This window comes from Varanus komodoensis, unplaced genomic scaffold (assembly GCF_004798865.1).
Source record: "Varanus komodoensis strain SLA01 unplaced genomic scaffold, ASM479886v1 scaffold3, whole genome shotgun sequence".
NCBI lineage: Eukaryota > Metazoa > Chordata > Lepidosauria > Squamata > Varanidae > Varanus > Varanus komodoensis.
Genome location: NW_025335761.1, coordinates 44,584,076 through 44,656,164, shown reverse-complemented (window position 1 = coordinate 44,656,164; position 72,089 = coordinate 44,584,076). Strand labels below are relative to the sequence as shown.

The 72,089-nt window shown below is 43.8% G+C and overlaps 1 protein-coding gene across 1 annotated transcript; it reads right to left on the bottom strand.

Annotated features, from left to right (window-relative positions):
- Nucleotides 1-50,706: 50,706 nt before the first annotated feature.
- On the bottom strand, nucleotides 50,707-71,296 carry CALM1 (calmodulin 1). Its single transcript, XM_044436288.1, has 6 exons — nucleotides 71,145-71,296; nucleotides 66,743-66,773; nucleotides 59,417-59,560; nucleotides 55,067-55,173; nucleotides 52,096-52,231; nucleotides 50,707-51,929 (listed from the first exon to the last, which is right to left on the bottom strand). The coding sequence occupies exons 1-6, from the start codon at nucleotides 71,145-71,147 to the stop codon at nucleotides 51,901-51,903; spliced, it is 450 nt and encodes a 149-aa protein (XP_044292223.1). The 5' UTR covers nucleotides 71,148-71,296; the 3' UTR covers nucleotides 50,707-51,900.
- Nucleotides 71,297-72,089: the final 793 nt, after the last annotated feature.

Sequence of the window (72,089 nt, the reverse complement as noted above, 5' to 3'; positions counted from 1 at the left end):
CTGGGTTCAAGTCTCTACTCAGCTATGAAATGCCCTAAAGTTGCAAACCTACAACCTCCTGCAATTGTCTGGGAGGTGACTGGATTATTCAAGATTAGTTCTGAGATCTAAGGTTGTATCTGGGCCTTAGAGATGGAAAAAGGAGGATGGGGAGGGAAAGAGGCCAGAGCGAAGAACTTAGGCCGAGTCCTATCAACACCCCAGCCTCCTTCCCTCCCTCTCTCCTGTTCTGTATTCAGACAGGTGCTCGGATGCAGCTAGAGTTGTGATGAAGCTCCGTAGAATCTATCCCTCTCATGCACATGGACTTCCTCTAGCGCTTGGCTCTTTGGCCACAACAAAGCACACCAGGAGCCAAGGCCAAGGAATCTGATGATTTCCCTCCCCAAAAAGGACTCTGCACACATTCCTAGAGATGGCATGCCTACTTTTGATTCTGGGCTTCTCTGTCAAATGTTGGAAAAGTGTGACAGAGGAACTGAGTCACCCTGAAAGCACTGCAAATTTTCTTTGAGAACTTGGGCCATGTTGGCTGGTAGTCTCACTCTCAGCAGGCCAGTGTATGCATTCCAGTCACAATTTGGACTTGTATGAGCAGTTCATGGAGCTGAACCTGTTTGGGGGTTGAGAACCATGGAAAGCTCCTTCAAAGGTCAAGGTCAAGCTACGCTCAACAGTGGCTACATCCCTCACACTGAGACATTGGAGCCAGCAACCTCCACTGAACATCAGCTGCAATCCTCAAAGAGCATATTGTGCAGAAATTACCAGAGGAGGCTTTTGAACTCAAAGATGCTTCCTTAAACACAAAGCCCACGTGCAAGCTCACGAAATGCGTGCCATTAAGGTCTGGTAGACGCTTTGTCAATTTGATTGGCTGTGTAATAGTTGTTGCAGACATGTGTCAGTCTGTCTGTTCATTAAGAGCCTGCTTTCTGCTTCCAGGGATCAGACCAGAAACACAGGCCTGTGGATTTCAGCCGGAATATGGGAAGAAGGCACTATCACAGGGCTCTGGGCTTGCCATGGCAAATTGCTTGCACCCTTTTGTTCCGCCCAGCAAGGCAGGCTTCTTTCGCTCAGCTAATGAGGAACCCTGCTGGCAGACTGAATTGGGGACACAGACTTCTTTCGGGACAGTTTTCTTCTCGGTTCGTTTTGCAGTTCCCTTAGGAACCTTTGAGCCAATTATGGGAAATGGAAGAGCAGTGCGGGGAGGGGGAGGAAGGGCAGGAAAGGAAGGGTAGGTAGAAAGGAATGGGGATGGGAAGGGCGTAACACAGAGGGTGCCATATCCGGTTTGCAGCTGCTGCCGTGTCTCTGTTGTTCCAAGCCCAGGAGACGTTTCAAGAGGAACAGCCATGCCGTGTGCGGCCGGCCTCCCTTTGTCTTTCGGGACAGATCTGATTAATCTTCATACAGGGATAGCTCTAGATCACTGTCCAGGTCTCTGGTTCCACCTACCGAGTGACTATTTTCAGAAACAATAAATGGGTCTGTGTATTAGGTAGGTATGCCAAGAATATGCATTCCTTTGGTTTAAAAAAGAAAGAGGGAGAAAGCAGGGGGCAACATGCGGTGTTAGTAACAATGCTGTGGCTATCGTGAGGTCTACAAAAGTAATTGCATGCCCTTAAAATACACTGCTTCTGCATCTTCTGCATCTTCAATCCAAGAGTGTGAATTTGAATCTTGGTGAAACTTGCCCCTACCATCCCCATCCTAAATAAAAACTTTTCCTCTCTCCTGACACCTAAAATGATACGCCTGTTCGAAGGTTCTTGGAGTTAGTGTTCTTGTTTTTGTTTTTATTGGTACATTTTTCTGCCATTACATGGATTCTGTCCTCTGAGTGTTGGGATAGCGTGTGCCTCACACCTCTCCCTCCCTCTCCTCTGCCCCCGGGAGTGCATGCTTTCTCTCTGGAAAATTCCAGCTTGCAGACAAATATCGCACTTTGTAGTCAACCCTATGGTTAAAGAGGAGAAAGCTATCAAAGGCTACTAACTATACTACTTACTGTATGTCTATACATTACATCCTCTTTCAGAAGCTGCAAGTCCATGTACACAGGGTGTTGTTGTTTGTGCTGTTGTTTTCATCTCTATACCTCCCAGTAGGCAAAGCTGTTTGGGTGGTTCACAACACTTCATAAACAGTAATAATCTTGAATACAATAAAAATAAAATAAAACACAGAGTAAAATTCCAGTGCACAAAATTTAAAACAGTTCAAACAACTAAAACAATATCACTAAAGACTAGAGCTAAGAGAGCTAACATGTCCCTTCAAATGCCATTAAATGCCTGGGAGTAGAGACAGATTTAACTGGTGCTGCATAGATGCCATGTTTATGCTGAGCTAGCCCCAGTGGGGAAAACATTCTACAAAGGGGGCAACCACTAGGAAGGGTCTCTTCCTTGTTGTCTCCCTCTAGCCTCCCCTGGAGGTGAGAGTTGGAAAAAGGCTCAGATGTAGACTGTAGGGTCTGGATTGAGGCCAGCAGAGGCTTTCCATTAGGCTGCTGGAAATCATGGTGGGAAGATGCTGTTGCACCCATGCTGTTCATGACTTCCTGTGAGCAGCTGGGTGTCTGTGCATGTGCAGACAGGCCCTGGTCTGATCCAGCAGGACTTCTCCTCTGTTGCTATGTTCTTACCATGCAGATTTATTTAAATATAAAAATTGAGTGACTGATTGTATCAGCAATAACTATTCCAACAAAAAGCTTGACATAGTCTTATGTCATGAGAGCAAACAAAATGTAACTATCTGGCACAGTTATATTGATCTATAGGAAATGAGAATGAGCAATAGCCCTCACTTTAGGGCTGGCTTTTATTTCTAGGTAACACACCTCCCTTATTTGAGAACATCGCACAACAGAAACCAGAACGGATAAGTAATGCATGCCATTTGTTTTAAAGGCTTTCCATTCACATTGTAGTATCATTTTCCCTTCAGCTGTGGAGAAGAAGTGCTCCATGGAGTACGGATCCTCCATTGCACCTTCTAAGGCCACAAAATAAGGATGTCACCACTTTGAACATTGCCTAGTTCACATGACTCCTATATCGCCATGGAACAATAAATTATTTCTATTTTTCTGCCTATCTAATCTATTTTAATCAATTATTTCCCATATAGCTATGCTGCTTAGTTTTCTTTTTTTGTCTTTTTGTGTTTGCTCCTGCTTTTGACAGTTTGTGTCTGCTGCTGCTTGTTGATGAGTTTTAATGATTAATGTTTGTTTTTGTAACTTGCTTTGAACAGTAAAATGTTCTTAAATAAAAGTTAAATAAATATGCTTTCGAGCCTGCTCTTCCTCCAAGCAGACCAGGGAGGTGTCACCAACAATCCTGTGAAGGGGTGTGGGCAGGACAACAAGACAGGATGGGCAGAAGACTATCCAGGAAGCTTTATGGCTGAGAAGGATTTGAACTTGGGTCTTGCTGGTTCAAGTTCAAACATAGTGACACATCAGAAAGGAAAAAATGGACAGTTCTTGCCTGATAGTTTGGTTGAATGAATGAGAACAGAATTAATCCTTGGGTTGCTTTCACCCAGGTGCATCATTGCAGATTTGGGTGTGTGTGGGAAAGAGAAGCTTCAGCAGCTGGTTGAGAGCTAGCGTTCCATGGCATGCTTTAAAATAAACATGTGCCGTTGTGATGTTTTTTTGTTTTTATGCCTCATAATAACCATGGCATCAAAAGCAAGCCATTGTCTCTTCTTATCCTTCCCTTCCTCTACCACTCCTTACCACATCATCTGCCGCTTCATCTAGAGACAGCATCTTCTCTCTGCAAGACTGCCTGAAGCTGGTAATGGGCTGGATGAGACAAAACAAACAGAAGTTAAATGCAGACAAAAGAGAGGTGCTTGCTGTTAAGGGTCCTAATCCAGGATTAGTGGTGGGTCAAATGATTCTAGATGGGGTCACACTCCTCCTGAAAAAATATGTTTGCAATTTGGGGGTGCTGCTTGATGTGGTCATCCTTCAGAAGTCAGCTCAGGTAGAAGCTGTGGTCAAAAATGTCTGCTTCCAGCATTGGCTGATTTACCAACTGCATCCCCCTAGAGGAGAATGGCCTGAAAACAGTAGTGCACACACTGGTAACTTCTAGGATTAATTTCTGCAATGAGTTCTACATAGTGCTACCCTACGGTGTGCCTACTGTGGAAAATGCAGCTAGTACAGAATATGGCAGCCAGGCTGGTCTTTGGAACATCATGGAGAGACCACATGGAATGATTCTGTGAAACAAACTTACAAAACTGAGACTGCCCTATTTGGGGGCAATGTGAAAATGATTTGAACTAATGTGCATGCCCTTTTGGGTGTGAATGTACTAAAAAAATTACTTGGAATTATTTGGTAAAGAATTAATTGGTTTGCCATCTGTGGAATTAAAATTCTGCCGATTATTTAAGACTTGCATGTATGCATATATATCATGGATGCAAATGTATGCATTTTTCTGCCTGTCAGCCAGGTCTCCATATCATTTCTGGTACAACCCTGTGCATGGTTAGGCTGAAAAAAGCCCCACAGCTGCACGCATGCCTGGCTGGGGTCAATTGTAGGATTTTTTTCTGTCTGGCCATGCATAGGATTGCATCTTTGGCACTTAGCAATGCCCCTCCTGAGGGCTGACCAGAAGCTGCCTGAAACAGAAGCTGCAGAAGGGATAAGGTGAGGAAGTAATTTTCCAGCTCTCTGTAAATTATCCCCCTTGCTTTGGAACATTTTTCTCTGACAAAGCAGTCACTAATTTACATATTAAAATATGTCACATGGGAGATTTTAACATTAATGCACAGGCTGACTAATAAAACACACACTATCTGTACTAACACAACTCAGCTGCAATATGGGTGGGATAGTCTCTCTTTTTCTTTTTCCAGAGCATACAGAAGCCCCAGGCCATAAGCACTAATGAATGACCGAATATCCAAAAGTAGGTCATCGCTGTTAATATCCAGGGATGCTTTGTGAGAGTGATTTTATTCTCTTTCCTCCCCTTGCCCCGAAATGCACACACTTTTTGTTCTGGCTCCGACCCCCACCCCGACACACACACAGCTTGTGTAAGTATTGTACATCCGGCTTCACTCCACTGACTTTCAAAGAGTCTCTACCCTTTCGCCCTGATGCATCTCAGATGAGAATGCGCTGTACATTTTGGGCGAGAGCTGTTCATAATAGCACAGAAGTGAACTGCAGGGTACCAACAGCCGCTTTGCTGCACCTTTGCCTTCAGAGCAGCTCATCTCCTGCCATGCTGCATCAGCTCCTCCTTTGAGAGACTGACGAGAGAGGCTCCCAGTGTTGCCTGAGACCTATCAAGGGATTTGGGCACAGCAGGAGCTCTGTGCACAGTGTTTGATGTGTGCAGGGAAAGGCTACGGAGAGCCTCCCTCAGGCCAGGGCTGCCAGAGAGCTGGATAAATTAAGAGCAGCGCTTCCAAGCCTTTTCAACCCTGGTGCCCTAGTTAGAGCCAAGTGCAAGCCAGGCACGCTCGCTCCTGCTTGCAGCCTGCAAAGTCAGTTAGGAAGGGATGACAGAAAGAGGGATCTTTACCATCCCTCTTGTCAAATTGAGATTTTGAGAATAAGGGAGATACCACACCGGAAAAGTGCTGGGTTGTGGTTGTTGTGAAAAGATGTTGCGTGTGCTGACTGCTGTTGACTTGACAAGGTCACAGATCACAGAAACATAGAAACAAAGCGAGTCAGAAGGGGCCTTCCAAGCCATCTAGTCTGACCCCTGGTTCCAGCCGGCTCACCTCATGACATGCCCACCACATGCATGTCTAGCCTATCCTTGAACACCCTCACTGATGGGGCCTCAACCACCTCCTGTGGAAGCCCATTCCATAGCCTCGGGGTCCTAACTGTCAGGAAGTACTTCCTGGCAGCTAAATTGAACCTTGGTTCCCTGAGCTTTGCTCCGTTGGAGAGCGTCCTACCCTCCTCTGCAGGGGAGAACAGGTCTCTACACACCTCCGTGTGACATCTCCGTGTGATACCTATATGTCGCCAACAGATCCCTTCTGAGTCTCCTCTTCTCCGGGCTGAAAAGACCCCGTTCCCTCAGTCTTGCCTCATACGGCTTCTACGCTGCACTGATTCCAACCTGGCTATATCCTTCGTGTAATGTGGAGACCAGAACTGAACACAATACTCCAGTTGCGAGTGCACCAATCACATAGAGTGGTAGTAATACCTCTCTCAATCTAGAAGCCACGCCTCTGCCTATGCAACCAAGGGTGGCATTCGCCCTCTTTACCTCTGTGTCACACTACTGATCAGTTTTTTTAAGACTCAGCAATGTGCCTGGCCATGAAATTCTGGGGCCGTGAAATGCCCACTGTTGTTTTTAAAGGCAAATTACTTATTTATTTATTTTATTTATTAAAACATTTTTATGCCGCCCCATTCGCCGAAGCCTTGGGGCGGCTTACTTATCTGTACACTTTCAAAATAAGGGCTATCAGGCCACCACACTTGGAAGGCATGATTCATGGCATGATTAACAGCAAGTTTGGTATCAAGCATGAAGGGATGACAACCATACCTCACTACCCTGCCCAGCTAGCTGTTGAGGAAAAACTGCTCACCCAAACACATAGGGAAGCTGGGGGGCTCTTTCACAGGGGGCAATCCTCTGTTTGAAGCAGTGCCAGAAAGCTGGGAAGGGTGCCAAGCAACCATCCTGAACATGCGAATAACCCAACATCACCCAAGGAAGACGCAGATGTGACTTCTCCTACCTGGGTCTACCTGTCAAATCAGCTGTTGCCAAAATTAATCCATACTTCAGAAGGAAGGAAGGTAGGGCCAGTGAAGGGAATGGAGAAGAGGGAGCCTGGTTGCCTATCAGCAATAAAGGCAAAACATGTCACCAAAAAGGAGGACAACAGAGGGTGCCAGTTTGCATACATCTGCATGTATTACTTTAATCACAGAAGCAATGTTATGCATAGAGCTAAAAGAGTAATAATAATCTTCCCTGTATTTATTTATTTGGTGCATGCCCGACTTCCTACCAAGAAAGCTGCCAGTCAAGGGATCTTCCTCATAGTGTGGAAGACTCTGACCAGGGGATGGAAGAGCCCAGATCAGTCTGCTGCTCAAGTGGTAACTGCTGATGGCAACTACATGGGCATTTGGTTCTTGGGCTTTACACTGGACTTGGACTGGAAAGGACAGTGCTCCAAAGAAAGGGCTGCCTTTTCCAAAGTGCACCATAGGGGCATCGTGGGAACTGGCTAATATGATGGCTCCTGTACAGCTTCCAGGAATGAAGCTGTGAAATTCATCTTCATAATCAAAGCTTTGCAAATCTTGTAACTGGAAAGACAATGGCAGGGCATGCAAATCTGCATTAATAAGTTATTATCTCTGACTGGTGTCATTGCTTATTCCCACAACTTCTCACTGCTGATGACCACTATCCTTTAACACTGCAAACAAGCTGTGAAAATGAAAGCTGACGGGTCAGGGAAGAGGGGAGAGGAGGAGAGAGACCTCAATTACAGGCTGCACGCATGGCACAGAAAGTGTGGATTACGGTGAACAGCTGGTGCAGATTCAGTAATCAAGTGCTCAGAGAAAAGCCTACCCACCCCCCACCGCCCTCATCCCACAGGATACCAGAGCTGCCAGATTTGCAATTGAAATCTGCCCACGCAGAATGACAAAGTCCCCTTGACTCGCATTCAAATGCTCCTGGCTCATTAGAAATCGGTGCGGGCTTTGGATGCATATTGTGTCCCTTCACTCTGCATTGCCCCCTACAAAGAACACCAAGCTCTCTGCTTGGCAGGCCATAGTACTGTGGGAAGGGTGGGGCTGGGGCGTGGGGGACGCAACCTCACAGAAGGAAACAACCCCTTTTGCTGCCTGAGGCAAAGGACAAGATGGCGGCCCGTGCAGAAGCTGCCTGCACCCGCAGTGGGCATGCGCAGCGTCCGCTACTGCACCTGAAGGCAGCAGGCAAGTCGTGCAGGCGTGGGGCAGGCTGTGTGACATTCATGGTTCTCCTCTCCAGCACCTGGCTGGTGTCCCTGCCCCCTACCACCCACCATCTGGGGTCACCACCATTCTGTGTCTAATGTTAGGGTCAGCCCCGAGTGAAAAACAGGCTTATAAATGTTTGGTTTTTTGTTTATTTATTTATAAAATTTGTATGCCGTCCGTTACTTGTGTCTCTGGACAGCTTACAACATACAAGAAAATAAAATAGATGAATTGACAATCCACTCTAGCTGCAAGTTAATGAAATACAAACCCAGTTCCCTTAAAACCTATTAAACATATAGATTTATATGCCACTGTGCACATTTAAGAATATCTCTAAGTGGTTTGCTGATCCAGTTATGAACATTGGTTCTGTTCCAAGCAGCCAGTTTTGACATTCAATATCTGCCAAACAGGTAAAGTACATCAGCCTTCATGTCTGTCAAGCTAGCTAGTTGGTGGGCAGCTCTTAAACTGGATTTAGATAGCACAGAAGTTCCATCAACCTTGTTCACTTCATGCCTCAGAATCTTCTTATGTAGTACAGAATTTAGTGAGTATTGATTTAGTGTGGCAACTATCTTTCACTTATTTAAAAGCTGCAGACGTTTGCACTTTGGATAAAAAATAATCAAGGAAAACATAATTGTCCTATGTTTGCTGACAGTAGATTAAAATGCAATACAGCAGCAAAAGCGCAAGAAACTCCAGGGTAAACTCTGCATGGGGCCTAAGTGAACGTGTGCATCCATTTACAAGAATGTGCATGAAAAGGAAATTCTTATTCAGAGATTTAAGTACTGTAGATTGCAGGAATGGAGCTAAGTGCTTCATTATAGCAACTCACCTTAACTAAATTTTAATTTAGTTAGTGCAGCACAGGACCACAAGGATGGTGGCCGGATTGCAGGGGAAGCCATATGAGGGAACTGGGTCTCTTCGGCCTGGAGAAGAGGAGACTCTGAGGGGATCTGTTGGCAACATATAGGTACATGGGGGGGGGGGGGTCACACAGAGGTGGGTACAGACCTGTTCTCCCCTGTGGAGAATGGCAGGAGCCAAGCTTAGGGAACCAAGGTTCAATTTGGATGCCAAGAAGTACTTCCTGACAGTTATGACCTCTAGGGTATGGAATGGGCTTCCACGGGAAGTGGTTGAAGCCCCATCGGTGAGGGTGTTTAAGGATATGCTAGACATGCACATGGTAGGCATGTCTTGAGCAGAGCTGGCTGGATCTGAGGGTCAGACTAGATGACCCAGGAGGTCCCTTTGGATTTGCACAGTTTCTATGTTTCTGTGTTTAATAAGGCATCTTCAAAAGGACACAACAGGGGCAATTATTTCTGAGGGACAATAATAAGAAATGGGCTGTTCCTCATCAGTAGAGGTAGTTGGGGCATATAGAGCTGAAGACAAGCAGCAGTGAGGAGAGGGAGAGACCAAGGAAGGGGGTGTCTAAAGGTTGCCAAGGAAGGGGGTGTCCAAGTATCTTGTGTGGTTTTCACTTATGTAGACAGGAGAGCTGATCCTAGGGGAGGTGTGTTGGCATATCACAGCAAGAACATCTAATGGAAGCTGAAAGTCTAACTTCTCAGGGCACAAGACACCCTCCCCCAGCCTAGCTGCCTCCATCTGGCAGGGGATTGTGGGAGCCAGAGCACAGCACATCTGGCAGCAGCTTTCATGCACTAGAGTCCATTTCTTCAGAACATCATCCTAAACAGACATATTCACATGGCCTGGAGGGGATGGTGAAATTGTAAACAGTCAGGTTAGAGGGAAACGAAATCTCTAAAGTAAAGACTGTTCGAGCTGAAATGTATGTAAAATTCTTGGACTGACCATCCACAAAGCAGTGCTGACAGCCATGCAAACACAGTATTACTGTTCCTGGCTTAGGGTTTCCATTTCTGCCTCTCCTTCCTTCCTGTTGGAGATGAGGGACCATCACTCCTTCGTAGGAGCATTTGCTGCAGAATGGCCCACATTCTACCTCTGGCATCTGCAGGTAGGAAGATGCTGAAATCCTGGGAACCCACTGCTGCCAGGCAGCATGCGCAAGAGACTGCATCCATACAGCTCAGCTGCCTATTGGGCCAGAGGACAGAACCTGCCCCCTAGGAAACTTCATAGGATGATGCAGTGGGAAATGGGTCTTTCTTGCAACCAGTCCTTAGAGCTGCTTGGGATTAGAGGCATTAACCAAATGCCCATGGAAATTCATCAAAATGGTGTTTGAGCTGCTGATCATTTTGAGAGTCCCAGTTGTGAGAACTAAACAAGGAGCAATGCTCAGGGATCAGAATGAACATTCCAAGAAAGCCACAAGCCATTAAGATGACCATGGGAAGAGTGTGCTGTCTGTCTGTCAGACACATGGCTGTCTGTCCTCTGAATATTTTACATAGTAATTCACTTGCTGTCATCCTAATGTTGAGGCATCACCTATTTATTTATTTATTTATTTATTTATTTATTTAATGAAGCATGTTTGTAAGGGTACAGGAGGCACACAAAGTATGAAAGTGTGGTAGTAATCCAGAAAATGGATTAAATTGTGGCAGGGAAGATTTCGCTTTTCCATTTCTGTTGTAACTAGGAAGGAAAGAAATGACTGCTGTGAATTGTTACATAAAGACATGCTGTAGCAGGCTCATTTTTAGCACTTGTGGGGGTGTGAGGAATTGCTTTCAGCTGAGAATATTCTGCATGAACTGAAAGAAAAGGACAATGTTCTAAGGTAAACCAGCACAAGATTGAAACCAAGGTCAGCACAAGATTGAAATGGAGGCAAGTCTTAATTCAGAGAGAGAAAACAAGTCCCCTGTGTTGGTCTCTGCAGTGTTACAGTAAAGCGACTGTTCAGCTACACAGTGCAAATTGAACCAGGGAAAATGTTTCTCTTCAAGGCCAAATACAGGTATTTGTCTTTGGAATGTGAATGATTTCCCCCTGCCAACATTCATTCCCAGTTTCCACCAGTCTGATTGGGAAAACTGCAGGGAACACATGAGGAAATTCAAGTGTGAATCTCAGAGCATTTTTATGCCTGGGATGGATTAATTTTAACCTAGTCTTAGGGCAGCCACATGCTCCTTTATCTGAAAGCCTGTCCTGACGAAGTCCAGCTTCATAATCAAGAGCTATAAGGAGGAGGAGCTGCAAGGGCCTTGAAGTTGCCTGTCAAAGTTAGCTTCTGACTGTGCAGGCACTCAGACCACCTTCTTGTCCACTATTGTGCCAAGTGCTCCTTCTTAGTTGCAGTACTTATTTGCTTACATAACATATATGCAAATTTTATGCCACCATGTGTCCACCTTTGTTCTATTCTTCAGTAAAGCTTTTGTCATGAGCATGACTCCTTCTCCTTTTCCAGCAGATCAAGGCTTCTAAAATGCAGTACTTTATTGAGCTAGATCGGCCAGTCAGGACTGGCTGGACAATCCAAGTTGTTAATAAATGGCATAGTGATCTCTCTGATTGGTGGAACTGAGTCCCTGCCCATGACAGGACTAGATTTCAAACTGAATCCCCCTCCACTTTTCCCCTCCAAAGGGACCTGGCTCCACCCTCAGGGAGGTTCATTGCACTTGTGGGTCAGATAGTGGGAATGCCAGACATTACTGAATTGGTCCAATAATTTGGTTTGGCAATGAACCAGTGAACTCACACCTCTCTCTCTGACCCTCCTTGGTCTATAGTGTCTCTCCTCAAACCAGAGGTGGTCTGATTCTTACCTGTCACTTAGCTTATCTCACTCATTAACCTGGACATTTCAGTAATGCATTCCAGCCCCCTTCCTCTTCTAGCTCCCCTTCAAAGTTTGAATTTTCTAGCTTGGAATACTGTGTTTTGGGAGAAGTGGGCCCAATTCCACATGGATTACCCTAGGTGATATGGAAACTGTCCCACCCCTGAGGTGAATGGATCAGGGCCTTCTTTTGCTATGCAGCTGTGGTAGGTCAGGAGAAGTGAGCTGGAGGATTAGTGTGACTGCAGCTTTGCCATGTGATGCACGTGGAAAAATATTTGGTTGCAGTAATAAGCAATTTCAGCCAGGAACACTGGAGCTGGTCCCTGAACAGAAGGACAGAGTAAGAATATACCATACAGAGTTGAAGTGACAGCATGGGTCTTTAGGGAAAAGTACACACTCTGATCTGATTATCCCTGGCTTAACAGATTGAAGGTGCAATTCTGTGAATGTTCAGACAGAAAAAAGGTCTACAAATACCAGCATCAGGGCATGCTGGGAGATGTAGGCCTTTTTTCCTGTTTAAACATGCATAGAATTGTGCCTGAAATTACATTAGACTGAATCTGCGAAGCCTCAAAAGAACTGAGGAAGTACAAGCAGAATAACTTGAGAAAAAGGAGAGCATAAGCTACAGAAAAGGGAAAGTTGGACAGATGCAGGGTGGCCACTTGCCCTGTTTTACACAGGACAGTTTTCTATTTGAAGGACAGTCCTCTGCTGGAAGGCATTCCCTGTTTGAAGGGTCATCCAGTCCAAGTTACGGTGCTTTCTCTCTGTACCAGGGCAAGGTATGTGACACCAAGCAGGGCTCTCAACCTGGACTGCAGATTGAGCAGGCAAAGAGATTGTGGCTTTCTCTGCTTTGGTGGGACATATCATATTTCTATTTAAATTGTTGCAAATATTTATGCGAACCTATACATTACACTACTGCTGTGAGAGCCCTTTTTATCTGACATTTGTCTCCACCATAATACACAGCGGTCCTTAGACTAGGATTGGCAACTTCTAGTTTAGGAAGATCAGCTTTATGGGGAGCCAACTATTCCACAACAATAAAAACCCAAATATACTTGTTGTTGTTAGTCGTGAAGTCATGTCCAACCCATCACGACCCCTTGGACAACATTCCTCCAGGCCTTCCTGTCCTCCACCATCCCCCAGAGTCCACTTAATCTCATACCAACTGCTTCAGTGACTCCATCTGGCCACCTCATTCTCTGCCATCCCCTTCTTCTTTTGCCATCTATTGTTCCCAGCATTAGGCTCTTCTCCTGTATTCAATATCTATTCTAGGACCTTGGCCACGCATGAAAATGTATGTTACAGTATGGGAAAATGTATGTTCTTTTATACTGCTAAAAGAAAATAAATTCCAATCAGTATGGAAAAATGTTCTTGAATTATATGCAGAATAAATGGATCCACTGTAAAAATAGTGTAGACCAGCAAAGATATGTTACTCCTATTTTATTTTATTTTCTATGTAACTATTTATTCAGTTTTTGTTTAGTGACTGTCCTTATTTACACAAAATGTTTACTTTGTAAATAAAAGATAATGTGAAGGAGGGGAAGCCAAAAAGGAAGTAATAGTGAAGAAAAGGTTTTGCATTGCACTGTACATTTAAACAAAATAAGTATATTGAGAAAAAGGAAAAGGGGGAGAATTCTACTCTTAATCCAAGATGCCCAGGAAACATGCACATGGCTGTTTCTTCCTTTTCCTCACAACAACCCTTTGAGGTGGGCTAAACTGTCTGAAGGTGACTGACCCAGGGTCACCCAGGGGGATTGGTGGCCAAATGCGGATGTAAATCTAGATCTCCCTGACTCCTCCAATCTAATCCAGGGATGGAGAACATCTGATGTTGTAGGACACCATCTCTCATCACCTTGATATGTTGGCTGGGGCTGCTGGGAGTTTCACCCCAACACTGCCAGGCCCCTTATGCCCCCCCCCCAGGAGTACTCCACACTGAACGGAGCCTGGAGGAATTTGGCAATTCATGGCTAGGACAGAACTTGGCCAAGGGCAATATCTGGACTTTCATGGTTTACTACAGCACCCAAAGCTGGTTCCTGACAGAACACATTTTCACTGGTCAAATCAGTGAAAGACCAGCTGATTTCTATTCTTACCGTAGGCATATTTTTCCAGAACCAAGGGCAAGAGGTATAATGGAAAGAGTACATTGGAGGGGTGCCTTTTTAATTCCTGTGTCTAACTATATACAGAAAAGAACATTATGCAGAAATTCAACATCTGCATCTTTTCCTGTTACCGGGTTGTACTGACAGGGAAAGCTTTTCCTACTGAATTTTTTGCACATTACAATATGTTGGTGGTTGGCTTTGAAGAAGCATGATTCTGCCAGGAAAAAAAGAAAGTTGGGAACTCAACAAGTTCGGCTTCATAGCATTGTAGTGACCTCTTCATTTTCACACATCCTACTCTGAGCTATTGCTTTTCTGTTCACCTTGTAACTGTCTGTATATCATCTACAGAGCTCCGTGTCAAGTCTAATTCTGTGTGATGTGATTCCATGCTCACCAGGCATCTGTCGATAGCCCCAGGAAATCCAGCAGTGTTCTAAACTGACAGCTAAATTGCCAAGTTCACATGAGTCATGGAAGCATTGTCATTATCTGATCTCTGTCTCCCCTCCCCGATTAGCTTACATTTTCTCGAAGACCGCATTAAAAAAATTAAATGTACAGTGTACGTTAATTCTGTACTCATTTCTTCTTTGGACCTCCTTCAGGTGAAACATGAAAAGGTATTTTCTGTCTTCTCTGAGAGGCAATGTTATTTATATGGAGCCTAAGTGACAGCTTTGGGCTTTTCCAGAAATAAACATTTTCATACAGTCAAAGTGCAGTTACTCATTTGCTGGGTGGGAAAAGAAGCCTTTCCTCAAAATTATGCTATAGCAATGAGATCACATTTTCCTACTATGCAGACTCAAATATTTTGTCTCTAAGAAAATGTAGGCCTGGCTAGTGTGTCCACAGAAGATTTCCAGAAACAATTTTTCAACAATTAAAAGTGAGTGGCTAACATCTTGTTGATCATGGTTGAGAAGACCTGATTTTCTAGTTATGTTTCAGTTAGGTGTAGAACTGAACCAAAACTCCCATGGTTGCCCTGTGGGAAGGACTTTGCCAGGAGAGAGACGAGGGAATGTGATCCTGTTGACCCTCCTTCATCTCTCAAAGTGTTTTGTTGCCATTGACTAGGACTGGCCCTCCCATGAGGTGCGGTGAATCCCCTGCTTCAGACAGTGCAAAGCAGGAAAAGCAGCCGACAAAGCGCAGTCCTGCCTGGAGGTCCTGCCGCCGCTTCTTCCAGCAGATGGTCCTGAGTGTCCTCCCAGCACTCTCCCATATTAGTGCTGGTGGGACCCTCCAGAGCTGGTTCTGCTGTCCTGCTGCGGGCTCCTTAGAGCAACAACCCGCCTCCTGGTTTGTTCTGAGGTGATCTGGGCAGGTGCATCAGCTGGAGAAAGCAGCTGGCATTGCTCTTCAGAGAGTTTGCCAGGACCAGATGCCCTGGTTCTGAGGGATCTTCTGCAGACCCAGGCATGGCCTGACGGGAGAGGTGTCCCAGTAGGTTGCCTGTTCCCAGCCTGGTCTGCAGATGGACAGCTGCTCCGAAAGAAAAGGGGTCTTGCTAAGGAAACTCTTCTATCTTTTCCACGCCAGAAAATAACACTCTTATTTCCAGTGTTGTTTGATGAAGTGTCTCCTTGCTACTGCACTGTCAATGGGCCCACTGGTACATCATAGTCAGTGTAGGAACAGTGGCAGCACTGTGTCCCTAGGTCATGGGTCCTCAAACTAAGGCCCACCATGCCCATTAATCGGCCTGCCCCACAGGTGCTGCACTCGCCGGGCGCACATGTGGGCGTGTGTGGTGCGCAGCTTGCTTGCAAGGAGGTCGTTTTGGACTAACCCCTCATGAGCAAGCCAGCACCTGTCAACTGGCCCCCTTTAGAAGGAGTTTGAGGACCCCTGTCCTAGGTCTACTGACCAAGCCCAGATTCAAAAGAGTGGCTCAGAAAGGCTGAGGAAGGAATTGTGGAACAAGGTGCCTTTGAACATACTCTTTGCACACCCCCAAATTTGTTTTCATTTTAAGAACTTGATTCACACAGAGCTTTATTCCTGTTTTCTTAATTTCAGAAGCCTAATTGTGGAGAACAGAGGGAAGGCTTTTGTTGCCATTATTGTTGAATTACCAGGACTTAGAAGCCCCTGCTGCTCTACCAGGAATCACCTGGAGAGCTACTGCTATATTGCAATCTACCTTTGGCTCAACCTTATTCTACCGCAGTGGTTCCCAAATTTCGGTCACAGAACCTTTCTGAAGACATGTTTTTTCCACAGAACCCTAAATCTATCCCTGATTTTTACTAAGCACTGTGAACCCACAACATTCTTCCTTTTTTCATCTGCTCCTATTGCCTGAGTGCTTTGCATAACATAGTAGATTTGGAAATATAAAGCAAACATTTTAAATATACTGAATGAATAAAGGAATTATATGGTAATATCCCAAATGAATACTTTCCATTATTCCCAACACTATACAATAGTCCTAGGAACCAAACTATGGGATGCATTTCCTTGTCTGCTGTTTGGATACCAACTGACAATCGAATAGTTAATCATGTTGCCTGTGCAGCTATACTCATTCTAGAGGTTCATTTTGTCTAGTCATTGAAACAAATTATGAAATCATTAAACCTCAACCCCTGGTTTCCTTGAATGTATTTCCTATTTCCTGCTTTCCCCATGGTAGGAAATATAATTAATTGGTGTCATCAAATACCAATTAATAATTTATAATTTTTATTTATGTCATATTTTATTGTATTTTATCTATGTGCGCCGTCCTGAGGCTTTTGCGACAAGACAGCGTATAAATACTTTAACTAAACTAAACTAAACTAGTTGGCCTTGTGGTGGCATTTTAAAATCCATTTTAAATTTGATTTTGGAGATTTTTTGTGGAACCTGCATGTTGCTTTTGTAGAACCTTATGGTTCTGAAGAACAGTTTGGGAACTGCTGTTTTACAGCATAAATTATAAAGTTTAATGGATGTCCCCATCCTGGTGATATACTAGATTGCAACTCTCATCATTCACTTAATAAAGGAATGATGGAAGTTGCCATTCAACACATCTAGAGGGCCTCAGAAATTCCTTCCATAATTATATTTTAGCATGATTATCTTCCCCAGGAAGTTTTGCCTTCTCTTGATGTGCCCAAAATAGAACAGTCTCAACTTTGTCATTTTTGCTTCTAGAGAAAGCTCGGGGCTGATTTGATCTAGAACCCACTTGTTCACTTTCTCAAGTCAGGGTATTTCCAAAGCTCTCTTCTAGCACCATAATTCTCCTTTGATCCTACTCTTTTGATGCTATTCCCATTTTCCAGACCCTCATTTCCAACCCCACATTTGCCTGATGCAAGTGTTGAAATTATAAATTTCAAACAATGCTAGAGAAAGTTGAAAGCAGCAGAAGAGGAAGACCAGATATAAGATGGATTGATTCCATAAAGTAAGTCAGAGCTTTGAATTTACAAGAACTGAGCAAGGTGGTCAATGACAGACATTTTGGAAGGCGCTCAATAGAGTCCCTTAAGTCAGAGAAAACTTGATGGCACTTAACAACAAATTTAGCTGATCACTTGATGAAGATCTGACAATAGGGCAGCTCTTGAGCAGAGCAAGCTACTATTGTTATGCAAATTGAGATTATGTTGAAGAACATTAGAGGCCTAAATCCTGCTGATAGCCCACTCACAGCTACGCTTCAGAGGATTTTCTGCCGCTGCAACACTATAGAAAAACACTTTAATTGGCTGTACCAGACATTCAGAGGAAGGGCCATCAAATATCTAATTTAAATTTAGGCCAGAAAAAGTGTATAGCTGACACACAACTTCACAACATGTTTGGAACCACAAAGAGGGTGGGAGAAATTCCAGCACTGAGCAACAACGCAACCAACAGGATAAGAAGGAATAGCTGTGAACCCATCTCCCTAACCTCAAGAGCACCATTTGCCCTTTCAACTTTGCCCCTCCTCTCTTCCTTTGCCTAAAGATGGCATTTCCCCTTTATGTTTAACTTCTCTATTTCCCACCTTGCATGTTCAATACTTCATTCTGTCTTACTACCAAAGGACTATCAATTTCTGTCCCTTCTTAAGACTACTAGGTGATTTTCCTTACACAAGTTTTCAAACATTTCATTATGTTTGCATTTTTAAAAGGATGGCCAGGAGTCCTACTTATCAAAGGACAGTCCTCTATCTTGAAAATTTGGCAGAGCACATTCCTCTATTGGAAAATGTCCTTAATTGAATAGGCTGTCCAGTATGAATCCAGTGTAAATATAAGGACCCAAGGAAGGGTGAACAATTTCTTTGAATCATAGAATAGTAGAATTTGAAGGGGCCAGAAGGCCTTCAGATCCAACCCTGGGCTATTGCAGGACACTAAGGTACACTATCCCATTCAGATGCTGCCCAGACACTTTTTGAATGCCCACAGTGAGGGGGAGCCAACAACTTCCCCAGGTAATAGTTTCCATTGTTTTACTGCTCTGAAAGTGAGGAAACTTTTCCTGGTGTCTAGTCTAAATCTGGTTTCTTTTAACATAAGCCTGTTATTCTGTGTCCCGCACTTTGGAATGAACATGAAGAGATCTTGTTCTTCCTTTTTGTGACAGCCTCTCAGGTACTTGTAGAACACAATCATATCACCCCTCAGTCTTCTCTTGCTGAGGCTGAACATGTCCAGTTCTCCCAATCTTTCCTCACTGGCCTTTGCCTCCAGTCCCTGAATCATCCTTGTTGCCCTCCTCTCTACTTTTTCTAGCTTTTCTGCATCATTTCAAAACTTAGGTGTCTAGTCCTGGACACAGCACTCCAGATGAGGTCTGACCAGTCCTTAGTACAGTAGAATTAGTACTTTGTGTGTTTTGGAAGAGTTGCTTCTGTTAAAGCAGCCCAAAATAGCATTTGCCCTTTTTGCAGTCACATCACATTGTTGGCTCCTATTTAGTTTGTGATCTACGTCAAGCCCAAGATCCTTCTCATTTTCAGTATGGTTGAACCAAGTGTTCCCATCGACAGTTGGCATCCAGGCAACAGACTGTGCAGGTGCACAGGTCACTTATGGTTAGTTGTCACTCATTTCTATTTAAGTAATAATTATTATTTCTAAACTCACACATAAACAGTTGGAGTCCTCTTTTTGAGTGATGCATTTCCTCTTTTTTGGCAATGCATATGTAGTTACCCTGGTTGCTAATCAACTAAATCAGATCAGTTGCCAGTTTGGAATAATTCCCTCTTTTTCAAGAGTTTGAACTCCTAAGGCATCCTCTAAGAGCAGAAATGTCCAGGAAGGAGCACTCTTTTCCAGTGAACATCGTTAAACTGGAGTTGTAGTGCAAGCAGGACTGCAGCATAAGTAACTACCCATTCAACATCTGCTCATATTGCTGAATGTTAAAATATGTTAGAGAGCACAATAACAGTTGGTTTGAAAGAATAGCTGGATCAAGCATTTGTTATTAGCAAGTGAACAGCCTGTCATGTGTGGACACCACACCATTATCCTGCAGGTGGTCTGTAATTCATAGATTATATTCAGCTAAAATCAGTTAGCTATGCAAAATTTTAACCATGGGTTGCTCCAAAGAAATGTAGTATGAAATGATAAATTGACATCCTTTGGTGGTACCCGCAAGCTACACAGTCTGCAATTACATGAAGACTGCATAAGAAGAGACTGCACTATTGTCAACATTTCAATTCTCTCCTCTTGCTTTCCCCAACCTACCCAGCTCAGCCTAGAAAATTACACCCATCTACATGTTATTCCATTGCTTTTTCTTTACTTAGAAAATTAATATGGCAATATAGAATAGAATCTTCCCCCCAAACAGCACAGCTGTTACATTTAATGGAGGATCAGCTTATCAGTAATTCTCCTTTGGGGAAATCTTGTAAAGAAAGGGCTATCCCAACAGGCAAAGTCATCTCCCCAGCAGCTTCAGATCCATAACACTTGTGATTCACGTGATTTGGATGGCTACTTTCACATCACCAAAAATAAGTACTGTAAATGCATCATCCAAAGAGAGGACAGTGATTTGCATAAGATCTGTGTATTTTAATGTATAACTGTGTATCCAAATTTAGAAACCATTATGTAATTTAAATAGAAATTCAATGTCCACCTGCATCATGTCTTATTTTATTTTAATTAACTTCATTGACTCTATTTTTATTATTTTATTGGTTTAATTGGTTTTATTACTAATTATGGACTTTGTATTCTTGTAGTGTATTGCATGTGTTGTAAGCCATCTAGAGAGTCATGTGGCTAATGGGGCAGCATATACATTGAATAGATAGATAGACTATATATCTCACCACAGTAGAGAAAACTATGACCTGTGTGCCTGCTTCGTTTACCTGTCAAGTGGGTGGCTAATTATGAGAGCCCTGCCTAATGGTTCTTCATGTGAACTGGATGTAGATTAATCAGCCCTTCAAATACAGAACTGTCCTCTGTGAAATAATACACATTGCCTATAGTGTGTTGCAAGCTGCGTACATCCACCCTGAAGTACAACTTCATTCCATTACTTACAGTCGGTTATTTCTATGGCTGTGAGCAGCTTCGTATCCATTTAGGAGGCATGGATTCGTGCCTGCATGGACTGGGGAGCTACAGCTCAACTGCAACTTCCTGACACAGACAGATGGAATAGAGTAGAACAGAACAGAACAGAGACAGCGGTGGGTAGGGACAGCCTTGCCACAGACACATGTTGCAGCATTGTTTTGCAGGCAGTCAGAAAACGACCACACAGAATACAGCCTCGAGTTCTTCATTTCAGGATTCTTTGTCCCACGTGGATACTTTGTCTACGAGGACCTGTCCGCCATTACAGAGGGCTAGGCACGAGCGATGGGCATGTGCCCTCCACTGTTCCAAGGATCCCCAAACGAGGCAAGGAAGGATGGGTGATGCCAGGGCACAGGTTACCTAGCCCTGTGCAATGTGCCAATGGCCTCTGCAATGCAGCACTAAGTGGCATTTGCCACTCTGTCTCCCTCTCCCTCTGCCTACACCAGTGAACGTGTACAAGGCAGCGGGAAGCTTTCATAATGCAAACCCTGCAGTAGGCTGCGGGAGAGCCGGCTGATTAATAGTTTGGATTGTATAGAGAAGCATGCAGAAATATCCCTTCTACAACCTGCAATCTGTAGGATCAAAGCTCCAGCTACCCTCAGGTGGTTAAGACGCAGGTACATGATTACGCTTGCCCAGGGAAGCTGATGCTTTGCCTGGTCGAGTGGCTTTTGATTAGGGGAATGAGAACATCCTTGAGTCTGAAGCCGTCTGCCATTTTGTACCAAGAGAAATGCTATCATGTCAGCAGCTTTTACTACAGCAGAAAAATAGCATGTGGTTCGTTCTGACTGTATGGCAAGGGAATACAGCATTGACAGAGGCTGCAAGAGGTACACAAGGCCTCGTGTCATTCCCATAGACTTAGCCCATCTTCAGGAAGCATCTATTTTGTTTTTCAGAGCATGTCTACACCACTCCACATGTAGGCAGATTGTGGAACAGTGAACTGTAAAAAACAGAAGAAGGAATAAATGCAACGCATTAAAACGAAGATAGCATAACAAACAAATATAACATCATAACCCTGGCTGTCCAGTGAAGAAGATTCCTGGAACAGACATCTTCAGCAGGTGCCAAAAATGATGCAGTGATGGTGCCTGCCATATTTTTTGTGGCAGGTGGACCCACAGAAAGGGGTTACTGCACCAAAGGATCTCCTCCCAAGGAAGCCATAGGTCCATGCGGAACCTCCAGCAGAATTCCATTCCATATCTTAGTCATGCTTCTCAGAAGTCTTTAAGATACAGATGTCTATAAGTAAAATGTAATGGTTTATAAACAGCAAATAACTGTATGTATTATAAATAAATATCAGAGGACTGGGAGTCGTGGAAGGGAGTGGATTAACACCCCTAGAAAATTAATGCCACACTGCCTTCAAGAGACCAGGAAGTCCCTTCTTCTGCTTCCCACCTATGTATTTTGGGTAACACCTGATTATTTTGCTGAATACAAATATTTCTAGTTGTCTCCACAGCTTTACGCATTGAGAGCTGGTTCACATTGTATATACACTGCAGAGAAGGAGAGCTAGTTCACTCATACATGTACATTCCATGATCTCTCCACTTTTTTTGATTCTCAGGATATTCTTTGAAAAGCATTATGGCCAGAGCAGTGAGAAATATGACTATTTGACCTGTGGAGTTTGACCTGTGCTTGATGCACACAGGCACAGATATTCAAGTTACAAATCAGACTTTAGTTTCTGTTATTTCCAGCAATTAAATTATACTAACTCCTGCTGCCAAAGGCAGACACCTCTTTGCTTCCTTCCTCACATACCGTGTGCGTGTATGCACATGCGTGTGCCAGTTGGACCTGTACTGATGCCATTGCTCTTATTACCAAATTTAGCAAATGCTCTGACATACGTGATATCTAAGAAGAAAGCTCTGCAAGAATTGGAATTGCAACTCCGCAGTGCATCTTGCCTCCTCCCCTTTGAAATCTTCCACTGCCACCCCTGCACAGTCACACATATTTCTGGATACTTTTGCACCTGCTGCAGGTGGCATCTAGAATTTCCTTGCATCAGGTAAAGAACCAGCTAAAGAGCATATTCACAAAGCAAAGATAATCAGCTGTCCAAGAAGATGCCCAAAGGAGCCACAACCAAAACGGGAAGAAGAGGCAGCACCAGAAAAGAGGAGACAAAGAAGCACAGTCTTGCATTGTGTTAACTTTGTTACCTTCCAATCTTAGTATAAAATAGCAATATGCATGTACAGACCAGAGCAGTGTGGTTTGGATTTCAGGCTCTGAGATGGAAAGTGTCTGGGATCTCAGACCCTTTTTTCAAAGGGATGAAAAGCACATTTGCACCCCAGACTTCTGTGTATGTGTGTGTGTGTGTGTACTGAGAGAGATGGCTGACCAGTCCTCACAGATCCTTCTCAAGCAGGCTGATGAGGCAACCACATGGCAGATGAAAAGGCACACAATATAATAAGTTTCTGTAAACATGACTGGGGCCTGTTTTGCTCAAGAAAGAAATGTTGCCACTTGCTAAAAGCAAAAGGTTTTAATTTACTGAAAACAGCAGCTTTTGCAGACATGCTAGGAATAAAATACCAGGAAGTATTAGGATAAAGATAGATGTGAGCACAGAGAACTTTTAAGTGCATTTTTATTAAGTACATGGCACAAACAATTCCATTTTCCTTCTTAAGAAAAGTGCAGTGATATTGTTGAATATGGAAAGAACATCAACAAAAATACAATTACAACTCAGGATAAATTTTAAAGATTGACCAACTAGGCCAGGGGATGGCAACCTTTAACACTCAAAGAGCCATTTGGACCCGTTTCCCACACAAAAGAAAACATCAGGAGCCGCAAAACCCTTTTGACATCTAAAATGAAGATAACACTGCATATAACGTTTTTTTACTTGAATGCGATGTATATTTTCATTGTGATTTAGCTGCAGCTCTTGTTCAGTCACTAAAAACTTTTATTTTTAATCTTACATTATAAGCTAGTAGGAGTCCTTTCATATGTTTTGAATAGGAGAACAGCTTCCTGAAGAGTAAAAGTCAGTGCTAAAGGGCTGCATGCATTAAACAGCAAACCCCATAAGTTCATCAGCAGTAAATCTACCCAAGTATCATTAAACGTTTGGTTTTCTTCAGAAATTTCTTTTCTTCCATTTATCCAAGCGCTGTGCTGGCACGGGCCGCGGATCAGCGGCGGTCGTGACGTGAGCGATGGAGCCGCAGCAGAGGCAAGAGCCACATGTGGCTCCAGAGCCACGGGTTGCCGACCCCTGAACTAGGCCTAAAATATGGTGTTCAAGAATGTGGTGATGGAGGAGTTCCACTCACACCATACCGCCTTCCCTCCCTCTCTTCCCACCTGTGCCCCTGCACGCTCCCTAAATCTGCTTCCTAGCTCCCCACATCAGATCTGAGGTTGCAAGAGGGGCTGCAAAAGCAATCTGTTTTACCAAGTGTTTCCTCTCTGCAGGTGGATAAGACCAGTGCTTTTTTGTAAAAAAAAAAAAGGTGCTGGAACTCACGTCGCCACCAGCAGTAAGCACTCAGCCCGCGACAGGCGATTCAAAATCACTTTGTAAAATCCATTGGGAAAAAAGGTGCCAGAATGCCGTTCCGGTGAGTTCTATGACAAAAAAAGCCCTGGATAAGACACTGCGGCATTTCACCCAAAGAGATCAAATGCTATGGGACCTCTGGAATTTTGAAGTATACAGGTTCAAATTTGTTGTTTTCTCTGTAAAACACAATAGCAATAGATTCCTGAGGTGCTCAGAAATTAGTCTGATCCAAGAACTCATCCTGCTACAAGGCATTATGGAAATTAGTTTAGCTGTACTTACAACTGTAATAAACAACAACAGATACTGTTCAATACTAAAATTACAATTTCTATTAAAACCACACATTTTTGGAGGATGATTATTGACAGCAAGACAAAAATTTGCTCAAAGACTAGTGGAAATGGTGGCAATTTTGGATCATTTCTATTTAAAGAAGCTTCAGTGTAACATTCAATGAAGCTTTAAAAAATGATCATAGCAGTATTGTCAACAGAATAAAGGTTTAACTCATGGGTCCTCAAGCTACGGCCCAGGGCCGGATCTGGCCCGCCATGCCCATTTGGACCTGCTGTGTTTGCGTCCGCACCCACATGCGCCCGCATCGCTGCCAACCTCACCCTGCGTACAGGGAGGCAGCGGTTTGCTCACTCGGAGAAAACGATCTCCAAGCAAGCAAGCTGCTGCCTCATGTGCCTGCCTTGCCGCGCAGGCCCACCCCTGCCTTGCCTCACTGCACACGCACCCACCCGCGCCTCGCCTCCCTTCTCCGTGCGCCCTGCCTCAGCATGTGCGCCTGCACACACCACCCCCCACGCTGGCCCGCGCACACCGCCAGCACCACCTTTCTGGCCCGTGCCCAGCACCGGCACCTTTTAACTGGCCCCCTGGTTAAAAAGTTTGAGGGCCCCTGGTTTAACTGATTGGGATTTTAACTAATTGGAGATCCACAAACTGAAGCACGTACTGTTGGGGTTGCTAAGCCATTTCCTGTTGCTCCTTAGCTTTTTCGCATCCATGCACTACACTGTTAATGTTTTTCAAGGGGGAAATAGAGCCACTGGGCTGGATCGGTTATGGTAGCCAAACCAAGGCTACAATCTCATGCATGTGTAGACAGAAAAAAGTCCTATGATGTCCAGCATGTCATATTATGGTAATTCCTGGGAGTTTTCTTCTGTCTAAACTTGCATAGGATCATGCCCTTAATGACTAATTTATGACTAAGTCTGTACGGTCCAACCCACCGTTGCTAGCCGATCTTTTTCTTCAGTTACGTTATTGGCAGTCAGTCCCAAACTGTGTTCCACAGCTTACTAATGTGACTTGTGGAAAACAGTCGTGTGGGCTGCAAGTAATGCATTCATTAAAAAATTTAAAGATTCCAGGAAGTTTCTGGGCATGCCTGCTGTGAAGACGGATGAAGCTGATGTGTGTCTGTAAGCTCAAACTGATGCAATTGCAGCTAATGAAGGGGTGCACCAGAAGTTCCCGTTTGTGCCTCTGAGCAAGTCACTGCCATGGATGCACTTCCTTGCAGGAGTTTTGGATGTAAGTATGAAGTATGCTTCGGACTTTAATTTGGAAAAACAGTTCAGTACTTTGGAAGATATCACACTTAAGGCCATGTAGCCTTTAGAAGCAGTAAAAACCGTTGCCCCTGAAACCTGTTTGGGACCAGTTTTGCTTCTTTATGTCTTTTTACTGAATCTGCCACATTACCATGTTCAGCAGAAGTTGGAAGTCCTATCCAGTTGTTCTAAAATGGACTAAAAAAGTGTGAGGGAGGGAAGGTCACTGGCCCCACTTTTTCATTTGTAATTTCTGTCACTTTCTCTGCACCTGAAGGGTGACTTTTTCTGTCCATGGATACTCTCCACACCAATTTTCCATTATTTAAAATCACATGGAGAATCTCCACAGATGCAGACACCCTCAGTCACCGCCTGTGTGTGTGCAACACAACGGAAAGGAAGACAGAAAGAGTCTAGTGTGCTCCCCTCTCTAAATCCACTCCTGTTACTCTGTTTTAGAACACCAGAACAGGGCTTCATTAAATCTTGGTATTAATTTTCCTGCCTGGATGGCAGAACCAAAGGTATGGAAATGATAAGGAAAGGAAAGGCAGAGGGCAGTGTAGAAGTAGATATTCGAGCTTTTAGTATTTGCTAGTCCACTAGGCCTGGTGTGAAAGTAACCATCTGTATGTGCTAAGAATGACAATTAGTGCATTAATCATTCCTGAGAAGACTCAGAATGAAGGAAATCACACCTGTCTTTGATAATCCAGGATACATTCTGTGTCTGTTAAACCTCACATTTTGCTTTCACACAAGATGGAGTCTGCGCCTGCTGTAAATCATCATCAAAGCAGGCAGAGAAGCGCCTGTTAATTGGTTCAGCTCTGATTGTTGTCATTTGCATTCCATAGTAATCGGATAGCTTTCCATTTCCCTCTGTATAGCCAAGGCTTACTATGTAAGCAAAGGGCTTTTCTTTGTGCTTCCTGCTTTCAAGGGAAACGATGGCTGTTTCAACGCTCCAGCATCTGCTGATCTGCATGCTTTACTACACCCACTGACTCGAATGAACCTAAACACAGCGTGGAGTTGCTTTCAGGCAACAGCAGTGATGCGGGCTGGAGGGACAGCCTGGTTTCTCCTGCAGGAGGGCATCAGGAGCAATACATTTAGCGCAGGCGGGGACAGGAAACGTCTAGTTAAGCACAGGAAAACTGCAGCCAGATCAGCCTCCCATCCAGGTCTAAGGCAGTGCTGCAGATTGTCTCACTCTGTTATGTAACATGCAAAGCATTTGCCCTGGCAACCCAGAGAAACCTTCCCTTGCCTTCTTGGGCTGCTTTACAGTCATGGCCTAGGCCTACTTCACACTGTGTAAGTTTATTTATTTATTTATTTAAAACATTTCTATGCCGCCCCATTGCAATATAGCCTCGGGGCAGCTCACAAAACATCAATAAATAACAATACAATAAAACCGCAATACAATAAAACCCCAGTGCAATAAAACCTCAGTGTATTCTCGGCTAAAAATTAAAAAAACAAAAAACAAACCTAGTTAAATAAATAAATTAACAATTAAAATAAGTTTTAAATAAAAAGGTCTTAGCCTGGTGCCGAAAAACAAATAACGACGGCTCCAGGCGGACCTCTGGGGAGCGCATTCCATAAATGGGGCGCCACCGCAGAGAAAGCTATCCTCCGGGTACTCACCCTCCTGATGTCATTCACAGATGGTTCCCGGAGGAGGGCATCTGCTGCTGACCTCAAGGGGCGGGAGGGCATATAAGGAAGCAAGTATTCCTTTAGGTATCCAGGTCCACCACAGTTGCACCACATCAAGCAGTAGAGGGGAAACCTAGATAACTGAATGTTCCTCCACAGAGACAGGTTTCCCCATAGAAAACTGAGTGTTCCTCCACAACTAAAAGTGTTTACACAGGAAACTAGGTGTTGGGGAAATGGTACCAAGGAGAAAAGTGGCAGCCTAGTCTTCTCCCCGAGTTGTATGTGCAGAAAGTTAGGGGTTTGTTTCTTAGCTCGCTTGCTTTTGCTTAATGGAAGAACATTTGACAGTGCAAGCCCCTGACTGCAATCCAAAGTGGCACAACCACCAACAGTTTACCAATGGTGCAAAAGGTGTGCGAACCTCAAAAAGGCCAGTGAGATCTAGGTCAGTGAAATGAAAGGGAGCAGTGAGCATTTATAGGGCTCTTTTTCTGCAAGGTTCATATTATCCCCTTTGCTATGTGAATAAACACAGAACTGATTTTGAAACATGCATTTCTACAGAGCTGCAAGGGGTCATGTGCAGTAGTTGGATTTTAAAGCAAGCGCATCCTGGCATCGTCCATGTGAACTCCTGCATCTCCCATCATTCCAGGGTGCTAATATAGATTGTGCTTCATGCTATAAAGACAAATGTAAACTCATACTACTTCTCCCACAGTTGCAACATTGGTGTGCATTGCTTTGCAGTGCTTGATTGTGTTAGAAACACAGCAGATACCGTGTTGTAGTCAGTAAGGTATCTCCAGAGAGGAGCACGCGTGTGTGTGTGGGGGGGGGAATGGTAAAGTAGCACCTCACAAATAAGATAGCCAGTTATATGATGCCCCCCACAAAAAAAGAGTCCATGCACTGAAAAAGAGGGCAAAGGAGTGCACAGGATTTCACAAAAATTCATATGCTAATGTATATGCATTAGTTCATGGGTCCTCAAACTACGGCCTGTGGGCCGGATCCAGCCCGCCATGCCCATTTATCCGGCCTGCCTCAGAAGTTTTGGGCTTGCACTGCCCATGCGCGCACACGGCGAGGTGACGTCTTGCTCACATGGAGATCGTTTTGGACTTGCACGGAGAAAGCGATCTTTGCGCGTGTCCGCTCTCCCTCGCCAACACCCGCCCGTGCCCCCCTGCCTGCACTACCTTGCCAGCCCACGCTCTCCACCGGCACCTTTCAGCTGCCCCTCTGTTGAAGAAGTCTGAGGACCCCTGCATTAGATTGCTAGATAAAATGCAGCCTGGCAATTATCAGGAGAAAGTGAGCACCAGTTTTATGCAACACGACATGTAGAATGACTGGGTAGGCTGAGCTAGACTACTTGTTGACCAAGAAGGAAGGCTTGACCTACCGACTGCTTTGGGCAGGTTCACAACTAGAGGATGGTAACCAAGCTGATAGCCAAGGTAAAAAAGTTTCCTGAACTATGCCACAAAGGGGTGAAGACCGCTTTGTTTTTAAGGCAGCGGTGTCACTCTTCAGCTGAAGCCTGCTAATAAAAACCAGTCTGAGTCTACAATGTGTCTTTCCTTCCCTCTTGAAACACAAATTCGCATATGTCCTCTCAGGAGACAAATCATAGGGTGTAACCCATCAGATGTAAATTTAGGAATGTTATAGTTTAAACTGTGGGTGGGCATCCTTAATATCCCTGCTCTCTGTTCTGGTGGTTTCAGATGCTTCTTTAACTTTAAACCAGACCTAAACTGGTCAGCCCTTCAGATAGAGAACTGCTTCAAATCAAGGACTGTCCTCTGTAGGGATGTGTTGGAACTCTGGGGAATCTGCCGCTCTGACATGCATAGACTTCTTGTGCTTGGCCCTCTCTTAGAACAAGAGCCAAGAAAAAAGGAAGACCATGAACCCTTGCAGAATGAGTTCGTGCAACCAGCAACCTACTTCCTTATCTGATGCAGCAGCACAAAAAAGACAGCTGCACTTGCTAGAGAAAGATTGTGCATTCTCCTCTCTTAGTTTCTCAGCCTTAACAAAAAGCAGTTATATGGAAATAGATAATGCAGAAGCATGTATGATTAAAAGGTTAGTTTAGATAGTGACTCAGCTGCAAATTAGGGAGCTGTTGGTCAGAAGAAGAGTTGAGAATGAATTTTGACTTCCCTTTTCTGTATTGGCCATGTAGAGATAAGATTTCTAGACTAGTAAGAGGCTCCTAAGAGAATAGAAGGGGGTTAATGGTAAAATTATTAAGCAGCGATGAAATCCTATAAAAGCTTTGTGTTTGGTTATGTTAGGCACAGTTCCTTTTGTTGTGCTGCCTATATAGGTAAATTCTCTGGTTGCCTTGACTGGTCTAAATCTTAATAAAGTGTCGTTGGCTTATTTTTCCATTTGAGATGCATGCCTGTTTTTTCCTGGGACCCATGATGCTGAAGAGGGATGCCGCTTGCTCAGTGGTCGCATGAGGCTCGATTTCTGGCAAGTGCCCCTTGAATGCTGGGTGTGCTGGCCAGGTACTCAGATTCACAGCTGCAGGAAAGCAGTCTGGGGGGCCAAACCCAGGACATCCAACAGATGCACACCACCAAAATGGATCCCTCACACATCCTGAGCCCTCTGAAGACATTTCAACAATGGCTGTCCTCTGTAAAGGCCATAAACAAAGGGGCTACAATGCAAATCTTACTCAGAAAATGGGTAGAACTGATAGGACCTGATAATAAATCTATAAGAATAAGAAAGCTTGTCTTTCTGTCCACCTATCCATCAGCTTCATAGCACCAAGACAGTGAAACCTAGCCACCTGACCCTTGGCAGGCACCCTAATGGGGCACCTTAATTTTGTTTTTAAAAAAATGAATGCATTTTTATTAATTAAATTTGTCTGGTGGCTGAAGAAGCATCTTAATCACCAGGGCAAGTACTCTCTAACCTCCACATAGCTTGGCAAGCTATAATCTTTGAAGCAAGAGGAGCCAAGCTGGCAGAAGGATGTCGATATCTGCCTGCCCCTCCCCTCTGCTTTCCGGCAGCTCCTTCAGGGAAATGGTGTGGACAGATCTGGGCCTCAGGGCAGTATCTGGGGGCAGCAATGAGCAGGGCTTTGCTCAGGTAGGGTGTGCCCCTCTTTGGCAGCTGCTTTGCTGGATAAACCTAAGGACTATTGTGACTCTGGCAAACCCATAATAAGTGAATAACCAATGACTGCATCAGAGGTTCTAAATGTCTTTTTGCAAGATAGACCAATGAATTAAGAGCAATTCTACCACTCAGTCTCTGCTATCCGGATATCAGTTTCCTTTGCTCCCTGTGAATGCTCTAGTACCCAGGTGGGACAATGGAAAACGTCATCTTTTTCCTCTTTCAAATCACCCCCCAGTGAATGCAGGAAGCCGCCCAACGGAGTGTGTAAGTCAGGATGGCTTTTTCATCTGTGAGAGCCAATAGAGGTTTGACGCATTCTCCAATAGCTGGACCAGAACCAAGTTTTCCTACTTAGTTAGGAAATTGCTGGTAGGAAGTTCAGAAGCTTGATGTACTCCATGCTCCACCTCTAGTCCCAGACCCATGTAGCAGTGAGCGAATCTTTCCCCTTGCCATTTCTGAAAGTTTCCTTTCAGCCAAAAGTCTGCTGTCCCGATCTGAGGAGCTGTGTGTGCTTCTTACAGGGATAGTTTCCTTTGGGAAGCAGAATCCTTGTGCCCATAAGCGTCAACCACATTCAGCTGGCTCCTTTCCCCCACCTCATAGATGTAGTGGCAGCAAATGCCTTACTGGATGGTCCTCTGCTTCCTGTGCAGCTGTGAAACACACAAGTCCCTGTTGGAAAACCCACTGGAAAAAAGGTAGCAACAGCAGATGGTACCAGCTATCCTCCTGAATCTGCACTCAGCTAAGGAATTTAAAATAACTCACTCTTTTATCTGCAAGGTCACATGTGTGAGTAACAGCATACCTTAGTATCCCTTGGTTCCCTTTTTGAGTTCATACTAGTTGCAGTCTGTCTTATTAAAGATCAAGAGACTTGTTTAAATTTATAAATTCAGGAAGATAGATCAGACAAACTTTGTGTTTTTTCTTTGTGTTTGAGCATTCCCTATGTAAACTCTTTCTTTCTCTGATTTCTTATCGAAACAATGCGGACAAACAATGTTGCCGAGAAGTTATGCTGCAGCTGCTTTTAAGAGCATCCTTTTTAATGCACCCTTTTATTAAACAGGGAGAAATGTGGGGAATGAAAGGCCCTTTCCATTGTTCCATTCCGAGGGCTTAGAACCACCCAAATCTATCACTATGCTGTGTGTTCCTTAACTGAGCTATTCTTATTCTTAATTTGATTTTATGCTGGATTCAAACAGCTTTGATTTAATAAGTCGATCTGGCCTGATTCCCAGGGTTCAGTTGTTGCTAGCCTGTGCAGGACTGAATAAAATATACCTGCATCAATGGTGTTTTCATTATGCATCATTCTAATGCATCATCTAAGGGACAGTTCATTCTTGATAAATTGGCACCATATATCACCAGAGTGGCATCCTCCTTGTGATATATAAGCCAAACAGTATCAATGCAGAAGAAAGGAAGGGGGTTGAGAAACTGAAGTTAAAAAAATAAAATCAAACACAAAAATAAGTTTCCCGGTTGAAGTTAGGACTGCCAAATCCAGAAACAACCTGCAACTGCTACAAAAGAAGTCCATGGTAGAAGTGGGATGGCCTGTTTTTCTGTGCAGACTCTTAATAGGACAGTCTCCTAACATGCTTAAGTGATCCAGGAAAAAGTTTCCTTTAAACATCCTGTGAGCATGACAGGATGTTCACAGGCAGATAAGGGATGTGTAAGGACAAAACTATCGATGATAATAATTGCAGAGCTCCTGCTATGTGTATCTTATATAAACAGCTGCCGAAGGGCCTGATCAGCTTTATCCTTTTCTTTCCATGCCATGTTCCAATGCACAAACCAAGATATTGCCGATTGAGCCAGCCTAAGCAAGTGTTGGGAAAATTTGGATAAATCCTGTCAGAAAAACATTGCTTCTATGTGCTTTTGCATTGTGGAATCAGTCCTGTATTCCTTCTCAAACCAAGCTAAGTCACTGTTTAAAATGGCATTCCTCTCCCGCTCCTTTCTCTCACCTTTGGCTGTAAGCTACAGTAGACAGGCCATTTAGTCCAAATATACATTGTATACCTTCACAATTATTAAATAATCCTTGTTGGAATTCACAGTTTACCAGGAAATATCTTTTGCTAGCCCAGAGGGCTTCATGTGCCCTGGCCATTCAGATGCATTACTTAGGGGCTGAATCAAGATGAGCTTATGAGTTCATGAACAGTTTCTCAGTAGCTTGAATTTGCATGTCTAAGCAGACCTGGAGATGGGTTCAAGTTACTCAACTAAAGTGTCAATACACTGCAGTTAGAAATTTTGCAATCTCATTGTCACTGTATGATTGGCTGATCTTCCTTTATCTGTTCTGTATGTGATGACCTCAGAATCTTATTGTAATGTCTGCATTCTGTCATCAATTGCTCTGTACCTGTGTAGGTGACCGGAAGGTTATAAAACACCCTGTAGTTGTATTGAAACTTTGCAGCAAGTTTACCTCTGCCTGCCCGGTAATACATTATCGTGAGTCTACCATGGGAACCTGGGCCAAACAATAAAGCCACAGATGGTCTGGACACTTGATCTTTCCCACGGACCCGAGTTTTATTTCCTCCTCACGAATTTAAATTCCAGGATTTTCTGACACAAGAAACATTCATAAATGCAGCTTTCGTGTGCAGAGCAGATATCCTTGCTGAACTGGGTACCAGGTGCCCAGGCTGAAATTTACTTATCTATTTATTATATTTATATCCCAATTTTTCCTTTCAAGGAACTCCAGGAGGTAAGTCGCAGTCTTAGCATCACAGCAGCAACCCTGCGAGGTAGGTTGGGCTGGCAGTAGGAGACTGGCCCAAAGTCACCCAGTGAACTCTGGCCAGGGCGACTTCTTTTATATTGTTATTTATTTTATATTGTGAATTTTATATTGTTATTTTTGTATTTTATTGTATTTTATTTTGTGTTGTGAGCCGCCCCAAGGCTTCGGCAAGGGGCAGCATAGAAATATTTAATCGGAGCTCCCAGATCCCCAGTTCCACACTTTTAACCACTGGCTCGCCACAATGAATGGTGTTACAGTTCTGCATGGCCATGCATGCTTGATATGAGATGTCCAGTGTGGGTCAGGCAACACGGTTGTGGGCAGGGGCACATGGATAAGAATTACACGTGTCTGATTACCATCTCAGGCTATATACAAGATGCTATTTACAGCCTCGATCAGATCCTCTAGGCCCCTGAAAAGTCCACAGGAAGCCATGCTGAATGGGGCAGGGTATGTTGTGGAAGAGATCATGTGGAGGGACCTTCCCTGTGGAAAGCAGATCCTGGATCCAACCCTAACACTGCATCTGGAAGAGGGCTTGAAGTTACAAGATGGCAAAGCGACTGTGTTGTTTCTGCTTTCCACTTTACAGTAAGCAATACCTCTAGAAGAGAGTACTCTCATGCTGGAGGCAAGAACTGCTCCAAAGTATCACACATATTTTCTTAGCTAAATATATTGTATGTTTGCTCTTTCTGAGCTCCCATTTATTATTTTGTGGAAGTTGCTACAAAATATTAGTATATTAATGACAATGATTTAAAAATCAAAGCAAAGCAAAATCTTGTACGTTTGCCGTGTGTGTGTGTGTGTGTGTGTGTGTTCACTTGGCTGTCAATGCTTCCCCTCCTGACTTGTTTTTTATGTGTAACTGTGCTATGCCAGCATCTCTTAAGTATGCAATGGCACAATTAGGGCAAAGTGACACAAATGTTTTTAAAAGGCTGCTTTAGAACAGAGGCAATGAAAGGATGCCCTAAGGGATAACCAGCACATTGCAATGCAGGCAAATGGAGGAAGGAAGATGTAGTATTTGTGCAAGAAATGCTCAATCTTGAGAGAAGGCCTGGAGACAGTGCATTTATTGTGCATTATCTGTGCGGAGAAAGTCCCTTCAAAATGGGAGGAAATCAGGTGGTCATCCACATACACTGCTGTCATTGAAAATGCACCCAGAATTTGCCACAGTGCATCTGTGGGCCTCACAGCTCAGGTCAAGAGTTGTCCCGAATAGCTTCTCTCTCTCATCATCATGCCCATGGTTACCCAGGGCTGCCTGCTTTATTTCTCCTTTCTTTTTCAGTCTGTACCCAGTAAAGTGCTTTTCCCTTTCTGCAGCTGGCTTGCATGCCTGTGGGTCTGCTCTTTTGCATTTTAAATATTTGCTTGTGCTTAATTTAAGCCCCTGGGACTAACTTTGGAGCTCTGGCTTCCTGCACTACTGAATACAGTGATTTATTTCTGTCCCTACATCCACTGTATCTTCAGCAAATTGGCCAACTCCCCCATTACAGTACAGGAGGACCTTTAAAATAAACAAGTTCATATATAAACATAGCTTGGGGTTCTTTTTTGCAAGTAGGGTAAGGTATTAAATGGTTGGATTTTAAAAAAATATGTACTGTATCCATGGCAACCTTGAAGTTTTCTTCCCTGCTGCCTCAATTTGCCTGCAGGAGTGGCACTTGGAGTTACATTTTGAACAATGCTAATTAGCCGAAGCAGCCTCTGAAACAAGCTTTGTGGTGCAGCCATTGTCAAACCTGAGTAGCAACTGTCAGCTCAACAACGAGACAGACAAAGCCAACACTTGGCTTGATTATCCAGTTGGCATTTTACAGTGTTAACCGTAACAAGCAACACCCTTTTCTGAGAAGTAGGATGGCCACTTGTGAATTTCCAAAAAAAAAAGAAAGAAAGAAAACTCATTACCAATGTATGTTCTCTATTCATATTCATAATATTACTCATTCCCTTTTTTCTTTTATGGTGATATATACCTGGATTTGTTCATTCTAAAACAGCTGTCTATCTTCCACTGGTTTCTGAAGAAGGACATCTTAGTAAACTATCTTTCTTTCTTTTCATCAGGAGGTTTGGGCTGAGATGTCACCAGTACACTGACGACACTCAGCTCTACCTCTCTTTTCCGTCTGATCCAGGTGAGCCAGTGATAGTTCTGAACTGGCCAAAGTAATGCTCTTGATGAAGGCCAATAAATTGAAGCTTAATCGAGACAAGACGGAGGTGCTCTTGGTAGATGGCTTCCTTGTCCAGATGGCAGATGTCTGACCTGTCCTAAATGGGGTTGCACTCCACTAAAGATTCAGAGTTTCGGGACCCAGAGCTGTCCCTGGAACACCAGGTGGGTTCTGTAACCAGAAGCACCTTCCATCAACTTTCGTTGATTTACCAACTTTGTTCTTATCCGGACAGGCAGAATCTGGCAACAATAATCCATGCCCTGGTAACCTCTTGGCTTGACTATTGCTGCCCTTGAAAACACTCCAGAAGTTGCAACCGGTACAAAATAAAGCAACTTACAGGGACTGGCAGATGAGATCATATATCACCAGTCCTGTACAATCTTCATTGGTTACCAACTGCAGTCTGCGCCTGCTTCAAGGTGCTTCTGTTAACATATAAATCCTAAATGGCTTAGGAGCTGACTATCAGAAGGAACATCTCCATCCATATGTCCTATAAGATCATCTTCAGAGGTCCTTCTCTGGGAGCTGCCTTTAAAGGACATGAAGAGGACAGCTACTCAGGGAAAGGCCTTGTTTATGCATGTTGCTCCCCTGAGAAGTATGCCTGGCACCAACCCAGGACATGTTCCAGTGCCAGGCAAAAGCTTTTCTATTCACTCAGCATTTTAATGGTTAGATGGCACCTTATTAACATCTACAACAAGGTCTTCACTTTACTTCTTTGCTTTGGTTTTGTTTATATTTGTTTTTATGGAGATCTTGTATTAATTAACTTTTTTAATTATGTCACAAATAGTTTTGTTTGCTTTATCTGTTTTACTGATTCTTACTCTGTTTTACTATATTGCATTATGTTTGGGATTTTACTGAATGTAAACTGTTCAGAGAGCCAATATGGTTGAGTGAACAATATACAAAATTTTAAATAAATAAAATAGCAAACTGCATTCATCCATGCTTTGAATAAGAAGCAGTTACTCCAAGCTAAATAATTTCCTATTATTTGTCTGCCATTTTGGCTTGACATGGTGATACCTAAGCGGTCAAATGTCCCACCAATTTTCAAGAGCTTACAAAGAATCTCAGCCCACTGAAAAGAGAAGATTTCCACAGAGTGAACTTTAGGACAAGCAGCCCAGTTACACAATGGTAACATAATCATTCCCTTTCCCCTGTGTGATGTTAAAACTATGTCTCTGAATGTAATTCAACACTGTATAATTTATTTACATTACTGGCATTTACTGGTGCTCCAGAATGTTGTTCTCTACTGAAAGAGAGGAAAGCTTTATGAAGCAATAAGAAAATGAAATGATCTATGTGCTATCAGTACAGAAGATTACTAAATGTTTCATAACACAAAAATGTCATGTTGAAGAATGCTTGGGTAACATCCTTTGTACCGCAGCACTGCCTTCAGTGGAGTTTATGCATTTTAAACCTGCATTAAAACTTTTGTTGGATGTCCACGAGGAATTCTTGATGAGTTATATGACAAGGCTCTTTATGCATTCAGTGATCAAACCGCCTGCCATTTAGGATCAGAGTTAAGGCTATCTCCTGTTTGCTCAAGCATCATAGTGCCAAGAAACTGGAAGGTATGACTGATGTGCTCCATGACTGGTAACAATATTGTGTAACGTCACGAATTGTGCCTGCTTGCAATGCACTCTGTGCGCGCGTACTTTTCCTTTATCTTCCAGGATGAAATGCAGACGAGGAAGATGGAGTTCCTGGGACCAGCAAAGGTGGCACTCATTGTCCTGGTTCCATATTGTTTTTACAAAGCGGTGGAGACGTACTGTACTGGTAGAGGATCCTCCTTTAAGTTTTAAGTTGATGTACACCTGTACTTGTCTTTGAGAAGATGCGTGTTTCAAAATCTGCCAGCCAATCAACCGGGGGCATACTTTTATTCCATTAAAGGTACACTTCTTGCTTTGGGAGTGGTTGTTTGGAACACAGTATAGCAAGTGACTGGAGGGAAGGGAGTTGTAGAACTTTTTGCATCTAAACGTGCATAATGGTGGTTCCTAAGGGTGCGATCTCATGCATATTTAGTCAGGTGTAAGCACCACTGAATTTTTCTATGTGAGTTTAGGACTGCAGCTTAGGAATATGATGATCATGTGCTGATCATATCCCTGGGAGTTAGTCTGCTTCTCCACCTGAATTTGGGCATGTAAGAGAGTGGGACCTCCTTCTGAGTAAGCATACAGAGGGTTGCATATAAGATTTCTTTAATAAGGCAATGGTCCAGCTTGCCATGAAGCAGTAACAGTTATGCATTGACTGCCTAGTCCCTGTTTTATCTGCAAAGTTTTTTTTCATTCCCAAGGTGAAGGAACTCTGTCCCCTGTTCCTAATCTACACATGCTGGCCATTCACTTGTGGCCACAGCACATTTCCCAAAGTCAGTGGAGCCAAGTGCTTGCATGGTACTCAGAAAAGGTTAATTAGCACTCAGTAGTTGCTAGGCAACACTGTCTTACCATCAGGATGGCTGATCAGCCAGTGACAGTTTGTTCTAAAGATGTAGTGCTTGTAACTTGATATCCTGATTCCAAACACTGTGGTTGGCTTTCTATTCTGTCATACGGATTTCCCCCACATTTCTTCCTTTTATAAACTCTCCATAACAAAATGCGCCTATCTCAGCCCACACAGATACATGCCCGCATGTTGTATGCTTTAAAATCCTGGCTAGGGATTTTTAAAATATTTTGCTGTATATAAATGGTACAACTAAATAAATAAAGTATCATATTGTTGGGAGTGAGCAGGGAGGAGACCTCTAAGACCAGTTCCTACAATCAAATGTGTGTGTTGAAAATGGGTCTGAGTGGCCAAAGTGAGCAAAGTGCAAAAAGAAAAGAAAATACCCTGTGAAATGTTGCTTGTCTTAGGGCTTCGGTCAGAATTCCTCAGAAGTTTCACTTCAGCCAGGAGCTATCAACTTCCTTTCAGACATCACTTTAAGGAGAATTTGGTGATGATATAAAGTTGTTGCACAGAATCCTCTTCCCTGGGAAATGTTGCCGAGTCTTTGCCAATGACCACAATTCCTACAAATTCCAAACGAAACTGATCAAACTTGGGCAGAGTAAACAGTGATCAAGGTGTCTGCTTCTCACAGAACTACTTTGGGACTGATGTGACCTCCAGGTGTTGGGGGTCCCTTGGGCAGGACATTCACAATGGGCCCTCCTTCCATGAAGTGACTTTCTCACCACCATTTTCACCAGATGGTACTTCCTTTTTCTCACACTTGCTTGCTTGAGAGGTAGTGAATCAGTGAGCTTTGGCATCTGCTTCTTTTCCTTTTCACCAGGACTGTTTTGCAGACCGGAACAGGTGGGAGGAGAACAAGCAGGTAAAGAGGAAGGGCAAATCTAGGCAGCTTTTGCCAGAGGCCTCTGCCAGGTGCACACCCCCAGCATGGTCCCAGTCATGCTTACCTTTGCTATCAACACTGTTCGGCACAGGCCAAACTCTGAAGGATATCAGCTCAGCTCTCATCATCTGCCTGTCCATTTGGTTGTGTGACTATGCCCTGATCTTCACAACCTGCTCTGCACTTTAACTGTGCCATGAGAACCATTTTGGTATAGCGTGGTCAGAGCCTTGGACTGAGCCTTGGAAGTCCTGGGTTCTAATCCCTGCTTAGTCATGAAGCTCACTGGGCCAGTCCCTGACTCTCAGCCTAACCTACTTCACAGGGCTGTTGTGAGAATGAAATGGTGGAAAGGAGTAGGACTATTTAAGCTGCCTTGGGTTCCTTGCAGGAAAAGGTGGGTTATAAATTTAATAAACTGCATATTCTCTTTGGCCAGTGTTTAGGGGCATCCCATGTTGCCTTGATTCAATCCAATCCTTTCTTCTCTGTCAGCCTGCCCTCCTTCCTGTTTCTCCACAGTCCATTCACAACTATTAAAGTTTAACCTTAGCTTGGGCATAACAGGAAAATGCTAGTTGAGATCCCAATTGAGTTGGACCCCTCTCTCAGTGATGGGAAAAAGTACCAGCCCAGTCCACAGAATGAGGGAACCTACTAGCAAACAAAATAAAGAAAAAATATCCCACCTCCACAGGTTGTCATTTAAACCCTGGCTACTGAGTTCAGGGTTCACCTTTGGGGAATACAATTACATGCAATGGGCTGCAGTACTTCCCTTTCCTCACCATATTGGGTTCTGAAATAGCACAACAGAAGAAAAATGACATGCAGAAATGCACTGCCCTTTTGCAGCTGAACTGCCCCATTACTCACTTGGAAGTGACAAATTTTGACTCAGACAGTAGAGAATAATATTCAGAAGAAGAAGATACTTCTGGTACAAACTTGTATCAATTGCTCCAAGTCCTCAAGTTATGCAAAGGGATGTGCCAGTCTTCCTCCAACTGGAAACTTCCAGATGTTTCAGACCACAGCTTCCAGCATTCCAGACCATTGATTATGTTGGCTGGGAATGATGGGAGTTGCAGTCCAACCCAACTGGAAGGGGCCAGTTCAGGAAGGCTGGTATATGCCAGCACACATACCCCAGTCTCTTCTTTCAAGGCTGCTGCTGCAAGAGGGAAACTTCAGGGGGGATAAGGCAACACACAGGGGTTCTAAGATGTGCTCACCACCTTGGCATACCCCAGTTCCGTAAGAGTGTTGCAGACCTGATCAGATCAAAGGTCTGTCTTCCCACAGTGACTAGCCCAATACATCTAGGAGGCCAATACATCCCATCTCTCACAGAAGGGCATCCCTCCACAACTGGTATCCAGGCGTGCACTGCATCTGAATATACAGGTTCCACCTAGCTGTTGTAGCACCAGCCAACCCATGCCCAAGGAGACTGCTTTGGAAGAGTAGGCTGCTGGTTCTAATGTTAACAGGGTTCCTTTCAGTATGGATTTTTCTTGGAACTTTAAATGAGCTATCCATGGTGCACACTTATCCAGTTGTGGTATTAGGTTTGGCAGCACAGATAGCTCATTTAGGGTTCAGAGAAAAAACTGGGGCAGATAAGGAGTTTCACCTAGCCCTGCATCCCACCTTCAATGTCATTCTGGATATACCTTGGTCCTTGACTTTCCTCCCTTGTCCTGCCACTCTCCAGAGTACTTGCAGGTGTAAACTAGGTGGGAGGCACACAGTTGTTGGCAGAGCACCCACCCAGATTGCAGGAGCCTCTTTCATTCAGAGTCTGCTCTGGACAGGGGGAAAGTCGCACCTGCAGCTGCTGAACCAGGAAGTGAAGTAACTGGCCGTACATATATAATCCCTAGTCTCGTCCTTTGCTGGCCTAACATCTCCCTTCCTGTTGCTACTTACTAATGGGCACGTGGATAGATCTATCATCCTTTCATGTTTCCAGTTCTTTCATGTATCTTGGATATACCCACCATGCCGTCTTTTCCTAATTGTGTGTGTGTGTGTGTGTGTATTCATGGAGAACTTGTCTCTCAATCTAACTTGGTCAAGTAAATAAAGATGAAATAAAACTGGAGAGGGAAAATCCTTTGTCCCTAAATGAAATTAATCCTCCAAAGCAAAGGTATTTTGACATCTTCCCAGCCAATGTGACCAAACTAGAACTGCTGTATTATAGGAGCTCTGAGCTCTTGCTAATTCACTGAGGTAAAGCAGCAGATCATGTGATGTTATAAATCTCTAGAGAGAAGTTGATGTTGCACAATTCCCAATGCAGGTTCAGTAAGCATGGCAATTACAAGGACAGAGAGTCTTTGCAACCTGCTTTACTGTAATTTAGAGAGCCATCTGCAAACATGTATATAAATGTGGAATCCAAGAGCTCCGATGTGTTATCTGTATCCTTTTGGTCAGGTGCTCTTTGTATGGACAGGGGCAGGAAGTCAAGTGGTTGTTTGCCTAGTGAAAACTCCTCTATCCATTCTTATCAGCGTGTTGCTATGCAAATACCTCACTGAGCTTCTCTGTGGGTTTTTGCTTGGCTTACGGGAGGCAGTGCCCAGATATCTCGTGGCTTGAGTCCAGCTTTCAGCTGTCTTTTGTCAGCATCCAAAAAATGTTTATCATGTTTTCATAGGCGTGGAGGAGTTGCCTGGTCGTGCGGGAAGGAAACAGTCCAGAGGTTGAATTCCTGCTGATTTAATAGAAAACTGAAAAGAACTATTCACATTAATGGCCAACTTTCACTGATTTAGGGCACAATCCTACCATAATCCTATGCATAGCCCTACAACCAGTGGAGGCTGGTGGCTCCAGTGTAAGTGGGGCAGATAATCCACTCTGGATTTTAGTCTAAACTTTAAAGGAGCTATCCACAGTGCTGAACCACGAATGGCTCTTTTAGTGCAGGCTAAAACCCAGGGTAGATAAACCACCAAGTTGATATTGGAGCCTCCACTGCCCAGCGTTACCAGCAGGCCCCAGCTGCCTGTCAATATGTATACAATTAGATGATGACCTAGTTCATACAACAGGATGACCCAGCTAGCCAAAATGGGTCATCACATTGTCTGAATCCTGACTGCTTCTTATGACTTTTATCCCAACAAGCCATCCTAAGAACCCGGTGGCTCTACTAGGGTTGTTCAACCCATCCTGGGCTGATTATCCAAATCTGGGTGAATAATACCACAGTGGGTTGTTGGAAGTGGCTAGCAAGGCACTCAGCAAGAACAGCAGAAAAGCCATGCCTCTCTTAATGTTATTGTCCATAGTGCTACCAGGGACAACCTCTGCAAAGTGTCCAAGTGGCACATGGAGAAGCTGTCACTGCTTGGACATTATTTTAATTTTGTGCTTCAAATATGAGAGGCGGTGGTGTGGATTTATATATTTGTTTAAAGTTGGACTTGCGCAATTTCAGAAGTGTGCAGCTTCGTGGGTGTGAAAATGAAAACCGTCATCTGGGTGAAGTCCTGGGAGGAGCCTGCTGTTGAAGCATAGCAAATAGCAATCCTAGACATTGACTCAGAGAAGTTCCAAGTATGTTTTTCACTCCTCTTGTTGCTTTCCTGTGTCAGCTGTCAAAGGGCAAGCTGTCAAGTCAAAGCAAAACCATGTGCGTTCTTTTCTCATTAGCTCCACCTCTGAATGATTTGCAGTAAATCTGCAAGGATTTCTGACTCCAAAATCTTGCACAATAGCAACCAAATATTACTCCTACCCCACTTCTACTCCAAATTATTCTGCTGAAATGAAGATAAGTGAGGTTGGGATAACCAGGAGTGAATTTATGTGCAGAATGATCGAGAACTACATTCAGGCCTGGTGCTCAAAACTAATTCAGAATAATTTGATATTTAATATATGTAATTTGTTTCAGTAGGTAGTTCTTAAGAGTTCTGATGAAATCAAAGTAGATCCCACAAGCCTGAAGACTAGCTGCAACTTGTCTGTACTGTGCCATTCCCATCCACCATGACTGCACTGACTGGTAATCCGTGTGTGTCTGATGGAATTAAGGTTAAAGGGATAACATCATGAGGATAAACACGGAATCTGCGGGAGAGTCCCTTCTCCGGGAACCCTCCATGAAAGAAATTAGGAGAGTAAATACCCGGAGGAGGGCTTTCTCTGCGGTGGCGCCCAACCTATGGAATTCACTCCCCAAAGAGGTCCGCCTGGCACCGTCGTTACTGGTTTTTCGGCGCCAGGTAAAGACCTTTTTATTTAAACATCATTTCAATTGTTAAAACATATGAACTGGCCTGGGCAACTTCTTCTTGCTTCTCTTTCTCCTCCTATATTTTTATTTTATACTGATAATTTTAATTTTGTATTTGTAAATCAATGTATTTTTTGTATTGTTATATTTAATGGTAATTTATTATGTACTATTGTATTTCAATGTATTTTATCATGTTGTAAGCCGCCCCGAGGTTTCGGCAAGGGGCGGCATAGAAATGTTATAATAATAATAATAATAATAATAATAATAATAATAATAATAATAATAATAATAATAGGATGGGGAATAGTTGTGTGCAGGATCCAGGACACAAACATGAACAGCTCGTTCACATTTTATGCTGGCTATATCCTTGTCTCAGGTAACAGTGTTGAGCCTATTCAGACTCTTCCTTTCGTAGGACAAAGGGTCCCCAGCATATCACAGCCCACCCCACTATTCAGGGTCTGGAAGGACTGCTGAGGAATCGAAGGGGCCTATGGGTTGGATCCAGATTTAGTCATGCTTAGAGCAGATGCACTGAAATCAGTGGGACTTATGTTTGTTATAATCCAAATATCGTTGATTTCAGTGCATCTGCACTAAGTATAACTAAATCTGACCTACTCTACTTGAAGGGAAGTGGTGTGACCTCAATATAAAACATCCAGGAGGAGTTACTTATGTTACATTTGGAATTTTCACACTTTTTAGAAACTTTCCACCAAGTTTCACATGACCTTTCCCAACACATCTTCCTGCTTAGAGCTTTTTGAAACACTTGACTTAAATATTCTGAAATCCAATTCACTTTGACTTAGATGCAGCCAGTCCTTGATGTACATTGTTGATGTCTGAAGGGGAGGCCTTTGGGAACAAGTGCAAGCACCCATCAAAATTCCAAGTGCAAAAATCATCAAGCTTTAACTGCTCATGTTTAGAAATGGCCCTTTCTTGGGAGTGGAGTGAACCAAGACGCCATACTTCATTACAGAATTCTTTCTTGTGTTCCTTATAAAGTAACACAACAAATCATATGGTCCAAGCAAACTGAAGCTTTCAAGTGATTGGTGCGAAGGAGTGGCTGCTGTTAACATATGAAAGAAAGCAAAAACTAGAAACCTTTTTTATTATCTAGGCTGGGAGAGAGTGCCATAGGAACCAAAGAAGCAGAAAACATAAAAGCTGATTTAAGCCTAAGATAGGAAAATATTTTCAAGGTGACTAAGCTGAGTAAAATCAAGGGATTCCTTTCTTTATCATATTGTTATGATGCAAGATGCATTGAATCTCCCCACACATTGAATATACTTCCCTTGTTATGACTTAAATACAAATCCAACTGGACCACTGCAGCTCTGATGATTGTGTTGCACCATCAGGAGTGGATGCCTGTGCAACAGGGATTTTTAGCAGCTCTACTCGTAAAGGTAACCCCAGAAACAAGTGTTCTGCTGACCTGCCCCGATCTAGAAACCAATGTTTGTGTTCATTTCAGTTATTTTTAGGATACTGCCCAACATTTTTTACCTCTATGAGCAAAAGCGCACTCTGTTCATGGAAGTGCTCTTTTCTTTTGATCAAACAGAAGAGCATCGTGCAAGATTAGAAGCACCAGATCCAAGTGGTTTTCATGTTTGAACAAGCTCTTCTCAACACTTTTAAAAGACTCACTAAAATCTATATACTATAGTCTAAATCATGGGTCCTCAAACTAAGGCCCACGGGCCAGATCCAGCCCACCATGTCCATTTAACTGGCCTGCCCCACAGGTTTTGCACTCGCCGGGCGTGCGCACAGGCACGCGCGGGCGCGCATCTTACTCGCGAGGAGGACATTTTGGACTTGCTTGGAGAAAACGATCTCCTCACGTGCAAGCCGGTGCCTTGCCCCCCCCCCCGTCTTGCCTCGCGTGCATGCGCATATGCGTGCACCCTGCCCCCACACCGGCCCGCGTCTCCCCATTGGCACCGCCATGGTAGCTCGCGCCCACCACTGGCACCTGTCATCTGGCCCCTTGTTTAAAAAGTTTGAGGACCCCTGATCTAAATGTTCCTTATTGTTCATGTCTTTCGTATGCAATCTTTGATATATTTTGACGCTGCCTTATGAAAAGTCTCACACTAGTGCAGATGTTCATACCACAGCACTGAGAGGTTCTTCTTTCACTTTCAGTTCTCTGGATTCATGCGTCTGTCAACACCAGACATACTCAACTGTGATACTGATCCACCACAGTGATGTTAAGTTTTCTAGCATTATCTGGTAACATTTAATGCAGACCTATTGCTAAAGCTAAATAGTTCTTACCCTGTTAACCTGGCTGGATGAGTGCCTACCTCAAAACCATCACATGAAAACTTGACACAAATGTAATAAATACTGCTACATCAAACTGGTCTTTTTGTTTTTTATCTTTATTTATTATTATTACATCTACATTCAGCCTTTTTTCCTCTAAGAAACCCAAGATGTTCCTCCTCCTCTCCATATTATCCTCACAACAATCCTGTAAGGTAAGTTTGGGCTGATAGTCATTGATGGGCCCAAGACTAAGCAGGGACCAGAAGCCCCAGTCCTGAGCCCCAGTCCAACGCTCAAAGCATTACACCATACTAGCCATCTTTTACTTGATGGCTATTGCTTGGTACATTTTCCCCAGAATTTTATCTGATTTCCAACTTCTACATACTCTGGTGCTTAAACAGGGCACAGGATTGCCAGATTTTTTCTAATTCAAATCTTATTGCATTAGCCAAAAAGCATCAGTAACATTTACTTGAAACTTGCAGTAGAGTTGCAGCAGTTCCGAGGCTTGTGTGTTTCCACCCTGCACCTCATCCAGGGACAACTGCATTCTTGCCACCTCTTACCGTCAATAGGAATGTTATTAGAAGGGGTTTGGAATGGAATGTTCTGAATGCTTTCATTGCCAAGTGTGTTTCAGTAAGGAAAGAGATTTGCAATGTAATTCTCTCCACATCATCAGTAATGTGGAGAAAACTCTCTGAAGAACAAAAGCAGACCAAAAATACAGCCATGCAGAAACTAGCTATGGTGCATGTTGTATCCAAGAACCTGCTCTGCAGGTTGCTATGCCACTGCTACCTGCCTGGAAATGTCAGCGGACAATGTGATGCAATAATTGAGTACAAGAGGCTAATCTAGAGATGACTTTCAGTAGCGTAGTAGTTTATGGCTAATCATCTTTAAAAGATGCACAGCTAACGCAGTGTAGGAATGAGACACAAAGAAATACCCATTACAGGCTTTTGCAAAACTGGAACTAAGAGAATGATCCTTCATCCAAATCCATTGAATAGCTTTATGGCACAACTCTATGGCCTCCTGGCATTGTTTGAGGGTTCACCAGATTATTTGAAACTGGGATTATTTGAAGACTGAGCACTTGCTCCACACCCCTCCCAACTGGAAACCTCTCTGAGGACGCAACTGGTCCTTGAAGAGGAGGAATGGGGTGTGGTGAGGATGGGGAGGTCGGGCCTGGCAACTAATGGCATCTCCTAATGGCACCCCAGCCTCCTCCTCTCTCCCTCTTGTACGTCATCCAGATGACTGAAAACAGCTGTCTAGACAAAATGCTTAGTACAAGGTTCTGCAGTGCCAGCAATGGCCACCGCCACGGTTTGCTCTGGACCTCCACTGCACATAAGCATCTGAGATGGAAGTTTTCCATGCATCTGCAGTGCAGGGCATTGGATTGTGCTCTCCAGGAATCTCCTGTACCTGGAAATAGCAATACTGGCTCACTTGAAGATAGTTTCAAAATGTGCATTGGCAAAATATCTATACTAGGCCAATTTAAAGGACACAAGAAACGTGCAAAATTCAAAATGTCCAGATCTTTTTTTCAGGCAAAGTACAACCCAAGCAAGTTGGAGTGAAATAGGGTGAAAAAGGCTGACTTGATATTGATACCCTGATGCTTGCCCTGTTTCTTAGGTCACCCAGTGAAGCACTCGTGGCAGTTCTGTATGGGTCCATTGGAGCACACACAGAGGGCCACTTTCTGTGTACTAACTCCCCCGCCCACTGATTGACAATGTTGTTTTTGACACCTGCCAAAGGTATTTTAATTTCAACAACCCTTCACTGACAAACCAGGTATGGTTTTATTGACTTAACCATTTTAATTCTGTATTTTTATTTTTCCCTCCGTGAGTCACAACTTGGGGGTGCTATAAGGAGCAATATTTAAATATATTAAAATGAAATGAGGAAGCAGGTGCTGTGGAGATTTCAGTTTCCCTATATTTCTTCCTAGGACTGGTGGGAAGAAAGCAAACCATGGTTGATTCCTCCCCCCCCCCCTTTTTTTTTGCTGCAAGTGTAAAGAATATCAAAAGAGTTTGGTGTACTTCACAAATGCTCATCTCCAACACACTGGTTCCTTTTGCCTCAATCTTCCTTTTAGTCCTTGCTCCAGGGATAGGTGGTGTCCAGGGTTCTACACAGCTGCTTGGAGCCACAGCCAACTGCATTGGATAGCTCCCAGCTGAGAATTTGACAGCACGGTCTTTGGGAAAAGTTGTGCTTTCCAGCCTCTTTACTGCGTCTCAAATTCAGCAGCAGTGTTTTATCAAACCTTTCTTTCATATAGGTGTAACCTGGATAATGTACATATTGTGTATCGGACAGAACACAGCATATTCTTCTCCAATGAAAGATCTTTTCTCAGAACCATGACCTTCAAAAGAGCATTTGGTGGCAGTGTGAGGAGGTTCTCTTGGTGGCTGCTCCCATCTTATGAAAACTCCATATAAAGACAGGCTAGACTGGCTGTGCTATCCTTCTTCCAGAAGGCAAAAACATTTCAAGCTGTCTCTTGGTATGTAAGCTCATCTGTTGGATAGGGTGCTTTTTTGGGTAATCTTTTGTGTGCTTTATCTGTGTTTTCTTGCTTTTAACCAAGTTTTCTATCTGTTTTAAAGATTTGACTGTTAAGCCACCTCATGAACAATTTGTGGAAACGCAGGGCACACTTTGAATAAATAAAATCCATGTAAAGAACAGATTTGCATTACTGAATGCAATTGCCTGTGACCCAGAAGAACTGCAAAATGAACCAAGAGGCATTATTAGGAAAGAATGCAAAAAGGCTATTCCTGTAGCAAAAAAGGAAAAAAAAGAAAAAAGGGGGGGGGAGCAGCCTGGATGATGGAAGAAACAAAATTGCTAAGGTCAGGTGAGAAGCAAACGGTGGCAGAAATCAGAATTCCAAATGCAATTTTTCAGTGACTATCTTGACTATCATGTAGTGACAAAAAGAACTGTAACAATGGCCAGTGCAAAGAAATAGAAAAGAACAATGCAAGAGGAAACACAAGAGACCTCTTCTAGAAGATCAAAGAAATCAAGGGGAAATTTAAACCTAGATTAGGAATGCTGAAAGACGAAAAGGGAAGCATGATGTCTGATCAGGAAAAAACAAACAGAACATGGAAAGAATATATGGAAAACTATACAGAAGAGATAAAAAGATGACTAGTTCCTCCAAAGAGGGGTCCTATGATGAACCGACAGTATTAGAAAGTAAAGGGAAAGCTGCATAGAAAGAATGTGGAAAGAATGAAGCACCCAGAGTAGATAGAGCACCAACAGAACTATTCCAAGCTGGAGAGATTGAATAGGTCCAAATATACCAGCCTCTATGGAAAACAAAACAGTGGCCCACAGGCAAGAAATTTTCAATAAACATTTCAGTACCCAGAAAGAAGATGCAAGAGTGCAGCAACCATTGAGCTAATTTCTCATGCAAGTCAAGTGATGCTCAAGGTATTGCAGCAAAGAATTTTAATGTATATGCAGCAAGAAATGCCTGAATGTCAAGCTGGAATCTGAAAAGAGGCACTAGAGATCATATTGCAAATATATGTTGGCTGCTAGAGTGTACCAAAATAATTCAGATCAGTCTATGTACAGCAAAGCCTTTGACTGTGTGTGCGTGCGTGCACATGTGCACACGCCTCAACACTGGAGTGCCTCCACATTTTGATTGTCCTGTATCATGGACAAGAAGCTACTCTTAGGACAGAATATGGAGAAACACAATGGTTTTCTACAGGTAAAGGCATCAGACGAAGGTGTATTTTATTTAAAGGTGTTCACTCTGTGCACAGAACATATCGAAAGGAAAGCAGGAGTAGGATCAGAGGAAGGAGTGGACATTGGCAGGTGATACCGTATTTCTGGCGGAAAGTAGCAATGCATCTGAATGACACTAGATGTAAACGAAAGAAGAAAGTACAAAAGTAGGACTTGCAGGTAAACATTAAGGAAACAATAATTTTAACTACGGAAGTACACCGCTCTTAAATCAACAATGAAGAAATTGCAACTGTGAAAGAGTTTGCATACTTTTGCTCAATCATCAATTAAAAGGGAACCCGCAGCCAAGAAACTAGAAGATGACAGACTTGGAAGGGCTATTATGAAGGAACTAGAAGAGATCATTGATTGCAAGATAGTTTCACTGGAAACCAAAGTTAAGGTCATCTGCACTACTATATTCCTGATCACTATGCATGTGTGTGAACACTGGAAAATGAAGAAAGCTAACAAGAAAATCCATACATTTGAATACTCTGGGCCAATAGAAAGACAAAGAAATGTGTCTTAAATTAAGCCAGAACTATTCCTGGAAGAAAAGCTGATGCAACTGAAGCTCTTATACTTTGGGCATAATGCTAGGGAAAGTCAAAGGCAGAAGATGACCAACTTTGAGATGAATCAGTTCTATAAAGGAAGCTATAACCTTGAGTTTCCAAAAGCTGAGCAAGACTTATCAAGGACAGAATAGTTTGAAGGGCATATAAAGTTGGAGACAAGTTGATGGCACATAACAATATAAGGTACTGGAATTGCTTGAATTTTCCCCATGTTTCAAATAACGTGAGTTTTCTGTTAAAGTGGTCAAATAGAACATATAGTGCTCAGGCCTTCAATTCAACAACTTTGAACTCCATGTGCCTCTCTGTGATTAGGAGCAGAAAATAAGACAAACAAAATGAAGAGACATAGCTCACAATAACAAACAAAACGTATCCATGCCAGTTCATAAGAAAATATCTAAATAAGAACCCTAGGATCTACTAAAATGTCAAAAATAGTGAGATTTCAAAACAAAGATGTTTGCTCTCACCATACTGTGGATTCTGTAATATGCCATGTGGATTCAAATTCTTTTTGTCCAAGTTACTTTGCTGCATATCATAGATTACTCTCTCGCACTCTCTAGGCAAGTGGAGAGAAAGAGTGAACCATATTATGTACTGAAGTCTCCAGCTGCTTAAAGGTCCTCCATTTGTACCTGTTTCTTGAGCTCATTTCTGAAACATTTTCCCACTGTGTTCCATGCACCTCCTTCCCCACAAGATGAGTGCTTAGTAAAACTGTTTTCTTTAGAAAAAACCCACAAAGTGGGGAAGGTGGTTCTATCCATAAATTGCCAATCCTAGCATCACAACTAACCCAGAAGAAATTGTGCAATTTCCCCACTGACTTGACCAGACATAATCAAGCCAGTTTGTGAGCAACCGAATTAAGATTGTCATGAATATGAAAGGCAAGCACAAGTTCATTTATTTATAGCAAAGGTCTTGGGTTACAAGAGGTCAGTTCTTGCCATCTTGAAGAAACGTTAAACGGGTTAAGTTATTGCATACATGTGCATTATAATTTAGCAGCAAGTCATTTGACAGAACACATTTCCCCTTCCTACCAACTTTTGTAATTTTTTTGGTTTAGTCACTCGAATTGTATATGGATAGCTCTTTTTGGCTTTTACAAAGCATGTAACACCACCTTTAAGTTAATGGTCTTTTATTGGAAAAAAAAGACTAGCATTTACAACTTGGAATGGACATAACTGTAATATCTTGAACAGCGATGTTGATAGTTGTGCTGAAGTCCACATGTTACTCTGCTAGCTCCAAGTCTCAGTACAGAAGGTTTTAAAAATGCGGGTGGGGGGGGGAGAGGAGAGCACATCCAAAGGTGCTCACACCCCTTCGAAAGTTTCTTTTTAAAAGTTTTGTGAACGGTAACAGCCCAACACCCGTCTCACAATAGTGCAATGCAGACAATATTAAAACCAATGTAACACAAACACGCCATCCACGGCCTCTGTCATTTGTGGTGGGGGGGAGGGTTAGAACACTGCTACTACACACAGGAGAACTTTCTCCACCTTTGGGGTTTTCCCCACTCTAAACTTTTTGCATCCCTCAACCTTTTTGCTGCATACCATCCTGAGGTATAAACCAATTTGAAAGTAAAACCAGCTATGACAATTTAATAATTACAAATTCAGCCAGAATCCACTTTGGGACAAAAGAGTGGATTGGTGTTCTTTTTTTTAAGATGTATTTTTTCTCTCTTTTTTTAAAACTGTTTTAATACAAATGTCTGACTGTGCTCAATTGTCAAGCTGCATGCATGAAAAACTGGCCAGCCCAAACAGTGTAATCGTCATCAGCAAATGGAACTTTGTGGAGTTCACTAAGTGCCTTCTTTTTTTTTCTTTTAAAGGTAGTAGAATTATTTATATTTGGTAAAAGAAACTGATGTTTAACTTGATCTTTTGGGAACAGGACCACCAACCATGACATGCAGTTTGTGGACAGAAAGTATTTTGACATTCAGTTTTGCTATACAGAAACAGAATGAATAAATGAACTTTTTTTTTTTGCAAGAGGTAAGTAAAAGATTCAATTTGATTCTTCTAGAGGAAAAAAGGTGAAAGGAGGTCTCTTCATTTTGCAGTCATCATCTGTACGAATTCTGAAAGAGACAAAGGAAGAGAAACACCATTTTTTCCAAACAGGTTTAGATGCAGAAACAAAACACAGCTATTCTAAAACATGCAAGAAAAGTGCAGAAACTGCCACTTCTAGTACAACAATTTAGGTTTGAAACCTCTTCAAAAGGCTAGCCAACCACACTTTACCTTCATAGTTGACTTGCCCATCTCCATCAATATCTGCTTCTCTGATCATTTCATCTACTTCTTCATCTGTTAGCTTTTCTCCTAGGTTTGTCATAACATGACGTAGCTCTGCCGCACTGATGTAACCATTGCCATCCTGGGAAGACAGCAAATGTCAGAGAATTGAGGTTACAAGAGTAATTCAAAAAGTCCCAGCAGAGGTTGCTGGTAAGGGAGGCCTGCTACAAATCAACATTCAAATTCTCAACCCAACTTATTTTTCTACAGAACAGGGGTAGGCAACTTGAAGTGGGGAAAGTTTTCCATTCCATGGGCCAAATTCCGGCCCAAGGTCTGGGGGCTCATGTTCTATCTGTTGGTAGGATCAAAGACAAAGTGGACAGAGCAAAAATCTGATTATTACTAATTTTAAGCCTACTCAAAAGGAAGCAGGACCAGCATGCCTAACCGTAAGTACAGACTTTATTTAGTAACATGCTTGTTGGAACGGAGGATGATAGAGCAAATGTTTTGCTCCTTAATTTTGCAGAACGGCTACTCCCAAGCAATAAGTCTGTCCAATGACCCTAGTAAACTGAAGTCTTCTTGGGCACTGGGATGCTTCCCCCTCTAGGGAAAAAAAAAACGAAACAGAAATACAGAAGCAATTTGGAACACGATCCTGAAAGAGCAATTTGGAACATGATCCAATCAGACACTTCAACATGCCCACTAAGACCAACTTTTTTCCTTTTGAGCATCAGCCACAACCACACAGCATCACTAACCATTCCTGAAATCTCCCCACTCCTCAAACCCACAAGCGATCCAGAAGGGGTCTGGTATGTAAGATGGGAGGCTGCAGTTGAAAAGCATTATGCAAAAATCCAGCTGGGGGCAGGGCACGAATCATGTGGCACTTTGGATTCTGCTCACAGTGTGTTTAGGAGGCAAAGTTATTTAAGCCAGTACTGCGTAACAGGGATCCCATGGTACACCGACAGTATCAAGGAAGCAGCCACAAAAGCTTGCATTGACTATAGTGCTAAACAATCAGTGTAAGGCCGTGTATTAAGCCTGGTTCCGATATTAGACCCTTGTTTGAAAGCAGCTCATAAGATGCCTGGGTTCAGACTCTTAGATGAAAACAGGAGACTTTCACCAAAGCCAGAAAGGGGAAGAGAAAGGGACTGTATCTCAATTGCAGAGTATGCAGAAAACCCTAGAAATCTATCACAGCAGAGAATGTGGATACAAATACTGCAGCCCCCAGACTGCAGTAGGCCCAGAAGAGAAAAACACTCCTGGCATGAGCTATATGGTTCCTGCCATAGGAACACCATTACTAAAGCACCCCAGAATGCTCTGGGAATGGTGCTTCTAAGGCAAAGACTTCAGGGACTGTTTCCACAGACTTTGTTTTGTTTATTCTGAAAACGTTCCAGGTAGCAGAGCATAAGATGTTGGGATCTATCAGCCAAAGAGGGTTTAATAAGTGGAGAAGGGCTAGGTGGTAGGATTTCTGGATGGCTGGGCAGTTTGAAAACTGAGGTTTCTAGAAGAAGTGCTGGATTTATCTGACGAACAAACAAGCCACCCAGCTTCTAAAAAGCTCTGAGGAGGGAGTTGGATTTGAGTGACTGGTGTGCATGTACTCAAGTACGCACACAAATGTACAGTACCTTCTACCCCAGCAAACACCCTGGAACTGAAAAGGTTGTGCACCCTGGGAGCAGGCAACAATGAGTTACACGGACTGATGGTCTGACCTGGAATAAGGCAGTGACTCACTATGTTGCTAAATGAACCAACTCTGGTTTATGTGGACCAAAATTCTGTAGCCTGAACTGGCCATCATGTAAAGATGCCTCTCTCATCAGAAGTCATAGTTTTTCTGCTTGGGTTGCAGCAAAATATATTTCAGAATCTCAGTTGCAGAAAAGAGTCTGTGTCTTCTTTCATTGCATAAGGATACCACAAAAGTGTTTTTGACCTTTCATGAAGCTAGCATGAACAAGGAAAGATAACTCTTGATTGAAGCAGAGGCAGTTTGGATGGAGAAATGCCTAGGCTATAAGGTGTTCAGACTTGAATAAGGGAAATTGTGGTCTTAGTGCTTTGTTCATCCACAGTCTTCAAAGAACATCTAAAGAGAAGCTACTATCTCAAGATCTAACATCAAATGAAATGGAATACTTACCAGCACATCCAGTTTTGTTAAAGTCTTGTTGATTTCTACCTAAACCAGAGGCATTTCAAACATAGAGAGTTCACACACTGTGGCAGCTCTTCCTGGAACATTTAACCCAGGAATTGTGGGGAAAAGCAGAATGCATGAGCTACATGGCTTTTAATCAGTATCCAGAAATGCCCCCATTCTTGGGTTGTTTTCTGACATCCAAACCTGGAAACTCTGGGCTAAACAACCTAGACTTAACCTAGTAGTTGTACATTGTTTGTTGTCAAATCCATGAACAACCCAGAGTTTTTGAGTTTTTGTAACAGAACGGCCCAAAACAAGGAGTTTCTGAGTTGCTGATTAAAAATGAAGCTGAGTGCATGACAAACACACTCTGTACATTACCACCATTCATGGGTTAAGCAACCCAAGATTTGTTGCCAAGATGGTTGAACCAACTCATGGGACAGCAATGAGATGGAGAGTATGTCACAGAGCACATTCCCGAGGAACCTCAGGCAACCTTTTTTAAAGATGTACATCCAGAAAATGGCAACCAGTAAAGAGGTCAACTACAGGTTAATAGTTGCTGTAGCATTTGGCAGTGAACAAAACACTTTTTAAAAATTTTAACTGAAGTTTATCTCTCCCAACAAACTCATTAGATAAGGTAAAGAGATCTGATCATAACTATCAGCATTCATCAACACTCAGCCATGCTGTTGAAAATAAAATTTATCTCCTTCTTTGTTGCAATGTCCAAATCAACCTGAGGGACAGTTCAAACACTCAGCTGATTCCTCCAAAAACTACCTTGTCAAAGACTCTGAACGCTTCACGAATTTCTTCCTCACTGTCTGTGTCCTTCATTTTTCTGGCCATCATAGTCAAGAATTCCGGGAAGTCAATAGTGCCATTGCCTTTAAAAAGAGGAGGAATAAAAATGATACCCAAATATCCAAATACTTATTAAAAGGGAAAACCTCCCACTCTTTTCCATTTATGACAGAGCATGTGGTCAGAGTTTAACTATCTCAGTTATGGATCAAGCAGTTCCTGTTACCCACTTCATCTTTCTTTTAAATGTAATAGAAAACTTGAATAAGAGCAGACTAATGCCAAAATTTTAAAGAACAGGATTCTTGTCTAAATTGCTTTTTCTCCTGCTAGTAGTCCATGCTGTTATAATCCTGAAGAGACGGTTACAAGGCTCCCTGCGTGGAACTTCTTGTGAAAACAACTTGGAAACTGCAGCTGGTGCAGAATGACGCTGCCTGAATGCTAGCAGGGCAGCCAGAGGCGAACACATTACTGCTTAGCTTCAGAATCTCTGCACTGGCTGCCAGTAAAGCTATCAGGTCCAGTTCAAGTTTTAGTACTAGTGTACTAAGCCCTAAATAGCCAAGACAACTTCTCCAGTACTGAGAGAACTGGGATATAAAGTTGTCAGGGTGGATCTGCCCTTGAATGATGTGGCTTCTTGGCTTACCACATAACAGAATTGTCTTGGTGGTAGCTATACCCTGCCTTTCTAGTAGAGATTCAGTTTTCCTCATTACTGTTGTCATTTGGTCACCAAGAATTGTTTCTCTGTACCCTTTTGAAGAGTATTTATTAGTTTTTGAGATGGATTTTTTGTATTTTAATAAATATTTGTAATTATTGTGTTATGTTCTCAATTGCATATTTACACTGCACTGTTTTACATGGGTGGTTACTTACCCTACTGGGTTCCTTATGAAGAAGAGTGGGATATTAATAAATTATTATGATTCAGCTTTAAATCACAAAAAATAAGAACACAGAGGTAAACCTGCTGTGAGGGCTTTTTTTCTAAACACAGGCTGCATTCAAGAACTGAGTGCCCTTTTTCCTGACAGAAAAGTGGGGTATAAATCAAATAAATATTACTGTGAAGTCTAAGAGTTTCAAGCTTGCTTAACACCAATAAATACAACTCTAGGATTCTACCCGTTTCCCCACTAGGGGCAGTCCTTTACCTTCATCAGATCCAAAATTCAGATTCAGAAAGTAGGGTTTCCTAGTCCAATACATAATTATTCAAAACCCTTTCCTACCAGATATTATTAAATTATAAGGCAGTCTCCCCCAGCCTGGTGTTCCCCAGATATTTTGAACTGGAATGCCAGCTTCCTGCTTTGGTCACCTGCTGTAGCTGGCAGCCATTTCTAGAATATTCCCCCAGGCACCAGTCTACTTTTCAATGTAACTCTTGATGGGCAACACATCTGTTGTAAATTTCCCAGAAATAGGTAGGTAGTGGGTCCTACCAGTGGGTCCCATGGTTTTGACTGCCAGCATTGCAAATTGAGAAAGAAGCACTGATGCAGTCTCCAAAGAAAAATTATATTCCTTTTAATAGCATTGGCACCAACAGTCTTTTCTTTAAAAACTTCTGGATTTTCTCTTTTCAAGACTCATGGTTAGCCAAAAGTTAAGTAATTTCTTGATACCAATCACAGATTCAAAATGACAGGATACAAACTCCTACAGCCCCAAGAAAGAATAATCAAATTCTCACAGGGCAGAAACCTGTTTCAAAGAGCTGAACCAACCTGATACAGCCCTCTGATGACTGTTTGGGACTCTGTTTACCAAAAGCTCATGAAGCATTAATTTGTTTCAGAAAGGGACCCGTCTGCAATTTCTCTTCCTCATCACTTCAGGCATCATTTTTGGAAGACTCCAAGCCATGCTACATGTCACCTCAGATGCACAGGTCTGACCCGGAAAGCAAGGGCTTTCTCCCTGGCACACAAATTGTCACCCAGTAGCCTCTCTGAATACCAGTTGCTGGAACAAGAGCGCTTGGATTCTGTTTGCACTCATGTTCTACTTGTGCACTTCCCACAAAAACTGGGGTGGCCACTGTGGGAAACACAACCCTGGAATAGCTAGGACTTAGTCCTAATACAGCATGGTTCTTATGCCAGCTTGGGAGTGGGCACTTTAACCCTTTGCCCTACAACTCCATTTTGCATTGTAAGAAGAAGAGGTTTCAATTACAAAGGATTCTAGATTGCAGTCACTGGTGTGTATCAATCTCGATCACAAAGGCAGCAGGAAAGCAAAGGCTTCAAGCTCCCACAGTCCTCACAGTAGGATTCTAAGAGGGGCCTCCATTCTGGCAACCTGAAGCAGGAGAAAAGTCCTGCATTCATGTCCAAATCTCCATGACTACAGTAAAATGTCTACCTGGGACACAAATCCTCAGGTACAAGGGCCAAATACAGCCTTCCTAGGGTCCCAATCCAACCCTGCTAAGTTCTACAGCTGGTCACATCTCCTTCTTTCCACCACCAATAGTTTGGTGGTGTCCTGGCTTTGGTGAGGTTTTTCCCCTCAAAGATTGAAATGCCTCTCTTATGGTTTAGTTCTTGGCAGTAAGTGCTTCACGCTAAAATACATGGATACGTTTTGCCTTTCAGTCCCACCTGTTTGCCTTTGACCCTCTCCACCGTTGGAATACCATCTCTACCTCTTCTCCAAGAACTTCTGGGTTTGAAAAAGTTTTACTGCTCCCGAGCCAGATGGAGTTACATTCCCCCTGAAATCTCACACTCACAATTTAGCTATATTCCTAGATGCCTAGGTTTCTGCAGTGGCCAGGAGTTTGTCTGAATAGGTGATGCTAGTGTATCAACTGTGCCACTTGCTGAAAATGTTTGAACTCCCCATGGCCATGAATGCCTTAGTTCCACCCACTCTGAACTAAACTGATGTTCTCTACATAAAGATGTTGAAAAATTGGTCAGGAATTATGACTGATTTCAAATGCCATGGCCAGACTCTTGACTGGGGCTGAACACAAGCAGCACACAACTTTCTTGTTAGAACAGCTGGATTACCTACTGGCTCAAAGGGTCAGCTATGAGCTACAGAATCCTATAAAGTTTGGGATCAGGTTACCTAAAAGACCAGCTTTTCCCAATTAAGCTTGTCTGCATTTTATGGTCCCCATGGAAACCCTTCCTTCAGTACTGCCTCCATCTGAAACACATTTGGCAGGGACACAAGAGAGGGCCTTCTTGGTGGTTATTCCCAGAATTTGGAACTCCCTTCCAAGGAAAGTGCAGCTGGACCCCTTTCTGTTGTCCTTCCACCAGCAGGTAAAGATGTTTCCTATTCAACCAGGTCTTTGCCATGTAAGCTGGTCTGATGAGCTGAGTGCAGTTTTATTTTTATTGCTACTGGTGTTTGTTTATATTTATTTGTATTTAAGAAATGATTAATTTTATGTTTTAACTAAGTTCTTATTTTAAATTGTGGTTTTTATTATTGTTACATGTCCTGAGTACCAATTTCCTGGGTGCAAAGTTGGGGTATAAATCAAATCAAAATCATTTAGTTGGTCATACGGTTCCCCTTCCACAAGATTATACAGCTGCTGCTGAAGCCCTAAACTTGTGGAGTTTACTAGGATGGAGAAGACTGGTCTACAGGATTATAGGACAGGGTTAAAAAGTCGCCTGCCATTGCAAAGAGCTGAAATACTACCTTTGTTAAAAGAGAGTGAGAGTTTCAGTAAATGATAGTGTCTCTGTGATGGCTATGATATGCTCACTTCTGCTAAAACCTTAAAAGCACAGCTGGACTAAGTAGTGAGTTAATGTTTGATAGGATTTCTGTGATGGCGAAAACAATTTTATGGCCCCTGGGGAAGGTCTCAGGGATGACACCATTCTTCAGACCTCCCTCCAAGGCTGTAGACACAGCTACAAATCAGCAGGGGAATCTGAAATACAATCCTTCCCACTGTGGAAAATACGGTGCCGGCTGCTTTACAAGATTATAAAAATGGCCTTGGAGGACCTCAGAAAAATCTGAGTCTTGTGGTAGGTGGAAGGGGGACGAAAGGGTAGCCAGATTATATCTTCATGGAGAAATCAGATTATTAAAAACTCTCTGGCCACTCCAGCCTCAGCCATCTACCTCCACTAGATGTGCTCCAAGAGAAAAATGGAGGCTGGAAGGGTGAAAATTAGCTGTCACTCTTCTTGTCCTGCTGGCAAGCCAGGGATAGAGGCTTCTGGCCAACCAAAGCACTGTGTGTAGGACTTCAGCCTTAGGCATTCACAGAACTTGATTTCAGAGGTTATGTTCACACATAAAGGAAAATGGCCCATCTGTTTAAATGCTTACCATCAGCGTCTACCTCATTGATCATGTCTTGCAGCTCTGCTTCTGTTGGGTTTTGACCCAGCGACCTCATGACAGTCCCAAGTTCTTTTGTCGTGATGGTGCCATCACCATCTTTGTCAAATAGAGAGAAGGCCTCCTTGAACTCTGAGGAGAGATGGAGCAGTAGGGGAAAAGAAAGACATATCCCTATTTAGCACCATGACTGACATCCAGTATTGACCAAGCAACGTTAAGTCCAGATGATGATTTCACAAAGGAGAAATTAAGACAATGTTCTACATGTCACCAACAAGCAAACCTGATAAAGAATACACAGATCTACATTACTTGTATATCAGGGCTGTATAAAACTCCCAATCATAAATTGAGAAAGAAGGATCCAAGGTGAAATCTAAAATGTAGTGGACACAGTGTTGGTCATGGACCACCAAAACTATGATGTAGATCCTTCAACTCAGCCATGAAGCTCACCTGAACCAGTCTCCCTCTCTCAGCCTAACCTACAACACAGAGTACTAGGAAGGTAACCTTGTCCTGGAAAGGGTAGAAATTGCAATGCAAGAAAGAAAACCAGGCCCTTGAGGCAGAGGAGTAAAATTAATTAGCCACCACAATTCAAGTCTTCCAAGTTAAACTCTCCTTTTTCCCCTAGCCCATGTCCAATGAATATAAACTTCCAGTGGTTGGAAGCTGCCTTTCCATGAGACCACTACCTATCTTATCATTCAGTAACAACTTTCAGCAAGCACAGCAACACAGGATAGTACACATTACATCAAACTTCACAATTCTCATACCCTGAAGTGCATCTTGTGGAGAAACAGTGATCAAGAACATGTCCAAATAAATATTTGGACCCAAAAATATGTCTCTCATATTTAAAACCTTTCTGTGTGGTTTAAAATTGCTCATGATTAATAAAGAGTTATCTTCATGCAGAAGCCTGGATTCACAAAAACAAAGACTGTTTTTTCTTTAAGAGTCACAAAGTAGATTATTAGGCAAACTGTTTGCTCTCAAACATACTTTGTCAAGGCTTTTCACAAGTTATATAAAGTTAGTGCAGAAGTTTAGATCATTATGCTATGCTAGTCACAAAGTCCCATGCGACCCATCGCGACCCCACAGACAACATTCCTCCACCATTCCCTGGAGTCCACTAAAGTTCACGCCGACTGCTTCAGTGACTCCATCTAGCCACCTCATTCTCTGCTGTCTCCTTCTTCTTTTGCCATCCATTGTTCCCAGCATTAGGCTCTTCTCCAGGGAATCCTTCCTTCTCATTAGGTGGCCAAAGTATTTGAGTTTCATCTTCAGAATCTGGCCTTCTAAAGAGCAGTCAGGGTTGATCTCCTCTAATACTGACTGGTTTGATCGCCTTGCAGTCCAAGGGAATCGCAGGAGTCTCCTCCAGCACCACAATTCAAAGGCTTCAATTCTTCAGCAGTCAGTCTTCCTTATGGTCTAACTTTCACAGCCATACATTGCAACTGGGAAAACCATAGCCTTGACTATACGCACTTTTGTTGGCAGGGTGATGTCTCTGCTTTTTAGTATGCTGTCTAGATTTGCCATAGCTTTCCTCCCAAGGAGCAAGCGTCTTTTAATTTCTTGGCTGCAGTCACCATCTGCGGTGATCTTGGAGCCCAGGAAAATAAAATCTGTCACTACCTCCATTTCTTCCCCATCTATTTGCCAGGAAGTGAGAGGACCGGATGCCATGATCTTAGTTTTCTTAATGTTGAGTTTCAAGCCAACTTTTGCCCTCTCCTCTTCCACCCACATCAAGAGGCTCTTTAATTCCTCTTCACTTTCTGCCATTAGAGTAGTATCATCTGCATATCTGAGGTTGTTGATCTTTCTTCCAGCAATCTTAACTGCAACTTGTGATTCATCTACCCCTGCCTTTCGCATGATATGCTCTGCATATAAGTTAAATAGGCAGGGGAACAGTATGCAGCCTTGTCATACTCCTTTCTCAATTTTGAACCAATCAGAAATTTGATGCCCAGTTCTCACTGTTGCTTCTTGACCTGCATACAGGTTTCTCAAGAGACAAATAAGATGGTCTGGTACTCCCATCTCTTTAAGAACTTGCCAAAATTTGTTGTGGTCCACACAATCAAAGGCTTTAGCATAGTCAATGAAGCAGAAGTAAATGTTTTTCTGGAATTCCCTAGCTTTCTCCATGATCCAGCGTATGTTGGCAATTTGATCTCTAGTACCTCTCCCTCTTCGAAATCCTGCCTGTACTTCTGGTAGTTCTCAGTTCACATAGTGCTGGAGCCTAGCTTGTAGGATTTTGAGCATAACTTTGCTGGCATGTGAAATGAGTGTGATGGTGTGGTAGTTTGGACATTCTTTGGCACTGCCCTTCTTTGGGATGGGAATGTAAACTGACCTTTTCCAATCCTGTGGCCAATGCCAAGTTTTCCAAATTTGCTGGCATATTGAGTGTAGCACTTTACCTGCTTCGTCTTTTAGGATTTTGAATGGATCAGCTGGAATACTGTCTCCTCCACTAGCTTTGTTGTTGCTCAGACTTCCTAAGGCCCATTTGACTTCACATTCCAGGATGTCTGGCTTGAGGTCAGCAACCACCCCATCGTGGTTATCAGGAACGTTAAGGTCTTTCCTGTATAGTTCTTCTGTGTAATCTTGCCTCCTCTTCTTATTCTCTTCTGCCTCTGTTAGGTCCCTGCCATTTTGGTCCTTTATCATGCCCATCTTTGCATGAAACATCCCCTTCATATCTCCAACTTTCTTGAAGAGATCTCTGGTCTTCCCTATTCTATTGTTTGCTTCTGTTTCTTTACACTGTTCATTTAAGAAGGCATTCTTATCTCTTCTAGCTATTCTCTGCAATTCTACATTCAATTGGGTCTATCTTTCCCTTTCTCCCTTGCCTTTCGCTTCCCTTCTTTCCTCAGCTATTTGTAAAGCTTCCTCAGACAGCCATTTTGCTTTCTTGCCTTTCTTTTTCTTTGGGATGGTTTTAGTTGCTACCTCTTGTACAATGTTGCGAACCGCCGTCCATAGTTCTTCAGGCACTCTATCAGATCTAATTCCTAAAATCTATTTGTCACCTCTACTGTATATTCATCAGCAATATGATTTAGGTCATATCTTAGTGGCCTAGTGCTTTTCCCTACTTTCTTCAATTTAAGCCTAAATTTTGCAACAAAAAGCTCATGATCTGAGCCACAGTCAGCTCCTGGTCTTGTTTTTACTGACTGTATAGAGCTTATCCATCTTTGGCTGCAGAGCACATAGTCAATCTGATTTCTGTGTTGACCATCTGGTGAGGTCCATGTCTACTGGGTTGTTGGAAAAGAGTGTTTACTATGACCAATGTGTTCTCTTTGACAAAAATCTGCCAGCCTTTGCCCTGCTTCATTTTGTACTCCAAGGCTAAACTTGCCTGTTATTCCGGTTATCTTTTGGCTACCTACTTTAATATTCCAATCCCCCATGATGATAAGGGCATCATTTTTTGGTGATAATTCTAGAAGATGTTGTAGGCCTTCATAGAACGAATCTACATCAGCCTCTTCAGCATCAGAGGTTGGGGCATAGACTTGGACTACTATGACGTTGAGTGGTTTGCCTTGATTTCAAACTGAGATCATTCTGTCATTTTGGAAATTGTATCCCAGTACTGCTTTTCCTACTTTTTTATTGACTATGAAGGCTACTCCATTTCTTCTTAGGGATTCTTGCCCGCAGTAGTATACTTGATGGTCATCTGAATTAAATTCACCTATTCCTGTCCATTTTAGTTCACTGATTCCTAAGATGTCGATGTTCAATCTTGTCATCTCTTGTTTGACCACGTCCAGCTTGCCTTGATTCATAGATCTTACATTCCAGGTTCCTATGGAGTATAGATCTTTGCAGCATCGGACTCTCCTTTCACCACCAGATACATTGGCAACTGAGTGTCCTTTTGGCTTTGACCCAGTTGCTTCATTCTTTTTGGTGCTACTAGTACTAGTTCTCTGCTCTTCCCCAGTAGCACACTGGACACCTTCCGACCTGAGGGGCTCATCTTCCAGCATCGTATCTCTCTGCCTGTTGATACTGTCCATGGGGTTTTCATGGCAAGGATACTGGAGTGAGTTACCATTTCCCTCTCCAGTGGATCACCTTTTGTCAGAGCTCTCTGCTATGACCTGACCATCTTGGGTGCCCCTGCACAGCATAGCTCATAACTTCATTGTGCTACACAAGCCCCTTCGCCACAGCAGGGCAGTTACCCATGAAGGGGCTTAGATCATTACTATGTATTAAATACATAAGCTCAACTTTTACAACTTTGCAAAATATCCTCCCTATATTACCAGGAACACAGAGTAGGGAACAAGAGAAAGAGAGAATTGGTTTGCCCAAATCCTGGTGAATTTGTTGCACAATTGAAAGCTTCTGGATTCATAGATTACTCTTAGCAATTTGTCAGAAATTAGTTATTCAGAACTACATTTACTGAAGAAACTTTTAATGCTATTTTAATAAGCACCTTTGTCTGCAGGACTGCGACAAACGATGCTTGGGTTCTGTCTGCATGAGAAGCAATGCTTCAGAATCCAGTGGTGGGATGATGGTAAAAGGGTATCTGTTGATGGACCACTACTCCAGTTTCCACTATTAAGGAAGGGTCACAATGTTTTAAACTGTTTCATATAGGTTAGGAAAATGATGCAATAGAAATGTATAAAGTTAGCCATGATGTGGAGATACAGAGACCTCTTGCTTCTTCTTCCTTAATGCTAGAACACAAAATCAGCTCTGATGAGAAATGCCTAACAGATGGTAGATTTAGGACAGACAAAGAGAGCACTTCTTCTCAGAGCACATAGTTAAATTATGAAATTCACTTCCACAAAGTAGGTTGATGGGCACGAACTCAACTAGCCTTAAAGGGGAATTAGATGCACCCATGGAAGGTTACTGCACTGGGTGGCTATATACTACCTCCAGTATCAGAAGTAGCGTGCCTCTAGAGACATGATACTGAGACCAGGAGCAGAGGACTATTGCCCTCATGTTTTATGGGCTTCCCATGGGCATCTTGTGGGCCAATATGGAAAAGGCCTTGCCTTTTTTTTGTTCTGCTGCTGAGATTCTAGCAAAGGTTTCTGGAGTAGGTAGACTGTGACTTGGTCTTACCTAAAAACATGTATACTTTGCTAGGTCATTTGCTCAGCATCCCTCAGAAGTGAGTGTATAACTAACCTATCTTAAGGGATCCTGTTTATTTAATTTAATTTATTTTATTTCATTCCACTACTATGCCACCCCATACCCCAAAAGTTCTCTAGTTGGCTTATAAATGCTGAAAACAGCATTCTAGGTATAGACTTAAGCAGCTGACCTGTCAGATGCTGCCTGGAGATTATGGGAATTGTAGTCCAACATATCTGGAGGGCATCAGGTTGGGAAAAGCTGCAGTAGACCATCTCAACCTAATCTACTAGTGCTAATATGTATAAAGCACTAACTGTCAAACATTCAATGTTTTCTACACATTATCGTAGCTGCACAGCTTGCTACAAATGTGTAACATAGGTGAGCAGTATCATCTCCTGCATTATGGATGCTGGTGCTAAGAGAGAGCCAGGGTTTATCTAAAGCATGGGTCCTCAAACTACGGCCCGTGGGCCAGATCCGGCCCGCCATGCCCATTTATTCGGCCCGCCTCAGAGGTTTTGAACTCCCTGCACCTGCCGCCCGCCTCTCCGCATGCATGTTTGCTGCCACCTTGCTGCTTGCTCGCTTGGAGATCTTTTGGACTCACTTGGAGAAAACAATCTCTGAGCGAGCAAGCCACTGCCTCGCCGCGCGTGCCCACCTCACCCTGTACTCGCCCACCACTGCCTCACCGGCCTGCCCCCCGCCTCACCGGCCTGCGCCCACCACCGCCTTTCCACTGGCTCCCTGTTGAAAAAGTTTGAGGACTCCTGATCTAAAAAGTTCATGGCAGAGATGAAATCTGAACCGGAGGCTTCCTTATCTGTAGCTCCTCTGTTAGCCACTACAACATATCAGCTCTGAACACTAGCTGTGTATGTGAGCGGTACATGAATGGAGCCATACATGCAGTCCTGATCTCCCTGGAAAATAGGCAGCATAAAAAATGCAACAGATTGTGGTGAGGGGGAGAGAAGTGGAGGAAACCAGATGAAACTGCCCAGGCCACCTGTGCTCTAGTGAACACAAATGCCCAACAGCTACAATACCCTATACTAGCCTTCCTCCTGAATGCGTCCATCCCAAAACCCATACGAACAAACAGAAACCATGGCTTGGTTAAACCAGGAAGTAATTAATCAACACAAATGAGGAAAAAAGCATTTAAGCACAGCACTTGCTGATGTCTCTTCAATCCACGTTCAGGAGAATTGTCTGAATGCAGCAAATGTCATGGGGTGTATTTATTACTGTGGGCTTACCCAGACACTGGAAAATTGTTACAGGCACTAGGAACGTGGGGATGCCATCCTTCTGCACATCACCAGGGTCATGCACTGAATGATTCTTGTTCACTCAAGTAATTTTGTGCTTGCCATTCATCTTTTAGCTGGCTGAATGCCCAAATATGTTATGTTCTCCAATCAGTAATAGACATAGCTACCAGACAATCACAGACACTTTTCATCTGATGGAGATATGCATCCTGCTCAACAACTTACAGTTCTGGACACTTTTGTATGCATTTATTTATTAAATTTATATTCTGCCTCCTTTCCTACAACAAACTCAAAGTGGCTTATATCATTCCCCTCCCCCTCCTGCTTTCAATTCTATCCCCACAACAACAACCCTGTGAGGTAGGTTGGGCTGAGAGTTTGTGACTGGCCCAAAATCACCTAGTTGGCTCCATGGCTAAGCAGGGTTTAGAACCCAGATCACCTAAGTCCCTGTCCCACTCTCTTAATACTACACCACACGGGCTATCTTGAAACTGATTAAGCCTCAAGTCAGTGATACTTCCTGGTGTCCCTGAAGCCAAACCAATCCCTGCACTCCACAAGTGCCCTTTGTCTCAACACATATATAATTGTTTAGTACACAAACAAAAACTAAAAAAGAGGGAGGCAAGGGGCATGACCAACCAGTATGTTCCAGTTTCTCTGGTAACCAATTATCATATATACACATAGAAGAAATATATGAATTACAAAACAGGAAGCAATTCAAAACCATTCTATTCTAATAGGAATGCAAAGTCATGAGAAACAGGCAAGTGATAACAGCCACCAATATTTTTGTATTCAGAATATGTTGCTACGCCAACAGAAACCATCTCCCTCCCATTAGGATACTTACCAGCAATCTGTTCCTCAGTCAGCTGATCGGCCTATGTAAAGAACAGAAACATATTTCAGAGCATTGTTTACCTGCAGCTATGTCAAACCACAAGTCACAATGGCAGCTCAGCAAGACAACACAATATGATGTCAACATCTGACACAATCAGAAACAAATACAACAAATCACTGCTTCATCCACTGAAGCAGGAACGGGGAACTTGTCATCCTCCAGAAGTTGCTCCAGCACATCTATCAGCCACTCTGACCATTGACCTATGCTGCGTGTGGCTGGTCGGGCAGTTGGGAGGGCCCATGCTCCCTACCTATACACTAGATGGGAAACAAACCTGACTGATATGGCACAGTATGGAGGAGAATATGAAGCGTCTAGCCAAAATGTCGGCTTGCCAGGACAAACAAAACCTACCTAGTGTTCAAGAGAGCAAAACTCTTCTTTCAGGGCCATATCATAGTTTCATTACAGCCCAGAGACTGCCAGCCCCGGCTATGTATCGTGATACTTTGCACACAAACAAGTCAGCAAGATGTAAGCCACCGAGCAATGCCAAATCATTGAGGGATTTCCAAAAACTGTCCAAAACATGAGGAAAAGACATATTCAGCACCAAATTTATAATTTAAAAATGTGTGTTCTACTTTCCGATAGAATCTAATTTTACAGCACTTGAGGCCACACTGGAATTTACCAATCTACTGAGTGCCTTTTTAATGAATATACTGTTTCCAAGGCTTAGTCATCAACCTACTCAATAATCCCACTATCAAAGCCAAAATCACGCACAATTGCACTAATTCTCTTCTTCTTCATCATCATCATCATCATCATCATCACCAGATTGATCTACCAAAGTCAAGGACATGACCCAACCAATCTTAGAAGTATTGCATCCCATCAATTTTCACAGGAAAGATGCAAGTATGCACTTTTTCTGCCAGTGAAATCAGTGCTTTTTAATGCTGAATTCTGGGGAATTTGTGTGTATCCTGTGCACTCAGTATGTTCTTCGACAGTCTCAAGATCTTTCCTCCATTTGACACAGGCAGAGTCAAATCCCTCCTCTGCTGCCTTCTCCAGCTGATAGTCTTATGTTTTGAACTGGAACACCCAGTATCTCTCACCATTGTCCTAACTGAGGGGAAATCTAATATATCTGAAAAGCATCAGGTTGGGGGAAGTCTGCATTTCTGATTTCCCCTTAAAAGTATGCTCTGCATGAGTACAACATAGTTCAGACTCCTATGGAAGTTAGGAAAGGTTGCTGTGAGCTTGAAAAGCCAACAAATGCACCAAAAGCCCAGCTGCAGTCAGAAAGCCTCTGCTGTTCACCACTGCTTCACCAATGCAGCAACTTGCCACTGGCTTAAAGGCATCCCAAGAAGGCATATTATATCAGTCATAGTATTTCTCTCTGGCTGCTTATGTGAAACTCTATGCTGTGACCTCCCAGAACTCAGCCTTCCCTTCCGTGAGGCAAGTTGACATGGTGATTTACATAACATATCAGAGCAATGCAGAACAGGAAACAGGGCCACACCTCATAGAAAGAAGGATGCAAATTAACAGAACCAAAGTGCAGGAAGCCCTCTGTGTGAGAGCTGACAGATAAGAATCCAGGTTTTGCACTTGCAAGTTGCCACCTAGTACAGGTTGCGTTTGCTATTCAGTACCCTCTGGATCGCAGATGAAGGTGGCCAATACCATCCTGAATCAGCCACTCCACCCATGCAAGTCATAAAGAAGGGGGTGGGAGAACATGGATCTGATGATGTCACCCTTTGCAACAGGATGAAGGGGAACTGGAGAAACACCCTGCATGGCTCATAATCCTATTTGGCCATCTGCAGCCAGAGTCTTCCTCTCTGCTACGGGAAATGGAAGCCGAAATTTCCCCTTTCCTTTTCCCTCTTGGCACTTTCCAGTGTTACCGTATTGCAGAAAATCCCTGGTTTCTACTGTAGATGCAGTGTGTGTGTGTGTGTAAAACTGAATGAAGGTAAAAGATCCCTTCCTAATCCTAATAAATAATCTGTGGTGGGGGGGGGGGGCTCACTCAGGCAGCACTAGATCAACAAGGTTAAATCAAGCTGCATAAAGGAAAATACAGTGTCAGTGGCCCATTTCTGTAATATGAGGACCAAAAAGCTACTCCGCTGCACAAGCAATAACCTTGTTTTTTGACATCAGCAGCAGCTCAGGAGCAGCCCATCCTTTGGGCACCTCCAAGATCAACATGCCAACCCATGCTTCTAACACACTGTGCATTTAATTCCCTTGCCTCATACCCACTGAAACTCTGTGGCAGTGACTTTTGAAAGAAGAGTCTTACTGGAGACTTCTAGGAAACAATTCTCCACTTATTAGCAATGCTGTAGGTTTTCATCCTCTCCCCTCACTGTCCCTTGGGGTTAGTAGGGTGGAGGCTCAAGAGGAAGAGGAGGAGATATGATGTAATGCAGTCATCCAAGGCAGTGCTGTGTTTCAGGGGCTCTGGGAAGGGGGGGTGAAGAAAGCAGCACAACAGCCGCAGAGGTCCCCCCTCCCCCCTCACCCTGCGCAGTGCAGCTGGTGTAAGAACTGGCACAGTTTCCATCATTCTTTTGATGCCCTCCCAAACTGAACTGCCATTTCCTCTCCTTACCAGCCTCATCTTCCTCCACATATATACCTCCAAAGGAAAAAAGGCAGGACCTACATCTACTCAAAACTTAGGATTTTCTTTTCTTTTTAACTGAGATTTGCCAACAAATATGCAGCCAATTACATCCTTCCTGACTGGAGATGATGGGAGTTGGAATCCAACCCACATCGAAGGTGCTAGGTTGGGCAAGGTCAACCCAAACCCTCCATCTCCCAGTTTTATATTCTGAGAAAAAGAAATCCACATTTTCCTCCTCAACATACACTGAGTGGCCGAATGCAAACACATACTTTCTTTCCACCATGCTGAAAGGTCATTCCAACAATCTGAATTTTAATTAAAAAACGAGTGTGATGGGACTCCATATCTGTGGCACATGCTGCCATGTCCCTAAAAGGTCACACCATGTCAGAAGCTGCACCCCTTTCTTCCCCCACTGGGATTTTTTCACAAGTGGGAAGAGACAGAAAAATATTCCATTCTCTTCTTTCTTCTCCGCGTTTGCTTCCACGCCCCACATCCAGTCTCACGGTTTATCCCCAAGCAAAAACTAGGACCTCTGTGTTTAATCCTCCGGGGAACCATCTAGCTACGGACAGACCAAAAACACTCTCTTTATTCCCTGGGAGAGAGGAAAGCAGCGCGACGCAGCTAGGAAGCAAGCAACTGCTCAGCCCTCTGGAGAAGCGTGGGCACCCTCACCGTGAGAACGCTCTAACCACGAGCGAGGCGCGTTCACAACCACCACCTCGCCCAGAAAGCGGGGTTTCGGCGGGGGGAGAATGGGCGCGCCTGCCTTGCATCCTACCTCCCTTCCCCGCCAACTCCCCGGAACTCCAGCAAGAGGAGGAGGGGGCTACAGGATCTCCGGGGGTGCCACGCGAAGCACGCTCCGTCTCCAGGCACCGCTGCCCCCGGGCCGAAGCGCCGGAGCATCCCCACCCAGCCTCAGGCGTCGCCAGGCGGCACGGCGAGCCGGCTTCCACGCGTGCGTGTGAGCAAGGGCGCCGGGAAGCAGACCAGTTCCGGGCTTTCCCGAAGCACAGGAACCGGCCGCAGCCCTTTGGCACGGGGAAGAGGCGAGGCACCGCCAAGAACTCCCAAGCAGGCACGCGGAGGGGGGCCGGCTTTAGGGTCCAGCAGCCCTCTCCTTTGGGAGCAGCGCCAGGCGAAGGTGGGGACCCCCATTCCGGACAGCCACGGCTTCCTCATGCCCGGCAACGCGGTCCACCCAGCAGCGCCGCGTGGCTGGCCTCCGAACGACCAGCAGGAGAGTCCGGCGTGTATGAAAGATCACCGATACCAGCCAGCCCACTTCAGAAAGCCGGCGATCCGGCTGCCGCTTCGCTTCCTCCCGCCACACACGCACGCGCGCGCACACACACACAGAGTATCCGAATATTATCTCTACCCGCAAACTCTCCAGGCGACCGCAAGGATCCGGGCCCGATGGAATCTCCGCTGCTGCAGACGTCCAAGCTAGCCATGCAACCGGACAGCCGAGCTCCGGCAAGGTCCCCCTCATCAAAACTGCAGAAAGATCCAGTAGCAGCAGCAGCTCGGTGAAAAGCAGCGCGCAAATCCAAATGCTTCTCCTCCAGGTTTTCAAAGAAAACGCAAGAACGACCCTCCGCGGACCAACACACACACTAACACACACTCTCGCGCCCCGAAAGACCCGTTGCGCAAGGCCAGTCCCAAAGCACACCAAGCGATGAAATCAGCTCCGTTTGCTGCAGGCAGATCCGAGCTACCTACCATTGTGCCTGCTGGCGGCGGCGTCGGCGGCGGCGTCTGCTGAGCACTGGCAAAGCCACAGAAGGCAGGCGGCTGCGAACAGCTATCGCTTCCTCTGCGCTTGGCCAAAATGCTGTAGGTGTGAGTCTGCGCGGCTTTTTAAGGCGCGCTGTATCCCTCCGCCAGAGGAGAGTCTTTCTCCTCCCAGGACCGAGGCGTGTGGTAGCGGCGGAGTGACTGCAGCAGGCTGCCCTCCCCCCGCGCTGCCTCGGCCCCCTCCCCCGCTCACTCCCTCAGCCAGCCCAGCTGGCAGGCGGCGAGGAGAGGGGCTCGCCCGCTCGCTCAGACAAAACAGCGGACGGACCGCGCCGCGCCGCGCTCGCAGCAGCGCATTAGCAAGGCCTGCCAGGGGTGACTCTCGCGGCTGCGCTGCGATTGCAGCAACAGATGCTTCTTTTGGGGCGCAAGCGGCTGGCCGGCGACAGGCAGTGTCCCCGCAGGGCACGGGGAAGAACAGCCTCTCTGTGCCCGTCCGAAGAGGCTACTCAGTCAGGGCTGAAGCCCTCGCGGTAGAAAGCGCTCGCCGCCGCAGTGGCAGGGACTTCGTGCCTCAGCGGGGAGACGCATCCGCCGGGCAAAGGGAAGGCGACGTCTCGCCTTGTGCAGGATATCCCGGAAGGGGCACCACGTTGTTTTCTATGCAATTTATGAAGACTCCGAAGGCAAAGCACTGGTGGAATTCATTTAGATGAAGCCACATTACCTGGAATCCCACTCCTGTTTCAATATTCCCTTCATTTCAAGGCCATTCATTTCAGTTACTGCTCTAAGTAGGATTAACATTTTACTGGTATAGATCTGGGAGATGATGTTTTTGTGATAAAACGTTAAGACTGCAGATTTACCCGAAAGCCCTTTTAAATGCAGTGGGACATGTGCCTGAGGAAAGGTACATAGGATGGGGCT

What these genes read in the sequence shown, in the direction of transcription:
- CALM1 (XM_044436288.1), bottom strand. An exon ending in CGTTCAGAGTCTTTGACAAG is followed by an intron (nt 52,232 to 55,066) that starts GTAGTTTTTGGA and finishes CTGTCTTCCCAG; the next exon opens with GATGGCAATGGTTACATCAG. An exon ending in TGGGCAAGTCAACTATGAAG is followed by an intron (nt 51,930 to 52,095) that starts GTAAAGTGTGGT and finishes TGTCTCTTTCAG; the next exon opens with AATTCGTACAGATGATGACT.